At 37.1% G+C, this 72089-nt stretch overlaps 3 protein-coding genes across 3 annotated transcripts; all 3 read right to left on the bottom strand.

Annotated features, from left to right (window-relative positions):
* Positions 1-17088: 17088 nt before the first annotated feature.
* On the bottom strand, positions 17089-20013 carry LOC139126298 (uncharacterized). The gene is made up of 5 exons (XM_070692342.1): positions 19493-20013; positions 18572-18631; positions 18247-18318; positions 17895-17948; positions 17089-17277 (listed from the first exon to the last, which is right to left on the bottom strand). The coding sequence occupies exons 1-5, from the start codon at positions 19673-19675 to the stop codon at positions 17089-17091; spliced, it is 558 nt and encodes a 185-aa protein (XP_070548443.1). The 5' UTR covers positions 19676-20013.
* Positions 20014-24882: 4869 nt separating this feature from the next.
* On the bottom strand, positions 24883-34654 carry LOC139126340 (uncharacterized). Its single transcript, XM_070692409.1, has 2 exons — positions 34431-34654; positions 24883-32613 (listed from the first exon to the last, which is right to left on the bottom strand). The coding sequence occupies exons 1-2, from the start codon at positions 34473-34475 to the stop codon at positions 25003-25005; spliced, it is 7656 nt and encodes a 2551-aa protein (XP_070548510.1). The 5' UTR covers positions 34476-34654; the 3' UTR covers positions 24883-25002.
* Positions 34655-69881: 35227 nt separating this feature from the next.
* LOC139126208 (serine-rich adhesin for platelets-like) lies at positions 69882-70730 on the bottom strand. The gene has a single exon (XM_070692256.1). The coding sequence runs from the start codon at positions 70728-70730 to the stop codon at positions 69882-69884; it is 849 nt and encodes a 282-aa protein (XP_070548357.1).
* Positions 70731-72089: the final 1359 nt, after the last annotated feature.

Here is a 72089-nt window from a genome sequence, read left to right as displayed (position 1 = left end):
TTCAGACTTGGTAGATCCATCTTTTCTGTGCTTGTGATGACAACCATTGGCACATCATGCGCCTTTTGAATGCTCCAGAAACAAACAAAACAAATCTAGTGTTGATTGTACAATATTACCATGATAAAGAAGATAATTTCACAATATGACAAAAGATCTATTTCAGGAAAGATAACGAAACTCTATATTAATACCGGTATCAAGGTCAAGAGTTGTTTTCAGCTTCATCTACAAAAAAGACCTAAATGATTCTTTTAGAGAGAAGTGTAACTATCACCATATCAATTATAAAAGCAACATTGGCGACATTGAGTTTGAGGGCTTTGGCTTATCTGGTGTCTTATCATTCAATAATGTCATTAAATCTTTGCCAAATCAAATTACCTGCTCGAATTTCTCTTTCAACTTTGAAATATAGAAGATACATTCGACTACTTTTCTAGTATCTGTACTTCCATACAAAATTTGCCTCTTTTGGTAAAAACACAGTACATCAATGTCTCTTCCTATTTTCCCTGTGTTTTGTCAATGGTGGTATACAGTCATTACTTCAAAAACATTAAATTCTGGTTTAAGCACTTTAATTCTATATTTCTGTTACAATACATTTGTCAGGCATTAGTTTGAGGCAATCATGGTTTAACATTTCGACGAGATACGCAATGTATGTAGAGAGATTGTTTTTCTACAAACACAATAGAAATACTTGAATTACATCTAACAGTTGCCGGTAATGAAGCCTCGTTATTGTCAGATCTGGCTGTTACAATTTTCTGACAGAGATATGAGTCTATGGAGACATTTGCTTTTTGAATTGTGAGTTTAGGTAGATTTAGTAGATCATAACAAATGTATTTGCCAGGCCATAAGTCAATGCCGAATAATAATCTGAAATATTAATTGGGATATATGGTTCCATAGTTCTGTGACAGCCTTTGCCATATTTGCAGAATCGAACGGGTTATGCTGATATTTCACAGCGGATATAAAAGGTCTTTTAAAGTAATAACACGATTTTAAATAATTACTAAAGTTCTATCTATTATGAAGAATTTGCTTGCAGTGTCTACACTTTTCTAAAGTGTTTACGACTTTCCATGCGCTTTCTTAGTTGAAATTCAGTCACTCTTTAGGCGCCATACAGCTAAAAGTTGCAATATTAAAAATTACTCATAAAAACAAGTGTATAACTTAAGAAGAAAAGCAGATGAGTTTATATTGGCAGATGAAACAGACATTACTTCACCATCCAATTATCCCTAATGAGTTCCAATCGTATTAAGCCCAATTCTTTTCCAGTTGTCACACAGGAGCTTATCTCTCTGAATGTGACGGTGAAGAAAGCTGATATTCTGATATTCAACATCAACCTTATTCGTAAGTACGACCTTGCAAATTAGGTTATCCCGAAATTCAACCCCCGGGGTTGAATGTTGCTCCATTCGTCGACTCAGACTAGTGTCGGAAAAGTGCACGGTAAAGGATATTTGTAAGCACTGGGATCGTTGTAGACTAATGGCGGTAATCGTCTCACTCTCTTATGCCGTGTGCTTGACCTACAGTGACCCCAGTAAGGAGTTTCTAAACTAGTCTATAATTGATTCGCGGTAATATGGGAAAACATCCTTCTTCGACCTGTAATACATTGAAATGTCTTTATCTAACTGTTCCACAATTATTCCGATAAGATCTGTTGGTATACTGGATCAGAGGAATGCAAGATGCTTATTAAATCCTCGACTTTCGAAGTTTTTTTCTAAAGGGTCAGTGCTTGAATGAACGTTACACTTCGGTTAGACCTTACAGGGGAACAGTGGGTGTGGCCAAAGGAACGACCTAGTAGTACATAGAATGTAATCGGTTCATTCAAAATGCATGAGCAGACGATATCACTGACATCCATAGACCCTTCCACAGTGTTTCACTGGAAATAAAGAGAGCATATAACGTACATTTACAATTCTATACGTTTTCCTTTAATATAAATATTTATGGGTATCTTTTCCATTATTGTCTGTGAAGAATAAAGGGCGGACAGCTTCATACTTGTGAACCGAAAACTGGAGCCATATATTTCTTTACAGTCTTCTCTATTGAATTAACATGTTTTGTGCTTCATAGTAGAGATGACGGTTTACGTTAGGCCGGTCGGACTTTGACTGTGGTGGAGCATATATTATGACCTGATTTCCAAGTGACATTCCCAATATTTTAAAGAGAGAAAACTACGTAAAAATGACCCACGAGACAAAGAACCCTCGTCTTTCTGTAGCATGAGCAGCAATTTTCGCGCAAAGAGATGTTCACAAGCGATTCCTCGGTAGGCGCGTAACTTTTTTCTCGCACATAATTTAATGGGTTGACTTTGTCATTGTCAATTGCATATTTCGTTTTCGCCGGTGATTGCAAAAACATTCATAATTTATTTTTCCATAATTTTATGGGATGAAAGTAGAAGGGCGTGGACAGAAGAGAAAAGGAAGGAACTCGAATGATATTCTCCAGGATTTTTTAGTGTATTTACGCCTAAAATAGTTCCAGTGAATATTTTTCGAAATAGCTAACGCCCTCACCGCGGACATGTTACTTCTGGTATAGTATCGTTCATTTTAGTTGCGGTAGCATATTGATCGAGTCAGGTTTTAGCGACGCTGAACGCAACAACCATATGAATTAACTCGTTAGGTATTTTGTTCCAAAGTAGAGTGTCATATACTATGGTAGACTTATACTGCTGATTGTGTTCTACGTCTATGGTCACAAATATTTTTGGTTGTAGACACCGCACTATACCTTTCAGTTAATTGTAATGTTTCCAATGATTTTAAGTGAACAGAATTCTCGCTACCTTAAGTAAGTTTTCTCTTATGTTAAGGGGGCAAACTACATGATATTGAAATGTATTGTGGGTAAAAGTCGACTTCTCACAACAGCAAGAGATTGAGACAGTGATTTCATAAATACTTTATCGCTGTCACGGCAAAAAAGTCATGTTTGTTTGTGAAACTAGCTGAACTCATTCTTTTCATATTTATACATTTCCGCCATTCCATTCCCATAAAACCTAATATTTTTGCTTCTGTTATCTTATTCTTTTACCTGGGTACCGAAAATTATTATTGTCTGCTGCTGTAGCTGGAAATATCAAAGAGTTCTTTCGCACCATTAGGTTATTTTCCATTTTAATCGTTTCTTATTGTCAAAACATGTAAAATAAATAAATAAATGTAACTGAAAAATATAAATCCTCCGCGTTGAGAATTTAGCTAACAATTTCATAATGAAAAATCACAAAATGATTTGTGAACACGCAATATATCATGTCGGCGTGACTCGAGAGCTACAGTGCCCCCTCGTGATGGTCACTTAGAACGAATCGTTTGTAGTACACAGTGTTACCTCGTATGGTCTTGCATCACAAGGACATGGTCTAAGTATTACTTACCTGTTGGTAGATAGCTCAAAATTTTCGATGTCACCGCCACTCTTTGGATTGACATCACGGAAATGTAACAACATATTTAGAATCAGGTTTAGACTTTCACAGGGAAATGACCGAATTGTTTACTTCAACAAAAAGTACCTTGATTAAATATAGTGAAGCGTTAATCACTGATGTTATTTACGCGGATTTATATAAGTAGTGCCCTTGTATGGCCGCCACTGTGGTATTATAAAACTCGTTGTGATTCTTTGTATCATGGAAACAATATTGACATTCGGCACGAGTCCTTTTTTGGGAATATAATTGAATGAAGTGAAGCCAGGCTGGGTGATTTACTTTCCCACACTACTCAAGACTAATTGCCGTACCAAATCAGCAACAGCAAATTTCTCTGGTTATTTGAAAGACACCCCCCGGCGGAAATGATTTTGCATAACATTGATCTACGTGTATTCACGTTTGAAGTCGTTTCCACTTTCTTAGAGTATAATGCACAATTGTACTTTATCATACTATCATGCTACCTAATTGCAGAAGCGTTCATTCTATTAATGCTGAAATACTTTTCTGCAGTGCTAAAATAGGTCTCTAAAACAGCATATTCGAAACTGACCAGTCGATGCATATTATCTGTGCCTATGTAAAATTTACCCGAAATATTCCGGTTTGTGTCAAAGACCGAAGTCCGAATTACGATTCACACTGGCAGAATATTTTGTAACTCACCTCTTTGTAGAGATAAGTCGGGGTCGGTGATGAAAGAAATCTCCAAAGCATTAAATTTGTGTATGGTATACACAAATCATTGCATTAGAGCAACAGTGTGCATTCTGCTTGAATTTATTCAGCGGGACTCGCGACGCGACATATAATCTACATCACCATTCATAATCAAAGTGAGACTTGAGTGGACACCGTGGGTCACCAGTATGTATTAGGGAGATGGTGCAGTGGCAAAGAATGTGAAATTTTCAGAAGAGTTACTTTCAGAATGTGCTTAGGAATACAATTCAGAATAACATTCAGACACTCACTATGTGAGATAATATTCTGTATATTCCAGAAGAGTCCTTTCAGAATGTGCTTTGGAATACAATTCAGAATAACATTCAGACACTCACTATGTGAGATAATATTCTGTATAGAAGTAACAAGTCATTGACATTGACATAGTCCCCACTTGTAATAGGAGTATTAGTCTTGATGGGGCAGGGAAATGAGGTCATTAAGAAGTATCACTGGAGTGTATATGTTCAGATCTATGAAGTTATGCATATATATGCATATTCAAGGTCAAAGGTCATCAAGGTCACATGACATTTTGAAAAAAAAACCATTGTATTGCTAATTAATTATCCATATATGCCAAAATTCAGACCTCTAGCTCTATTGGCTTGCCCACAATTATATATGGGCATAATTAACGAGGTAAAGCATGTGTTGTCATAAGGTCTCCCATCCTACTAAATATAAAGGACATAGCACTTGTGGTTACTTATTTATTGACATAATCGTGTATTTTACGTAAAAGGTTATCGAGGTCACATGACATTTTGTCAAAAAATTTCTATCCTATAGTCTGTCCCTATATACTAAAAATCATACATTTACCTCTATTGGCTTGCTCAAAATTAGATATGCACATAATTAATGAGGTACAATATGTGGCGTCATAAGGTGTCCCATCATACCAAATATGAAGGGTGTAGCACTTGTGGTTCCTGAGTTATGGACAAATATGTATATTTGAGGTCAAAGGTCATTGAGGTCACGTGACATTTTGTCAAAAAATTTCTATCCTATAGTCTGTCCCTATATACTAAAAATCATACATTTACCTCTATTGGCTTGCTCAAAATTAGATATGCACATAATTAATGAGGTACAATATGTGGCGTCATAAGGTGTCCCATCATACCAATATGAAGGGTGTAGCACTTGTGGTTCCTGAGTTATGGACAAATTGTATATTTGAGGTCAAAGGTCATTGAGGTCACGTGACATTTTTTTCAAAAAATTGTATTGCTAAGTTATCCCTACTTACCAAAAATCAGACCTCTAGCTCTATTGGCTCGCTCAAAATTAGATATGTGCATAATTAATGAGGTACAATATGTGGCGTCATGGTGTCCCATCATATCAAATATGAAGGGTGTAGCACTTGTGGTTACTGAGTTTTGGACAAATATGTATATATTTAGGTCAAAGGTCACCGATGTCACGTGACATTTTGTCAAAATAATTGTATTGCTAAGTTATCCCTATAAACCAAAAACCAGACCTCTAGCTCTATTGGCTCGCTCAAAATTAGATATGTGCATAATTAATGAGGTACAATATGTGGCATCATAAGGTGTCCAATCATACCAAATATGAAGGGTGTAGCACTTGTGGTTACTGAGTTATGGACAAATATGTATATTTGAGGTCAAAGGTCACCGAGGTCACGTGACATTTTGTCAAAAAAATTGTATTGCTAAGTTATCCCTATATACCAAAAATCAGACCTCTAGCTCTATTGGCTCGCTCAAAATTAGATATGTGCATAATTAATGAGGTACAATATGTGGCGTCATAAGGTGTCCCATCATACCAAATATGAAGAGTGTAGCACTTGTGGTTACTGAGTTATGCACAAATATGTGTATTTGAGGTCAAAGGTCATCGAGGTCACGTGACATTTTGTCAAAAAAATAGCATTGCTAAGTTATCCGTACATACCAAAAATCAGACCTCTGGCTCTATTGGCTCGCTCAAAATTAGATATGCACATAATTAATGAGGAACAATATGTGGCGTCATAAGGTGTCCCATCATACCAAATATGAAGGGTGTAGCATTAGTGATTACTGAGTTATGGACAAATATGTATATTTGAGGTCAAAGGTCACCAAGGTCACATGACATTTGTCAAAAAAATTGTATTGCTAAGTTATCCATATATACCAAAAATCAGACCTCTAGCTCTATTGGCTTGCTCAAAATTAGATATGCACATAATTAATGAGGTACAATATGTGGCATCATAGGGTGTCCCATCATACCATATATGAAAGGTTTAGCACTTGTGGTTACCGAGTTATGGACAAATATGTATATTTGAGGTCAAAGGTCATGTGACATTTTGTCAAAGCGTCTGAGATATCTGCGTGAACGGATGGACTCACATGGATGGACTGACGGACTGACATGACCCAATCTATGAGCCCCCTGGACTTTATCTGTGGGGACTAAAAACTGTGTCACTGCATCCTTTTTGCAATATGAATACGATGAGAAACTAAATTTTTATTTTTCTTGGCCTTATACATGGGAGTCTATGGACTGTCTTATACATGGGAGTCTATGGACTGCCTTATACATGGGAGTCTATGGACTTCCTTATACATGGGAGTCTATGGACTGCCTTATACATGGGAGTCTATGGACTGCCTTAAACATGGGAGTCTATGGATTGCCTTATACATGGGAGTCTATGGATTGCCTTATACATGGGAGTCTATGGACTGCCTTATACATGGGAGTCTATGGACTGCCTTATACATGGGAGTCTATGGACGGCCTTAAACATGGGAGTCTATGGATTGCCTTATACATGGGAGTCTATGGATTGCCTTATACAGGGGAGTCTATGGAGGCGAAAACTAAAAAGTCCTCTAACACGGCCAAATTTGATCGCATTGTGAAACAAATCAACGTGCATCTGTATGAGGTAGAGTACTATTCTTTACTAAGTTTGCACGAAATCGCTCCAGGCGTCTCTGAGATATCTGCGTGAACAAAAAAAGTCATAAAATATGCAAATGAGCAATTAATTAATAAGCCACACCCACCAAATCTAATCAGATCTAAGTCTCATCATGATAATACCAAATACCAAATTGCATGACATTGGACCTAAGGGTTCTTAAGTTATGAGTGGAACAAAATCTGTCTACGGACGGACGGACAGACGGACAGACGGACGGACGGACGGACGGACACACACACAGACATTGTGGCGACATAGGACACCTTTGGTGCTTCGCACCACGGTGTCCAAAAATGAAGTTAGTATTTGGTCATGCACAAATAAGTTGACACTTCCTTAGCGTAAAAGTATGTCGGATATTCTTTATCAGTATGTGCTCTAACAGACCTAGGTGCTCCAACTATGTAGACCAAGAAGTACAAAATGACAATGCAATGACTCCCGCGACTGCGACGAAAGTTGACACAAGATGCACGAGCAAGGTCAGCCTCCTTAGGGACTACTCCTATAGAAAGTTTTATAACACGCCACATGCTCATTCCGTGTCGCGATTCGCCAGAATACGTCACGTGACGAGAAAATAGTTACGACTAGTCCCCAACGGATTGACAAAGTGACGTCAGAGGGTATTTTTTGAAAAGCTATTTCCCTAGGGAAATAGTTCTGACCAAATTTTGAAAAGTGTCCGGTCACGTGACTGCAGTGTCGTCTGCAGCTTTGCAACAATGGCGGGTGACTAGAACATGATGTGCGTCCGGGATAGGTAACGACACATTCTCTGAAACAGATTTTCCAACATTTTCCAACATTCCAACAGCGTAGGAACTTGAACAGCTCATCGACGGAAAAGATTAAAATGCAACTAAGGATATCGCTGGGTATGCTTAGAATATTTTTTGAAAGATAGTGGTACCACGTACAACTAAAATCGCCTAGGAAGCATCGCCCAGTAAGCTTAAACTTGTCACAATGGATTGTTGCGTTGCAAAATATCAAAACATTAAAAACTATATAACAATACAACATGAGCATGTGGTGTGTTATAAAACACCTATAGCCTGGTCTTTATTCGGGCTATAGCGCTTGTCTATTACCCCTCGTGGCCGTGTGTTACCAGAAACGCATCGCTATACCCCTCGGTCTACTGCCTTTGGGAATAGCGATGTGTTTCTGGTAACACACGGCCCCTTGGGGTAATAGACTGGTGCTATAGCCCTCATGACCAGGTAATAGGTGTTTAGTATGGGTATGTGGCGCCCGAAGGGTAACTTTTGCACAAAAAAATCCCTTAACAAGGGTCGACTCTTCAGCCGAAAATAAAAATAAAAGCATTGGTCGATACAAAGCAAACACTGCATGAAAACCCAATAATTCAGGTAAATTCACATTAATGAGTCACCTGTATTATAGTATAATACACGTGAATTCACATGAATCCACATGACTACAGGCTTGCTGAATACAAAAATGGATTCTTGACTGTATTCATCTGTATATGCACTCTTCAGCTAAAATACAGGCAATAATCCATGTTAATACAGTAAGTATTAAAGGGTTTTTATGCAGTGAAATACTTTAGGAAATCATCACATGCAACAGAATAAAGTTGAAAAATTCCACAAATTTCTCAAGCAAATGCCTAACAATGGTCATATCTTTGGAATGTACATGGGTAGATATTTTTGACTAGCGTGGTACACCCCCGTAAGAAAATATCAGAAGTACCCCTTCCAGGTCAGCGTTGAATTGAACATCACACACTGGAGAGCTGTTCACCACAGTTGCTGTTATGCCAGTGCTGGATTATTTCAAAACTTTACTTTTTCCGGTACAGTTAAAATCGAAATTTGAATAAAATTTGCATAATTTGAATAAAATGCAATGTTAATAATGAATTTGTAATTTGAATAAAATGCAATGTTAATAATGAACGTAATGCGCATGCTGTCGACGTAATCCCATTTTATAAAAATGCTCGGTGTCGGCGCTGAATTTGTGACATTTGATATCTCAGACGTAGTTTTTTGCATTTGGGACTGGAAGTGACGAGATACCTCAATAAGACAACAGATAACCTCGCCGCAATCGGGTATACGCATGATTTTGTCGTAGAATTCGGTCCATATAGCACTCACTTATCGGCTCGTAATAAATGTCGCGAATTGTACCAAAATCTTGCGTAAGCCTATATACCCGCCTGTGAATGGGGCTATTGCTTAGTTTTGTCGAGTCAACTCAGTTCTCCTGTTTGATACATCACTTCATACATCGTTTTCCTTAGTTTTCCTTGTCATATATTTATGACAACATTTCTTGGAAACAACTTTTTGCTTGTAATTCAAACTAGCCCATAACATTTTTACATTTTTCTATCAAATCGCCATACACTTACTCGAACCGGATCGTCTTGGACGATGCAGAGGGCAGTTAATCAATTGTAAAAGGCTATCTCAACATGATCATAACACTATTACGAAATATTCCACAATTTTGTTGACCACTTATGTTTGAGCTCAGTAATGATAAAACTACCAGACTGGGTATTTTGAAAACTGCCCTTGCTGGAATATATCTAATATCGGAGTGCAGCTTTGAAAGTAAATGTGCTGAGACGTGCCATTATGATTTAATTATGATCAAAATAGGATCAGAGTCATTTATGCATTTTAATCAACATACCAAAGCAAAATTTTCATCTTGACAATTCCCTCCTTATCGAGACAATCACACATGCAAACAGAATGAATGCACGTGCCAATCGATTTTATTAGGATTAATTGACCACATATTATGAAAAGTAATATATCATTTATGGTTTTTTTCTAACGTAAGCTCCAAAATTCTCAATAACAACGGATACAGTCATTTACTGTTAAACTTTTAATACATTGAGTCCATCGAATAGCCTTTTCAGATAAAAAGCTTTAAAGAGGCACTCCCACTTGGTAACATTTTTAAAACAAATTTTTTGAATGCCAACGGTCAATATTTGACATGGCGAGTGCGCGCGGATCGCGAGATATCGATAAAAACATGTCCTCAAAAAAGTTAAAGTTTGAATTCCGGTGGCCCACCTGAATTCAGCTTCCGAACATAGAACGTTCGGCACTAGGGCCATTGTCAACTAAGCTATGGAGTACGAGTCTAAGTAGTACCACAGCAGTACCACTCGCGTCGGTGAGCGGTCATGTCCCATGGAGAAAGCCGAGTCCTACTGACTCGGCAAAAAACGAAAAACAAAGTTTGCTGATTCCACCAGAATTCGCATAGGTGGGACTAGCACAGATAGGTGCGGTTGATACATAGTAGGCCGGTATGCACAGTCCGATCGATCAACCATATTAGGAGTTGTTCATTTGCATAAAAATTTACATACATTAGTATTCAGAACGTACTCCAGCCAATCACGCAACGGAATTTACGCGTCAATCGAGCGATTTCCCGCCCTTTGTTATGAAAATCACGACCTTTTCCTTTCAAATGTAGATTAAGAGGTCAAAATCTCTGCTCGGGGATACCCTACAACATAAAAACATGAGATCACAATCCAAACTTACTTCCTGGTTGAGAAAAAAAATTTCACCGGTGCTTTTTTGAAATATTAAATTTTGATTTTGGCGCCTTCACGGTATTTCGACGACAGACGGACGACAAGGCGCGAATGATACATGCATATACACAGACGACAAGACGACGTTTTGTTGAGGGATCGTGTGTATAGACGTACTGACAATAGGCTAGTGTCCGGTTCTTCTCTTCATCGATCCTGTGATCGCAGAAAAATGCCAGGAATAATTATTCACGGAGTTTTAGCAGTTGGGATGAGCCATTACAAGGGTTCCCTAACTGTTGGGTCGGCGTATCGCCTCCTGAGAGAGAAATCCAACTCTCACGACTCGAATGCAGTCGCGATCGTTGAGAATGGGAGGGACGCCCATCGAATATATGGACACCTGAAGAGAGATGCTGCGCGAGTACTCGCCAGAGCAATCGACGCAAATCTCTCTTCAAATGGTGTCTACTATTTGAAAATCAAGGGCGCCCCGTATTTCCATTCAAGACGATACGGCTGTGTTCAGTCGTGTAATGTTGGGTTTCTCTTGAAGGAAGCCGACGTCGACCGAGCCCGTGACATTTGCCATCAAGGATTCAGCGTGACATCCGTACCTTGAACATGCGTCTGTGTACCAAACGGCCCTTTTCAGGGCCACACATCCTCCAAAAAGAGATATGCCGTTAATGACGTTCACAATCACATACCAACAATATGAATGTGTCTTTTTAAAAGTTTTAATATTTTACATAATAGTGTTATCGCAACTCATCATTGACGTGTTTGGGAACCCTCAAACTTCATACCGAACAAATTAACAACGTTCGCAAAACTAAACCCTCTTGTGTGAAGTCAATCGTATGACTTGAACCTTGAACTTTGCACCTTAAACTATTTGTAGGGTTTTTGTTGATATTTTGTTTCAACGCAATATGTCATCAAGTTGAGTATTGGCAGTAGTTACTGGATGGATATTGGGTGAACGGTACGTGTGAAACTTCTGACCAGAGGTTTGCAAAATATAAGTTGATATGACCTTTCAACTTTGTACGCTGCTAATCCACAACGGTTATGTTCTCAGGACAACAACATATTCAGGGTTTATATAAGTCGGTTTCGTGGATTATAAGGTAAGGTATATCTGTATGTATATGAAGGTGGGGCACTGTGAGTAGGGATTATAAGAGGAAGGGATTGTGAACAGATAGTGCAGCAATGTGCCTTCTGAAAAAATTGTGATCTGAAAATTTGTGACAATGAGCAATAGCAGCGTTCTCAAAACAGAGGGACTGTGTTGAAACACAAACTTTCTATAGCTTTTTTTCATTTAGTAGAACATCAAGACAGCCGTTTAACATACATTTTTCACTTTTCTCAATTCATGAATATTCACCTCCTTAGAGCAGGCATTATACTGTAATACAGGACTCAACACACCCAGACATATTACATTCATTCAAGATATAACCACCATAGTTTAGAAGAAATGCTTTTTCAGCTTTTATTTCTATTATTAAATGATGGGAAAAAATATAATGAACACATACAAATTTACACAGTAAGTTTGTTTAAAATGATTTTGCTTGTAATACTTTTCATTGGGCATTATTTTTTGTAAAGAAACTGTAATATCAAAATATTCATGTGAATGGAACTGGGTAGATATCCTCTAATTGTTTCAAGCATAACACAAATGGTCAAATATTGGTTAAAAATAAGTAAGAAAGCAGATACAACACTGACTCGTGAGGCATATGATCTGGGTTGTCAACTGGACAATGCACATACAGATAATTGGGTGTCAGGAATTAAACAATCGTTGCTGCTCATAAATATTGGAGATGCCATGAATGTAAAGATAGAAAATGACAAACAGTTTAAAACTAATTTCAATGTAAAAGTTAAACAGCTATTTGAAAAATGTGCATTTGAATTGATTCATGATGATACCAGACAAGGGCACCATAAAAATAAACTTCGCACATACAGAGAGTTGAAAAAAGATTTCTCTCTCGAAAGCTACCTTCATGTAATAAAAAACCCAGATCACAGATCAGCCTTGTGCAAGTTACGCATTAATGCACACATACTACACATAGAAACAGGTAGATATAGACACCTTGATGTCATAGACAGAGCACAAACAAGTAGAAGATGAGATACATTTTCTTTTTCATTGCAAAGGATACACAGACATTAGACATGATTTTTTCAGTAAACTAAACATTTGTAAAAACGCATTCAGAGGCACACAAGACCTTGTAAGCATCTTTTCAAGGACAGATAAAGCATCACTATGTGAATTGGGAAAATATATACATACATGTTTGAAACTCAGACAAGACAAAATGAAAAAGACAAAGTAAACTATTAATGAACCTTTAATATGTTGACCTCATGTATAGATATTTATATTTATGTATATTTTATATATACTCTTTCATTGTTGTTTTTGCAAAACCTTTATTGTACTTTATGATCAAGATCCCAACTGGGATACGATTTCAATAAAGGCTTACTTTACTTTACTTTACTTAAACTTTACAAAACACAATTGAAATATGAAATATAGGGTATCAATAATCACTGTCATATGAGAGAATCAAGGCTGCAAAATAAACACATTCACACAAAGTTACTGTCATTTTCATACACACACACGCACACACACACAAACATTCAAAAATAAAAGCAGGATTTTTAAATACTGGAATCCATTATGCATTTTAGAATATTGTTATTAATAGTGTATCATTTAATTAAAAATGTCACATGATTCATTCAAAAAATTGATTTAAAATTGTTAATAGGTGTGATAGCAACACTCTGTATCTTGCACAATGTTAAAAAATATATATAAATATAATCTGTCATGATAAAGTCTCTGAAATATAATATAATATAATATAATATAATATAATATAATATAATATAATATAATATAATATAATATATCAGGAAAATATAAATAATTGCATCAGAAGTGTTAGTTGACCAGGCTTCCAATAATACACTGTCTTGTCAGTCATGGACATCATTATTATTTGTTAATTTAATTCGGTTTTTAATGTTTTGTGTTAAGAAAATGTTTTTCATGATTAGTTTTATAACATAAAGAAAACAGCTGGTTGATAAGTGATTTTGGTGTTTATTTGGAAACCTGCAGAAGATGGCAACAAGTAATAAACATTAAATGAATACAGAAGCAAAGCAAAGTTTTTGATCACATACTGCCAAATTAACCCTTTTACATCATTCCACAAGAAGTTATTTTGTGAACAGACAATACATTCAATTTTCTGTGATCAACAGAAAAGTCATACACACACACACAAAAACTTTGGAGACTTTTGGTAAGTGTAAAAGGGTTAATTAGTATTTCAAGATGATGAGGTCAAATTGAAAGTTTTATATGGTTTTCTGAATAAGATGATAGTAATTAGAGTAAATTAAAAAACAATAATGCTATGGAATTTATATTTGAATCACATTATGAAAAGACCTTTCTCAAAATCAGCTATAGTCATAAATTTAAATTTAAATTTCATATAATATTGAATCAACATGTATGTCTTTCAATTTGACCTCATCAATCTTGGACTTCTCAGCTGGGAACCAAGCACAAGTTTTTGAAAAAATATCAGATGTACTTTTCACCTCAAGAGGACTGAAAATAATATTGAAAATATGATAAATGAATAGATCAATAAATAAATGCAAAAAATATATACATATGGATAAAATCTTCCAAATTAATAAAACTAAAACAAAAAATAGACAATAAAGAAAAGATAATATAAAGCAACAACTAACGCAATTGAGCAAAATGAAGGAAAGTAAAATTGTATATGTATCTGTGCAGTAATATGAAGACTTAAATATTATTAGTGTCATGCCAGTAGTGACAAAAATTCTGATTATTACACAGTTTGCCACATTAGCAAGGGATATAGGTGTTTGAAAATGAAATGCATCATTGTTGCATTTCAAATTCAAACACCTCAGTAATTGTCCCTTGCAAATCACGCAAACTGTGTAATAAATCAAGAAGTTTTGCTTTTGTTGTAGCTTGTTTGAGTTGTGTGTGCAATGTAGTTCTGTTGGTCATTGGTAAGTGCTGTATGATAGTCAAGCATTCGTGTCGAAGTGTGGCATTTGTTTTTTTTTCATCTTTTTCACTTTAGTGTCTTTCGGCAAGGGTAACGAACAGATGTGATTTTTTTCCGGTGCCTGGATAGGCACCGGTACAGACAATACTTACCATGGCCTGTCGGATTCTTTCGGCATTGATGTTAAAATTGCCGAAGTCGGTGTCTACAGCATCTCCTGTGATGGTAATAGGAGTGCGGCCAGACTGATACTTGACATAACAAGTCTGTCTCAGTTTTCCCCTGAAACCCGTCAAGTCATTGGTGTAGTCAGGACGACTACGTTCCAATGACTCAGGGTTTGCAAGGGAAAGGACTGAGAAGACTGTCTTTCTCAGACTGGCCAGATGGTCGTACCTGCTGCAGATCACCAACCACTTACCTGAGTCTGGTACTGGAGGAGCCCAGGCCTTGATGTTTTTGTTATACTCCTCCAGCACAGCATCCGCACCTTGATGGGCATCAGGCCTGCCAGATCGTGAAATGGCCTCATACTTCTCCAGTGTATGGAGAAGCATTGGTGGATACCTGGCACGGTCAATCTCATCGTATACATCAACAAGTTGATAATACGGATGATTTCGACCGTGCCACAAGGTGCGGATAAGGCGTCTCCCAGCTCTCAGGATGACTGTATTATTGTGTCTGGTACCCTGCCGAAAGAGAAATATTCCCTGTAAATGACGTAGTAATATACTGTACAGGAAATTCAAGTGAGGATCACTCACTGCTGCTGCACTTAACCAGCCCAAAAATGAACTGGCAGATACATCAGCAGTGGGATTACTCACATGAAATTCATGTAACAGTTCACTCCAAAGACAATCCCTGAATTTGTGAAGAAGGTCAAAGGAAACATGATGATCTGAACACTTCTTCACAAATTCAAGTGATCTGTCTGAGGAGTATCCCTGAGTGAAAGCAAAGTCCCTGTAAATTACTTCCCAATATGCCTTAACAAATGATTTAACTGAATTAATTTCTTCATGTAAAATTCCCGTCCTTAAACAACCCATGAAAATATTCCCTCATGATCTGACGATAAAATTTTCCTGATAATTACATATGGCAAGCCATCACACCTGATTATAACCCATTCCCTGAATTTACAAGTCCCATTCCCTTTCCCTTCATTGACATACTGTTTAATATTAGCTAATTCCCAATATAATGGAGGACTTCTTTAACTGATTCAGGGCAATTTGGATTAACAAAAATAGGGGACATTACAAAAATATTAACTTTATTTATATCTTTTTGTGATTGTTTATCGAGCTGAATAATTTGGGTAGTTTGTTTACCTTCATGATCGATCTTCACTTCTCCAGTGCATTCATGAATTGATAATTTCCTCTTCTTTCTCATTTCTCTCTGCTTAGGTTTGATGAATGTTGTTCTTTTTTTCTCTCTTTCCATTTCTCTTCTGTACTTACCTATCCAAATGCCACAGTTTCGACACTTTGCAATTCGAGATTCACCCTTTGTGTGGATGAATCCACACTTAGGGCAAATCTCGGTACTGTCATTGTTATGTTGTCGTTGTAAATATGTGTCAATATTGTCAGTCTGTGATGTGTGTTCAGAATTCACAACTACTGCAGCAGATGAAATTAAATTATTAACATATGAGGCTATTGATTCTTCAATAACTGAATTAAACTTATCATACTCACTGTCCTCTCTATTGGTTACATCAGTCTCTGATATCTCCGGCCACTCGCTCGGTTTCAACCCAGACTCATATTGAAGAGATGAGTCTGGATCCAGCTGAGAAGCAATTATGTTTGTAAATATATCTAAAGTACCTTGTTGCCATCTCTGTTGATGTAATTCTTTGTTGTTCTTTGTTCATTATCAAAAGAAAATTCAACCAACCCTTCTGGTGCCTGTGGAAAATCAAAAGTACCTTTGAAAAGAATATTGTTGATAACGTCATAGCAAGGGCCAGCCGTCACATGACCCATTAGGTCAACAGCCAGGCGGCTTCTAGTTAGACTAAATAAAACCACCTGGACTGCTGACATGAAAGGACTAATGAATCTGTGATGTCTGGCCCCATAAATAAGTTCTACAGCATGTGCAAGATACTGAGTGTTACTTTGGATTCCAGTATTTGGCATACAAATCTCCTCCAGAAAAGAAACCAAAACAGGATTCCGCTCTGACAAGAGGCCAGCCAGGTCAATGTCAGCTAAATTTGAACGGAATACCTATCTTGGTTTCTACAGAGGAGATTTGCATGCTGATAAATTTCAGAATTTTCTAATTTAGCAATTTCTCTAGCAGCCTTGATTCTCTTCTCTCTTGTGGAATACATCTCCGCCATCTCCGTCTTCAACCTTTCCACTTCATTTTGTAGTTTCTGTATTTTTTCTTTATCCTATAGCGGAGAAAAAGACAGAGATATGTCAGAACACAAGAGAATTAAATATTATTCTTATCTGCCTGTCCTGCTAATTCAATTATTGTGTACTTGACATAGCTTACTTGAATTCTACATACTTTATTTTCACAGCTTTCTTTATGACATCAATGGTCACCTTCATCATGTTTATCTTGTTTGCAAATATTCTGTATGTATGAGAGAAGCAATGTTCAAATAAAACTTTCTCAATCAAAGCCTTTCAAAGCCAGATGTTTACAGTTATGTTCAAACAGCCAAAATAAAATAACAGAGGGCCAAGCCACTGCAACACAATTTACTGGGGCATTAGAGGAAACTTTCTTCTTGATTTCTGATGGAAAAAGAAAGTGAAGCTGGCACCGTCCATCTGCTTTGTACGGTATCACAAATGTTGATTTAAGTAGTTTGAATATAACCCAGCATTAATAACAATTCATTGATTTAGTGTGACAGTGGATATGTCAGTAAAAAGACTGTACCTAATTTCCCTTACCTTCAAACCACAACTATAATTGCTATGAACATAATATGCCTATTAGAGGTAAATACATGAATATTAATATGTAATTCATACTTTTTAAGGAGTTAGTTACCTTGTTATCATTATAAGTTGTGCTGGTTTTCTCATCTTCTTCTCTAGTCTCCTCCTGAAATAGGCATTGTACAGTACCTAATTATAAGCCATGTTAAATATATCAAAATAAAGTTTTATAAAATCAAATTCAAAATCAAAATCAATGAGCAATCTTGCACAAAACCACTTAGTTTAATTTTTCTCATAAGTAAATATCAATGTAGGATGCTTGTTTCAATGATTCTTTCTTTTCCATGCCTAGTCTCAGTGATGTAATACATATGGAAATTAATCCAATGATAATGTCAATAACCTTGCCTTTGATCTATCGTACATATCAAAACCCACTCTAAAATGGAGAAGAAACTTACACCACAAAACTGTTGTGTTGATTGTGGCAGGTTTGCTTGTGTCGACCAGTCGCAATCGGTTGCAACATATGACTGAAAAAAAAAATTGTATAATTGATACCACAAGCTCCATTCAGATCTGAACAATTTTTAACAATGCCTACACACATGTATAGTCTTGTTCATGACTATAAAGGGCACCGTGATGAGCCTTCTACAGCCTTCGTTACTGTCATTTTTATGAGTATGATTCTAAAGTTTTTCATAATATTAAGAATTCCATGCAGGCAACAATACTTAGGCAGAAAATATCATATTTATTTCAATTACAAGTTATTGAATTTACCTCTGGTTCTGCTGGACAACCTGCCGGTGTCCTATCAGATTGATGAAGCTTGCAAGATGACTGAAAAGTTAAAGGAGACATACAGTTCGTTCATTGATGCACAGCCACTCTGTGATAGACTGCATGGTCTTTGTCATGGTCAATCCAATAGTTTTATGGTAGCATAAAACATAGTGGACCAGTGTTGTTTATATTTAACTTATTGTGCTTTAATTTTCATTATATAAGCAAGTAATTTAATTAAGTAATTTAATTTTCTGTCAATCTTTATTTCATCACACTACGAAAACTATCATTTTGGTAACTCTGATTACTTTCCAATTTTCATTACACAGAGATGTTTTCATTTTCATACTAAAGCTTTAGGCTTCAACTAAACACAAAACATGAGTCTTTCATTGTCTTTCCTATTGCCACCTCCGTCGCAAAAGGTCAAAGATCACGAGTCCTTACTATCACAGACTGTCAGATACCTAAATTTGTAGTTGTGAAATTTGAAGCCATAAAGTATACTCTACGACGTTTGTTGAAAGCTTTATCCATACGCGATTCTTTTTAAAATGTGAGACTATGGCAAAATTAAGAAAACACACTTGCCACCTCCGTGGCAATAGATGAAAAATCACAAGGCACTCGTTGACTATGCACTTGTAAAATTGGAAGCAGTGCAATCGTGGATGTACAAAAATAGATCCATGGTAAAATATAATACACGACGTCAGAAAGCTTTATCCATGTAGCTTTATCCATCCGCGATTCTCTATTTCTCATAAAAAGTTGAGATCACGGCAAAATGAAGAAAACACTTGTAGGCCTACATGGCAAATGACGAACTATAAGGACCAGACATAGCTATACTGGCGAAAATAATCGATTACCAAGGTGTTACGTATAGATAGCAATCACAAATGAGTGACTTACCATTTGCTTGAGACAGTTTTCACAGACGGATCCCCGCGTTCCGAAGCCGGCCAGGAAATTTTTCGCATAGGCCGGCAGTCTCGTATATTGGATTAACGGGGCCGTCAAACTGTCCCATTCATCGTGATAAGGACACCGGCATTGAAGAAGAAAGCGCCCGTCTTTACCCCTAATCGACGACATTTCGCTTTTAAGGTTGCCTGGTGTTGCCTTAGTACTGGCGACAGTCTACTCGTGCAGTCGACTCGACAACCCCAGTCGTAACAGAAATTGTCGTCTGTGTATATGCATGTATCATTCGCGCCTTGTCGTCCGTCTGTCGTCGAAATACCGTGAAGGCGCCAAAATCAAAATTTAATATTTCAAAAAAGCACCGGTGAAATTTTTTCTTCTCAACCAGGAAGTAAGTTTGGCTTGTGATCTCATGTTTTTATGTTGTAGGGTATCCCCGAGCAGAGATTTTGACCTCTTAATCTACATTTGAAAGGAAAAGGTCGTGATTTTCATAACAAAGGGCGGGAAATCGCTCGTTGACGCGTAAATTCCGTGGCGTGATTGGCTGGAGTACGTTCTGAATACTAATGTATGTAAATTTTTTATGCAAATGAACAACTCCTAATATGGTTGATCGATCGGACTAATGTAGTCGACAAAGGAAGGTAGGAATAGTCGAGTATCATGATTGTGTGTTCTGCGCACGCATGTATATTCGTTAATGATTGATGAATTACGTCACGTCACCATGTGATAATTTGAAAGCATCAAAACAAGTCGTATGCAATGTGACCAGGGGTATATTGGAAATTTCAATCGTGTGTCAGTGAGGTGGAAGGAGAAGGGGTAATAAATTCTTTATTGTTACGGACAAGTTTGTATAAGGTTATATGGCGACGTGATTCTGTAGACATTTTAGTTAGTAATTTACTGAATTTTATGGTAAACGTCGAAATGAGAAAACGTTTGAACCCCTCCTCCCCACATTGTAATGGTACGACTGTTTCTGGAACACATAGAAAGACGGACAAAGGACAGAACGTTGTGTTGACGTAATGTTGAAACTTTTAATATTGTTGAGAAATCCACTGAAAATTTTGTTTTCACGTTAGCGTGACCATGGAAGTATTAAACTCTGCAAATTCAATAGCGTGACGCAAAATATTGACGTAAAAAACCGCTAGTTCCCGGATGTTCGTAGTCAACAATAAACTGTAGATATTTAGTAATTTTATGCTACGGAGTGCTGTATGAGACGGAAGTGGGCCGTTGAACGAAAATGCTGCGTTGATAAATGCATGGTACATTTCGCTGTTGACCTCACTGCTTTGCGCAAAGGGCATAATGGTAGCATAGAGCTTTATAATACCGGTACCGGTGGAACCCTGGAAGTGTGGTGATTTATATCGCGCAGACGTTGTCTTCGACACACACATCATTGGTACCTGACAACGTTTTACCATGGATGTCTATTTTTTAGATCCATGGTTTTACTGAGTGCATTATGCAACTTTCCCTGTGTTTGTGAGAAAAACTGCTGGTTTCGCTACAACAATTCACGGGACTGTGAACAATCTGATACTTGTGGGAGGCATCGGCCCCATTGTCATTTAGGGACTGGACATAAATTACAGGGGGGGGGGTGGGCCGGTGTTTTTCGAAAAACTGCTGCTTAAAAATAGTGACCCTTCAAAAGTTCATGCACAAAAATTAGTGACCCTCCCCCTTATCCGTGCATGAAAATAAGTGACCCTCCCCTGTTACTCAATACCCCCCCAAAAAACCCACAATGTGTTAAAGACCCCCTTCTGACTTGCTATACTTAAGTCGCCCTCCCGAAAGGAAGGCAAAATGTGGCCGATATAACGCGTTGTCCAAAAATATCAAATCATATGTGTGTTATTCATGTAAATGTACTTTGCTTGAAGTGGCAGGTAAAAAGTGCATGCCTGTACAAAAAATGTAATTTTTAGATTTTATCGATAATGTTGATTCACTATACATGTAGTCGACTATAAGAAAACTACGAACGTGTATTTTCGAATATAAAACTAGCTATATCTGTTCATATACAGATGTTTAATAACTGATATATATACACTTGATTAGCATGGGTTGTTTACAAGTGCACATGTGAACAAGATATTTGATTTTGGAATTTCTGTCAAAATGTTGATCCACTATACATGGGAGTCTATGACAAAACTATGCATGGGAGTCTATGACAAAACTGTAAAAAAAAATTTTCAGAATTAAAAATTTGCACTATTTGTGCATATATGGACCCTGAATAATTGACATAATTGTGCTTGATTAGAAGAGGGTGGTAAAATGTGCATCTGTGTACAATAACTTTGTTTTTGGAATTTTGCATAAAATGTTGATCCACTATACATGGGAGTCTATGACAAAACTGTAAAAAAAAATTTTCAGAATTAAAAATATGCACTATTTGTTGATATATGACCCTGAATAATTGACATAATTGTGCTTGATTAGAAGAGGGTGGTAACACGTGCATCTGTGTACAATAACTTTGTTTTTGGAATTTCACATGAAATGTGGATCCATTATACATTGTAGTCTATGAAGAAACTATGAATAATTTTTTTTAAATACAAAACTTGGCAAATCTGTGTATTTATGTATGCTTGATTATTGATATTTATGTTCTTGATTAGACTAGAGTGGTTACAAGTCCATGTGTGTGCAAGAAATTTGATTTTGGAATTTCACCGAAATGTTGATTCACTATACATGGCAGTCTATGGTGAAACCCTATGAATAATTTTTTTCCAATACAAAAATAGGTAAATCTGTGCATTTATGTACTCTCAATTATTGGTACTAATGTTCATGATTAGACTAGAGTGGTTTCAAGTCAATGGTTGTGCAAGAAATTTGATTTGGCATATCACTTAAATGTCGATTTACTATACATGGCAGTCTATGATGAAACTATGAATAATTTTTTTCCAATACAAAAATAGGTAAATCTGTGCATTTATGTACACTCAATTATTGGTACTAATGTTCATGATTAGACTAGAGTGGTTTCAAGTCAATTGTTGTGCAAGAAATTTGATTTTGGCATATCACTTAAATGTCGATTTACTATACATGGCAGTCTATGATGAAACTATGAATAATTTTTTTCCAATACAAAAATAGGAAAATCTGTGCATTTATGTACACTTGATTATTGGTATTAATGTTCATGATTAGACTAGAGTAGTTTCAAGTCAATGGGTGTGCAAGAAATTTGATTTTGGAATTTCACTGAAATGTCCATTCACTATACATGGCAGTCTATGATGAAACTATGAATAATTTTTTTCTGATACAAAACTTGGTAAACCTGTGCATTTATGTACACCTAATTATTAGTATTAATTTTCATGATTAGACTAGAGTGGTTTCAAGTCCATGGTTGTGCAGGAAATTTGATTTTGGAATTTCACCAAAATGTTGATTCACTATACATTGTAGGCTATGAGGAAACTACAAATAACTCATAGGTTATTTGATCCTAAATTATTATTCAAAGTTATTCGACCTGAAGCTTCCAGTTGTTATTGATGACTCTATGCACTATTCTGAACAGTTTGTATTCTGTCAATGTCCTCAAAAATTAAAAAATGTACATACAGCGACATGAACGTTTGACACCGACCTATACCCAATGTATTGTAAATGGGAGAATGATGTCAAATAAGTAATCTCCCAAATTGTTATTGAAAGAGTCATTATAGGGGACAGTTATGCACAATAGTGTTAAATAAGTAGAAATCATGACACTTAAATCAATGTGGCTGCTTGGATCATCAATACATTGTTTATTATACCTGAAATTTGCGCCTGAAGGGTGCGCTGAAAATGGTAACGGCAGAAAATGAAAGTGCCAGGAGGTATTTTTTTCTTTTTCAGTATTCCATAACGTGCACATGCAATTTCAGCTTTGATGCATGAAAAAGGTGACCCTCCCCCATAGGCTTGCACAAAATTTTATGACCCTTCAAAAATGCTTGCGCGAAAAATGGCGACCCACCCCCAAAAAACACCGGCCCACCCCCCCTGTAATTTGTGTCCAGTCCTTACTGACAAGGGAATGTGTCTCTCTGAAGTGGGGATGGATAAAGCATGTCATGTACTGATTTTTAGAAATTGGTCATTATGGCAAACCCGGAATTCGAATCGACCACGGTACAAACAAAACAAAGCCATGTGCGCAAACGCGCATAGATGTATGTGTATTTCCATACGCGTTGGTACACATGTGGGTTTGTTTGTACCGGCATCATGTGATTATTTGGGCGTACTGAGTATGTAGAACGCATCGCGTCCTTTTTATTCCGGAGAAGAACCATTGCTTGCCATATGCAACAAGATTGGATGAGCGAAGCCGATCTGCTCGCCTTGGCGTCTTGACACCAAATGAGCCTATTTCCGGTTTTGGTGTTGGCCTCACAGCAATGCATTATCAGTGATTATAGGATATCTTCGAGGGCGGCGTGCGACTGCCCCTCCCGTGTCTCTCGGACGAGTTATGCAACAATGATTGGAATGAGTATATGCGTAGTCGTACGGTTTGAGCACCGTGGTTTGAGGACGCGTAGTGATTTGAAACATTTTGTACACATTTGTAACAAGTTAGCTGAAATATGTATAGGATTGTGAAAATCAGGACAATTGTTTATTTAGAAAGTTTGTAAAGTAAACATGAAAGTAGAATAAGTTTGCCGTAATGGAAAAGACGGGTCACCGTTGGTGGCAGTATGGTCGTCACGTTATCTACAGTAATGAATGGAACATACATAATTAGTGCAGATGAATTAGATTAGGGGTGGAATGCCAATGAACATAAAATAATAACTGGTGCAAATAGGAAACGTTATATGAATATAGAATGTGAGAGAGAATGGAAATTAATAAGTGTATAACTCATAAAGTCTAAGAAATGCTTACCTGACAATTTGTGTTCCAATGTTTGGTTTTCATTTCTCTTCTAATATGTAGTAGGAGCAGTGTGAATAATCAGCGCACTATCACAGTCCCTCTATGGATAGAGGGACTGTGGCACTATCAACAATATCAAGGTCATGAGGTTTGTGCTTTTGTTAACTGCACAGTGAACTTCCTATGTAATTGCAACAGCTTTCTTAATATCCCTTGTTACAAAGTAGTGGCTAAACTTAACCATGGAGTGCCACTCACATAAAATGAAGGCTGCTTTGTAATATGCAGGGCAGCCATGTGAAGGGTAAATGAATGAATGTATGAGGTTGTAGGTTTACAGAGAAATGTACAGCTAGCAGCCAATAATACATATGCAGCATATCGTCTTACTGTGTCTTAAAAGTACTGGGTGTTTAAATGATGAAGATGCAATTGTCAGTAGTTGTGATATGTTCTGTTGTGATTCTATTGGTGGTTTTTCTGTACATATTGTAAGAAGCTATAATATTTATATTGTAAATGATAATTTTGAAAACAAGAGCTGTTCAGATATGATGGGTCTATATAACAATATATATGGCTTTGTGATCTGACCATGATATTTCTAAAGTGCCAGATGAAATGATTGGCCTGTTAATAAATATGAGATCTAAAGCTGTATGGTTATCAGTGGTCTCTTCAGTAATTAATTGATGGCATGAGCATGTGTTTATAACAAAATTCAGGAGAGCAATATTACCAGAAAGTATGTCTAAGTTGAAGTCACCCATTATAATTAGTGGCATTGACAAATTGAGGTTTGGTAAAAGATATTGTGTCAATTGCTCTTGAAATGTTTGTAGGCTACACCTAGGGGATTTGTAGAGTATAACAAGTTGTATTTGTTGACGTAATGATGTTAATAAATCAGCATATATAAATTCAACAGCTGTAGTTGTATGATATTTAATATTTAACAGTTCATATGTTTGCCTTAAGTACAGCACAAGTCCATGATAGGGTCTGATTACATGTGTTGCATTCTGATCAGTGATTTGGTCATTTCTATATATATTATAATTAGGAAGAGAGTAAGTTTCATTTGTGTCACAGGTTGTTAATCGTGATTCAGCTATACCAATAATATCAGCAGCAAGGAGATTTTGTTCACTTTGTAGATCAGCAAAATGTTTATGTAATGATCTGGCATTTAGAAATACAATTTTGCAGTGGTCATTGGGTAATTCATACAACGGTGTGAAACAAAGATGGAGTTTAATATGTTGTCGCAGTCTGAACATTTCATTCCTGACAGCTTCAGATATTGATATTTTAGATTTATTGAGATCCACAATGTGAAGGCCATTCAATGTTGTTACTCTACTAATTGCAACATAATGTATGTGGTCTGTTTTGTTCCCAGCCATATTAATTACAACTTCATCCATAGTGGAACCTTGAGATTTGTGAATGGTTTTTGCTGCTGATGGTGTGAGTGGAAATTGAATTCTCATGACTGACACATGTTTGTTATATCTACTTTGAGGAAACTGACGTTTTATGTCAAATATTGGGGTCCATTGTTTGTTTATGGTGGTGTGATACAGATGTCTATATTTGTGCCTTCTGAAATGTCCAATATTTTCATCATCAAATTTAACCCATATTATACTTGGTCTGTTGCTTGATGTATTTGTCATTCTGAAGTCTATCTGTTGTACAATACAACCAGCACCATTGGTCATGCCATCCTCAACATCAATATTGGCAGTGATATCATATCGTAGTCCTATAGCTATACAGGCCTCTGACAATAAACCACATGTTTTAGATGAATCTGTTGGAATTGTTTTCAGAATATTGTCCTTAATCTTTTGGGATACATCACCAATAATAGTATCCATTGCAGGGATCTTAACTTTACATGTACTCGTATTTCTGAATACTTCATTGTTATGTTCTATTACTTTATGATTGGTCATGTATAAATAGGGAGTACATTTATTGTTTGGTTGGTTAGTTTGATGAATAACATGTTGTTCAAGTTCAGTTATATCTTGTTCAGTATGGTTTCCTTCTCTGAGTCGATTGAGTAGCTGTGCGAAGTGTAAGTCATCTTTTTGTCTCATTATTTCAGTCAGTTCGTGCATAGTAAAGTACTCTTTCCATAAGTTTGTTGCTAAAGGACCATAGTTTGTTGTTAAGTCTTTGAATATCCAGCCATCCATGACAGGTTTTAATTGAAACAGGTCACCAACTGTTATCATTGAAACACCACCAAATGGTTGATTGTTACCTTTGATTTGTTGGAGGCGTAAATTAATGAAATTGAAGAGTTGATTTCCGACCATGCTAATTTCATCTATGATAACAACTGACAAGTTTTGATATTTAGCCTGTAGAGTGTTCAATTTATCACTGTCTAGTGGTTTGTATTTGTAACCTTGACTTGCAGGGACTTTAAATGCTGAATGTATTGTACTGCCATTGATATTATAGGCTGCTTTACCAGTAGGAGCACATAGTAATAATCTACAGTCACTTGGATCTTCTCCAGCAGTTGAACAAAGAAAACGATGTAAAGCTTGATAAATTGCCTTTATTACGACAGATTTCCCTGAACCAGCACCTCCTGTGATGAATATTCTTAATGGATCTTTATTTGTTTTGATTGACTTTAAAACGTGATGAAATATCTCTTTCTGTTTTAAGTTCAATGATCTCACAAGTGCATGATATTGGTCATCAGGAACGCGTCCGGGTAGAGTATTGTTGTCATTATTGGTTGTATCAGTAGTTCTAAGACCTACATCAAAACCTATATCGTATGTGGCATGCTCAGGTTTGTCAGGATCGAAGTAAGCATAGTGATCACTTGGTGTAGGACCTGTCTCTAAATCATCTCTTTCAGTTTGCTGAGTGTTTGGTGCAAGGTGGTCAAATGCATCAGTATCATTGATATCACATTGTTCTGCAGCTGCTTTTGCATGTTCTAACTCCTCTGTATAGTGTTCATAATTTGCTGCATGTTTTGCAATAATCTGTTTGTTAAGTTCATAGGATTGTTGAAATGTATCACAGCCATTTAATAAATCTGTAATTTCATTTCTCCATGGCATGTATAATAAGAGTTTTTCACGACAGAAATTTTCATGGTCTACTTTTTTATTGTAATGAACATAACGTATTATACATGGATTATGTCGCTCTTGTATTTTAGTTCCATTTCTCAGAGTAATATTTATCTTGGAGTCATCTGGTGTGATATTTGTCAACACAGTGTCAGAGTCTGAATCATTGGAAAAATCAGGATTGTTGCCATTAACATCAGATGATTGAAATTTATCATCTTTTGGATATGTCATTTTTACTTTTGATGCATAATCTGCAAGACACCAGTTTTCTAATACTTTTGGTCGTCTTGCATAACGTTTGATTAAACTATCACTTTCTATGTTTGTAGAATCAGCTGGCATGTTTTCAAGGGTGGTTTTACTTTTGAGCAGAAATGTTCTTTCATCAGGAGGTGATGTATTAATGAAGACAACTTGTCTAGTGGCTTTTGTCAGTGGCATTTGAAGGATAATGTAAGCAGCTTCTTGTGCACTGATTTCTACGTTATTGAGAAATTTATTGCCAATGTGTCTGACTTGTGCTTTTAGCTCCATATTACCACGTCTAGCTTCTTTACAAGCTTGATCAAGTAATGCACTCATACCTCTTTGAGATTTGCTAATGTATGATACAATGTACATAGCACATGCATATGGATCAAGTACAAACTGGAGATCATGATTGGCACCCCATGCTGGTAATAAAGATTTCATGTAGGCATTGACACGTAAATCACAAGGTTCTCGTTTCAGGAATATTGTTGTTGCCTTTAATGAACTTCGAATAGCCATTATATAATCTTCATGATTAATATGCAATTCAGTAGCCAGAAAGACAGCGAATGATACAGACTTCCCTTCTTTCATATCATCTAGTCTTTTCTTGATGTCTTCATATAATTCCTTGTATTTTGATATATCCACAGTATTATCATCATCCAATGGTGTGAGAATCATTGTTTCTGACATTGGAGGCATTGGATAACCAAATCGACATATGGGTTTACCTTTTTCTCTGCATGTCTTAGAGTGTTTGTGAGTCTGTAGATTGACAAGATCACTTATTTCAGGGGGTACATCAGAGGAACATGATATATATTTATCGATAAAAGTAGTGACTTCTTCAGGTGTGTTTTGCTGATAGTTTGGTGCATTCTCAATCCACATTAACATGTGAATGTGTGGAGAACCTCTTTGTTGGAATTCAACTCTGTAGAAGTAATCAGTGAGCTTTCCTATTGGTTCATGTGGACTTTTTAATACAGTGTTTATGAATTCATTTATTCTGTGGTCAAAGAATCGAGCACAAGTGACAGGGTCAGACTGCAGTAACCTTGTCTTTGTAGCCCAATCCATTGCTTTCAGATCATCATCAGTATAGTGTTTACCATCAACAAGTACACCAAGTATGCGGTGTAAGTCAATCCATTTAGTATCTGCACTTGATAGAGAGGTGAACCACGTGGGCAAGCCAAGCTGTCTTATCATAGCAAATACATCTTTTTTTCTTTTTTCTAAGTAGGGTGGTGAATTACGTAAATCTCTGAATATGTAAAAACCATCATCAAGTCTGAGTAATTCTGTCACTTTCTCGGGATTCAGTAAATCAGCAACTTTGTAACATTTCCCTTCAGTTTTACAACGTCTCAATGCAAGATGCACTTTATCACTGATTTGTTTAAGCTGTAATTTCTTCAGTTTAAAGAACAAATTTGGTACAGAATTAGCAACACGTCTATCAACATTGCGTACTTCCCATTTACATATGTCACTGTAATATACATTAGAGTACTCTGTATCAATAGTACGACGTTGTCCACAAAATAGGGTGGGGAATGCCAAGTATTCAGCATCTTTGTCGGCAAACAAACTGAGTGGTTTTTGATTTTCACCAGGTGCAATTGTGAATACTTGATTAGAGTTTGTTTCATCGAGTAATGTATCCATGTTAGCCACAGCACCCTCAGTAGTATCAACCTCACTGAATGTATCAGCATCAGATTCAGACTCAGATTCACATGTTACCGGTGATTGGGATGCACTATCAGTATTCTCAATTAATGCTGTCATTTCAGGATCTGGATTGTTATCAATTTTCTGGAACCATGAATCATCAATGTGGATGCCTGAATTTTGGTACAAAACACTGTGTTGCATAAGCCACTTTAATGCATTCATTACTTTATTAGGTCTGATGTTTTCAGTGAATTCTGATCGTGTATATGACAATTTTCGTTTCAGTTTGACTGGTATAGTAGCAGAATCACTAAGCATTCTGGGTAGCATATTGACTGTTGGAGTTATATCTGTAGGGATATTTACAACTGGACCAGATAATGATCTCTGGCCTCCACGTGGCAAGTTGTACAAACGCATGAAAGGAATCCTTAGAGCAATAAGACGTTCCTCTAATTGATGTAAATGTAATTGTGGTGGTATGTCAGGGAAATTCATGTTGTTTGCTTTTGAAAGTTTTGGGATTTTACCCACAGATATGGAACTGTAGCATGTATTACATACCCATTCGATATTGTTGACAGATATATATCCAGTCAAGCATTTTGATGCAGTGGTAGAATATTTTGTTAGCCTTTCAGCTTGTGTGACAGATTTTCTGAACCATGTTTGATGACAAGATGAACACACATAAATTGGACCTTTGGATGTAGTTTTCTGAAAAGAATCTATGCAATCTTGCAATGATTGCTCATGATTATATTGGTATTCTGTCTGATGTGCTTGTAATTGATTTAAAATCTGAGTATTTGTAGTAAGTTGCCTCTGGTTATTTGCAAGCATTTGTGTATTATTACATGTAGAGGTATCTGTCAGTCTGACATTTTGTCTTTGTGATTTCCTATAAGCTTGTTGCTGCCGTTTCTCAGCGTTTCTGAAGTTTGGATCTTTACGAAGAGATTTAATGTGCATTTGCATTTTCATTTTCTCTCTTAATCTAAATTGCGATTGTGTTCGCAAATTTCGAATGTGTACTTTCAACCTTTCCTTTTCTGTCTGTTTAAAATCTGGAATCTGTCGTAGTTCTCTTAAATGCAATTTTACCTTGTGTAATTCAGTCTTTCTGAATTTAGGATTTTGCCGCAGTATTTTCTTTTGCATCTGTTGTTTGCACTTTTCTTTCTGTTTGAACTCTGGAATCTGTCGTAGTTCTCTTAAATGCAATTTCACCTTTTGTTTTTCAGTCTCTCTGAATTTGGGATTTTGCCGCAGTATTTTCTTTTGCATCTGTTGTTTGCACTTTTCTTTCTGTTTGAACTCTGGAATCTGTCGTAGTTCTCTTAAATGCAATTTCACCTTTTGTTTTTCAGTCTCTCTGAATTTGGGATTTTGCCGCAGTATTTTCTTTTGCATCTGTTGTTTGCACTTTTCTTTCTGTTTGAACTCTGGAATCTGTCGTAGTTCTCTTAAATGCAATTTCACCTTTTGTTTTTCAGTCTCTCTGAATTTGGGATTTTGCCGCATTATTTTCTTTTGCATCTGTTGTTTGCACTTTTCTTTCTGTTTGAAATCTGGATTCTGTCGAAGTTCTCTTAAATGCAATTTTACCTTTTGTTTTTCAATCTCTCTGAATTTGGGATTTTGCCGTAGTACTGTTTTTTGTATCTGTTGTTTGCACTTTTCATTCTTTTTGTAATCTGGATTTTGCCGTAGTTCTTTTATATGTGATTGTAGTTTTACTTTTTCAAGCTCTCTATATGCCCGAATTTGTCGTCGTTCTTTCTTATACGATTGTTGCTTCACTTTTTCTTTCGCTCTGAATTCTGCATTTTGCCTCTTGAAAGCTTTCCTACTTTTGTCCATTTCTCTTTCATGAATCAAGAATGCATGATGTTCCCTTTGCTTTTGTTTATATTCTCTTGCATATACTTTACGTGTCACCTTTTTGGGTGCAGTAGGTATCGAGGTACTTCTCACATTATGATCACAATTGACTGTTTTCTGCACTTTCTGTATAGAGGCTTGTTGTTGTGACTGAAAGTTGAAGTAATTAACCAGAAGTTCATCATCTCTATTATGCTGCTGTTGTGTCTGATATGATGGATGTTTGACATATTGAATGACAACCTCTTGAATTTCATATTGTGTCATTTTATTCAAATTCAAGTTATTGAATAATGAAAATAAATAATTGATCAGCGCATGTTGTGTATTAAAGAATAATAAAATACTTGAACCATTAATGTGTTGAAATCCATTTTGATCCCGACTATGTGAATCAAAAACACAATATTTGCCAGAGTGATGCTTGGAAAGCGCCATAGAATAGCCACCTGTCATCAATAACAAAGTGTTGCTAGATTTGAAAGCTTCTGTTACAGCATCCTTAAATTGTAAACAACCTGTTACATCAAAATCTGTAATGTGATCTAACAACCCAAAATACTGTTTGCGTTTTTCTATATTGTAATGTAATGACTTCATGTCTACAACATTGGGTAATTCATCAAACATTAATATTTCTGAATATAACTTATTGTTTGCCTGAAGGTAATTGACTGTTTGTCTGTACAAATTATCTCCCTCATGTAAAATATTATCCAAGTCCTCAGATGTCAATGAATGTCTTTCATGAGAAACACATAGATATACTAGTGCATTACAAGTACATTGGTTACCTCTTGAAGGTTCATGAAAAACAGAACTTCCTTGATGAATACTTGCTTGAACAACATGACTTATAGTGTAACTTTTCCACTGAAGATTTTCACAATCACTTGACAAATTCACATTTCCGTTACTTTGCAGTAAATGATATTCTATAGATTTGCTAATGCTTGCTTGGTCAGAAAAAATGTGTGATTGTTGTGGAACATTGTTGTGATAGCATTGATTGTCACAAATGTTGCATATGTTACTGTGTGAATCATTATTGTCATATGGATTGTTACTGTATGGGTTGGTATTATGTGGTTGAATATTCTTGCTGTTATTATTCAATTGAACGCTGTCAAATTGAACATTGCTGCTGCTTGGTATATTACAGTGTGATGGGTGTTTTGCCTTACTGGAGCCATCCAAACCAGTATTGTCATCAGTCATTGCCAGTCGCCTACCACTAGACTGCAAGAAGAGAGACAGAGAGAATATTTAGTCGTGTGTTTTAAATGATATTGCAAATAATACATACTACAATGTACTTCAGCAACAAATCCCTAATGAAATATTTAGAATGTGTTTTACCTGACATTGCAAATCATAAATACTACATCGTACAAAACCGACACATCCCTGAATGAGATTAAAAATATTGAAATGATTCAAAGGATTAACATTTAAATAAAAACTCTACCTATAAAGTGTTTATGTAAATAGTACAAAATAAGAACAATGGGTGTACCATATCAAGAAATATCATAGGTAATGTGTCAATCCCATAATACCGGTAGTACAGATGATGTCTGTTGCTATTCCACCATTATACAACAATAAAATATCTTTAAAAACATCTCACCCAAGTCCCATGATAAATTTACATGTAAAATTTTTTAGTCGCCACGGACACCGTCCGGGGGGACTTATAGGTTTGGTCATGTCCGTGCGTGCGTGTGTCCGTGCGTGCGTGCGTGCGTGCGTGCGTCCGTCCGTTCACGCAGATATCTCAGAGACGCCTGGAGCGATTTCATTCAAACTTAGTAAATGGATTACTTCATATGTCATACAGATGCACGTCGATTTGTTTTGTGATACGATCCAATATGGCTGCCAGGCGGCCATTTTATTATGATTTTTTCATGTACAGAGCCATTACTCTAGCATGTTTCAACCTATTTTATTCAAAGTTGGTACAAGGACATTGACCTATGTCATACATATGCACCTCAATTTGTTTTGTGATACGATCAAATATGGCTGTCATGCGGCCATTTTGTTACGATTTTTTCATATACAGAGCCATAACTCAGGCATATCTGAACCGATTTTATTCAACTTGATACAAGGACATTGACCTTTGTCATACATATGCATGTTAATTTTTTTGTGATACAATCCAATATGGCCACCAGGCGGCCATTTTATTACAATTTTTTCATGTACAGAGCCATAACTCAGGCATGTTTCAACCGATTTTATACAAAGTTGGTACAAGGATATTGACCAATGTTATAGCTATGCACATCAATTTGTTTTGTGATATGATCCAATATGGCCTCCATGCAGCCATTTTGTTACGATTTTTTCATGTACAGAGCCATAACTCAGGCATATCTCAACCGATTTTATTCAAAGTTGGTACAAGGACTTTGACCTATGTCACACACATGCGCATTGAATTGTTTTGTGATAAGATCCAATATGGCCGCCGTGTGGCCATTTTATTACGATTTTTTCATGTCCTGAACCACAACTCAGACATGTATCAAGCGAATTTATTAAAAAGTATTTTGATCACAGACCTAATGAAGAGGACTCTATCCTCTCTGAGGACCTGTAATCAAAGTACCCATTAACAAGTGGGGACTGTGTCATCAACGATGTAAAACTTTTTCTGTATGATTCCTCTCACAATTCATGGAAATAGGCTAAGAAAAGCGCCGTTGTTGATGTAAAAGATGAAAGTGGACAAATTATCACATAAAGCTACCAACAGTGTACTCAAATAAGCCTGACAAAAAAGTTTACAAATTGCATCATTCATTAACTCAAACATTATTGTATTCTCCACATGAGCATTTACAGAACCAAGCCATTCCTGTAATCTTAATAGCAACAGATCACAACACACAAATATGTCAATAAAATATTGTTATGTACATTGTCAACTCCAAATGTTTTTCAAGCTATGGAGAATACTGCAATAGCATGAATTTTAACAGAAGTCTATGAGTGGATGAGTTCACTGAATTTGATTAATAATTTCATGTACGTTTGATACTTACTTGTTGTTTTGCGACTGATTTTCGCCAATACTTCTTCTTTGGCATAATTACACACCTGTGTGATGAATAATTTATGATAGTTACATTACATTTAATGCATATGGATAATATTTGTCATATTGATATAACTGCACATATCCAAATCAACACACAAAAATAAACACCTATTACATGTATGACAACAAAAAAATTTTTTGTAATTCAAAGAATTGGGGATAACTTGCTTAATTGCACTAGCCCTTACAACTTTTTTCCAACATATATACAACAGGTTTTTGCTGATCAACTTAGTTAATTTTCAGAGACATGTCATAATTTCTCATAATTTCTGAAGGTGCCCAAGTTACAGTCCATTCATTCATAGACACGTTCAACAACAACTTGGTTCGATATCATCCTTCCTCATTCGTTTTTGGTTGTTTTACTTGTACTTGGACTTCACGTTACATAAATAGTCTCCTTTCTCTTTGGGTTTACGAGATGTACCACATAATACACGTCTCGGAAAGAATTGCATTCCTATATTCGCGACAGATTGATCACTGCAATCTGAAGTTCCATAAACCACACAGTAGGTCAACGAGAGGTCATATTCACAAAATACAGAAAACTCACGCGAAACTGGATGTCAGGAAGTACTACTTCTCATGCAGGATAGTAAACGAATGGAACAGTCTGCCAGATGAAGTTGTTACAGCGCCAACAGTAAATGCTTTCAAAAACGTCATTGACTTGTACTATGAAACCAGAGAAGTCTAGAGGGATGACCAGAATCCTGAAAGGATTACTAATCCCGTCAACCGAACTGAACTGAACTGAACTGAACTGAGAACAGCGCCCTCTCAATTGTACCCTTCACGGCTAGCGCAGCAATACAGCCGCCATCTTGAGAAAATTTCCCAGTACGTTTCCACATGGAGGTAGCAGAATAGGAGTCACAACTGAGATAATTACGTTTATTACTATTGTGCACCATTGGTTTAATCCCTTTATGTCCATTGTTTAACACCCCTTTCCCGCCATCTGCGTTGCCGACGGTACCTTCGCAACCGAACCGAGTGAAATTAACCTGGGTTTGCTAATGCGACTCAGTTTCTCCACAGTGTCATAACGCCTGCGCAAAGACTGTGAAGTTACAAGGAATTTAAGTTTTTCATTCTCAAAATCTTGGTAATTTTAATCGTCGTTTTTTATATACTTTACATTCGATCGCAGGAACCTTTCCTTATTAGAATGGAAGTTCTGATCACGAACTTTTCAATCATGTACTGAGTATGGTGCAGCGGACTGCAGCACTGCCGTGAGCGTGGGTTAAACTTGTAGCGTTTCCCGGGTGTTTATGACGCGACGCCAGCGACGCCATAGGCGACGCTTTGTTTCAATGCATCGTACGTGTTGTTTTTATATCGCGACCATTCATTAAAGTCATGGACGTAGCAGTTAAAAGCTATGCTTTCTTATTTAACCTTATCATTAATGCCAGTACAACATGATAAAACACGGCAAGAACCAAGAACTGGATTTGGAAAAAAGTTGGCGTGTTAACAATGCTGCTTATGGAAGACCGGTCACGACATGCGACATGCGACCTGCGACTTCAAAACTGCGACCTGCGTCCTGCGAGTTTGAAACATGCGACCTGCGACTTCGGCATTTACAAGGTGTAGGCCTAACCTGCGACTTCACAACAGCGACCTGCGTCCTGCGTGTTTGTCAAACTGCGATATCAGTCTTGATTTGTTCGCACCATTGCTCTGAACACGAGCCTGAAAAACACGAGGGACACCATTGCACTATATTAAAACAGCCGGTTTACCGCATTCTCGCGACCAGAGCATTATTTTCGCACCGCTGGCCTACGCAAAAATCGGCCAGCGAAAGAATTCAACCAGCGATAGAAGTGCATGAAGCTGTGACGGTAGAGAATTCCACAAACGAAGAGCACAAATTTATTTTCCTTCTTACGAAAGGCAAACCGATCTGAAATAATGCAATAGCAATAGGGTTTTAAACGTCTACATCAGTGTTTAATAGTTTCTGGAACTTTTCTGCCTACATGATCTAAAATATTATATACACACAAAAAATAATATGTACATATTATAGTATGTACATATTAGGCTTAAAGACTGAAAATAGGATTGTAGGAGGGTTTAATTATGTCCTGTTTTACAGTTTTAACTCGCGTTATCTATAAAGAACTTGAGTCGGTCTCTGGCTATTCATGGTTAGCAATATGTTTGCACTTCTGTCAATATCAGTATTATTTTAACTGCTTTACTTTGCATATGTTATTTGTGTAGACAAATGTAGTCCGAAGTTAACCATAAGAATATTTTTATTTTTCCAACTGAACAAAAGTTGGATCAATTCGATTTTTTGACGAAAAGTAAAAATGAAATTAGACGAAAAGATGGCAACATCCGATGATCAATCACTGGAGAATTGGAACAAACTGGAAATGTTAGAAAATGAACGACAATAACTGAAAATTCTAATGTTTGCAATGACACTGACGCAGTTATGATACAGGGGGACAACTGATGAATTAAACAGACAGCTAGATGGTTATACCACAGTGAAATGAGGATAAATACAAGAGATTTCTAAAATCAAAAGTTTGTTGATAACATAAGGAAAGAAGCGAGGTAAGGCAGACGAAGAATATCTAAAATAATTTGAAATTATAATATATGCCTATCACGTAGCATATTATTTTCCATGCATTAACACGTACTGTCAACATTTCCGTCATAAAATTATCTCTCCAGATGAAAATGAGTGAACTGGTGTGTACATGAATTGAGTTTTGCCAGACTTTGTGAACGATTTACCAAAGCGAAAGCAATGGCTTATTAATTGATCGATGTTGAACGTTAAATCTCCTTTCCACGTTTTACCCTTTGAGCGCTGTAATTTTCTCCCACCAAACTTTTAGTGCAAAATTTTACCAATTGTATGAATTTTCTGTAATTTTTTGATAATTTGGACCAAATCGACCTCACATTTCATTGGCTACAGGTTTTTCCCAATTTTTTTTGCAAAAATTGGAGAAAAATTGACAGGGGTTTATTATATAAAGGGGACAAAAATAGACTTTGGCGCTCAAAGGATTAAAGTTCACGCAAGACGCCTCCAATCTAATACTGAGGAAAACACCATGAAACGTTACGTGTTGTTGTCGCATGTCGCAGTTGTGAAGTCGCAGGTCGCAGTTTGACAAACACGCAGGTCGCTGTTGTGAAGTCGCAGGTTATACACCTAGGTCTAAATGCCGAAGTCGCAGGTCGCATGTTTCAAACTCGCGGGACGCAGGTCGCAGTTTTGAAGTCGCAGGTCGCATGTCGCATGTCGTGACCGGTCTTCCATAGCTGCTCTACGAAGTATGGCATTTTTTTTTGTAATCGCAAGCTATCATCAACTCAGTCTCCGCGCCTTTGCAGATACAAAGCTCCCTTCCTCAATTATCTGTTCCTCGACCTCTTTAACATCGTGTACATCAAAATCAGTGGAACGACTCGAACTTCCCGACGCGACGCTTGGACACGTGACGCCATGTTTGAAGATCTGTCAACCGCCGAGGGACGGCGAAACACCCGAACGACCCCGAACGAACTTAATCTTGTTTCCTAAATCCGAGAAAACGCGTTCGCAAGTCCCGTTGGTGCTAATGGAGTAGTTAGTAAGGCAAACAGCGGCAAAACACATGGTCCCTTTGATCTCCGCCTAGCTGTGACTCCTTCTCTACTACCTCCATGGTTTCCACAACAAATAAGGCTCGCAAATCACGAGACGGGGTTGTTGAAACAGTTACAACTCCGTGATTATTCTCCTCTGTATCTGTCGGGATAAATTTACGTTTTCGTTCTGAAATTAATGCCAAATTACATTAAAACGAAACGTTTCATTTTTCCAGTACACGGACCACGCGTAGACTATTAAACAACGAGCGTTCATCAAGGTTACCGGCTGGACACGTAAATCTCCCGTCTTGTTTTAAAAACATTTTGTCAATTGACAGATGTGAAATTTAATCAGAGAGTGTACACACATATTTCCGGAGATAGATATGTTTCTAGTGTTCCTTTTCCCGCTTTACACGCCATTTTTACCGAGGCCTCCGTGTACATGTACTGGCGGGATGTACGATGACATGCTCGGTATAATAATGTACCATACATGACACCGTTTCGGCAATTACTACATTTTAACCGTACTAAATCATACTGTTGTGCCAAATTTCCGATCTTCATATTTCATTCTAAGTACTCAGTGTCATTTCGAAGTCCTTGGCACAGTGGACTAGGCCAAGACGTCACTCAGTGTCATTTCGAAGTCCTTGGCACAGTGGACTAGGCCAAGACGTCAATACCATATAACATTCACTTTGACATTGCAACTCGCCGTCATTTTTACTGCCTTTCGTACAACACAAACACTGACGACACTGATGTTCTCATAATTCCATAGTTACAAATATAACATTCAACAAATACATATGTACTCACAACACAAACTATCGGCAATGCTGCTGGCGAAGGCAGCACGGCACAACCTAGCCCTGCGTACGATGCTGTGTGTTCCGCTACAGCTAATGTCCCCGCTCACAACAGCCCTGCAAAACCCGTACGTAGGGTCGGTGACTTCAAATCCATTTTGGGACTTGACGTAAAAAGCCAAATTACTGTCGAAATTCAGCGTTCTTGGGCCCAAGTCGTATCCTTGCCTACCTCAGGTTATGTTATACACAGTCCCTTGCCTACATACGTACAGACAGTTTCCCAGCCTATAAGAATAGCTTCCATTGCCATATATACATATGGCTATGGGAGCTAAAAACATTGTGAACATTACCCCCATCATTAAAGTCAAACACACGGTGGACCCCTAATGACTCCACAACCCCCCTCCCCCAGCTGCAGACACTGACCAGTCACTTAATAACAAAAAATAACCAAACGTTATATATACAGTCCTAGAAATGATATAATGTCCATAGTGTTATGAATATTCTAAAACTTTCATGATAGTTTTAAGAAATTTGAACATGTCTGTCCCTGAAAACCTCTTACTGTACATTGCAATATGGTAAACAGCCACGCACTCTGCTTTAGGGGTGCATTAAACAGTAATTTACTTGTAGAAGTAGGCCTCTCTTATGACATTCTTGAGATACAGGTTCTAGGCCACGAAGGCGACCCATTTCGGTAGTGCAACCAGCTCTTGCTCTGTGAGCATCCGCGTGTCTTTCTATCGAAAGGCCATCGCCCTGGCACATTATAACATGGTATTTGTCATCCGTGTTGTCTTCAGGGGTATTCACTCTGGGAACGTACTGGTGAAGCCAGTCAATAATGCCGATTACACCTTGCAGTGATGACGGGTTTTCTTCAACAACTTCAAGATTGACCTTGAACAAAAGGGAATAGAGAAATCTCAGTGTCATCCACATGCTTTTGTTGCAGTTGTTGTTGCTACTACTGTTGTTAGTATTGTTATTGAACAAAAGGGGATAGAGAAATCTCAGTGTCATTGACTAATAAAGTTGATATGAACACACCATTCCTTGCTGTTGTTTCAATCACAATGTTGAGTTATCAATAACTAAAAGACCATAAATACTGGGCTACCATAGCTATGGAATTAAAACAAGATACGGTGATGTCACAGTGATCATTTAGCTCCGTTTTCTACCTTTGTTTCATTTCACAGCTATGGTAGTCCAGTATTTATGTTTTTTTACAGTTATTTACACAATATCAATATCGTGATTGAAACAACAATAGTTAGTTGCGTTTTTAAATTTTATTTAATCAACAAAAAAACCAAAACAAATAACAGCAAAGACCAAAAGTTCACCAAGATTTCTCTATTCTCTGTGAATATTCATGTGATGGAAATGGTCATGCAGCCATGCCGTAGAAACCATATTGTCAAAAGGTCACGTTGAGGGTGTATCCTATGATAACTCCATGCTGTATACAAAATCACGATCCACTTTATTGACTCATAGAATGTTGTTAAAAGTAAGAACAAATATTTCCCTGACTTACAAGGTCACTCCTCTGGGCCAATTCTCTTGAATAGTTTTGCGGCTGGTGTGCCTCCACACAGTCTGTATAGTACTTGTAAAACTGATCAAAATGTTCGCAAATCATTCTCGAAACAAGTGTTCCAGACGACTTCTAAGGTTATGCAAATATTCTAGAAAAGGTAGATATGTGCTCAGCGGAATTTCTGCTGCCTTGACTGTGTGGGGATCATCCAGGTGCCTGAAGGAAATTCTATTCTTCGCCGCGTAAGCCATGGCCCACATCAGCATTTTGTTCCTCGTTGTTGTCGATTGGTGCCGTGCAGTTGTTTGTATCTGGACATTGTCCCATGCTAATGAGAATCCAGGATCCAACAACAACAACAACAACAACAACATGGTGGTTATTGGCACAGTGGTTCACAATGGCAGAAAATATATTTGTTTCATTCATCCTGCATTCATCCATGGATGTAAATCTAATGGTATGCATGATTGCCATAAGGCACTCTGAACGGAAATTTGTAGTCCTGTGTGACCTAAAATTCCCAGCTTCTGTTTAATTCGAACAGTCTTTAATGAGTGCAGTCACAAGGTGTCGATCTCTGCAGAAGTTGAATGATGTTAATCTAAGCTTATAGCGTTTCTCACTGCCATCAAGGAGATACATTTAAACCTGCTATTATGTACATCCCTCAATCATGACACTTTTTCAAGACAAAAAGTAACAATTTCAATGGAATTGTACCTCATTAAGCAAAGCGAAGTTTGTCTGTTCCCAAGGGTGTTTAATAAACAGGTTTCACTGTTGTATGACACGATGAATAGTTCTACACTGAAGAGAATGGAAGGAATCTTAAGCAATACTGTTGTTCAGATTCTTTCAAACTTACTTACTTAATGTTTTATCTTGACTTTCGTCGGTACCTTGACTTTCTTCTGCTTCTTCATCGATAGCGAAGAGACATCTGCCTACCCTGGTATGACTTGCCTCTTGCTCACGGGTACATGGAGCCTACAGAATGCAATATTTCTGACTTCATAATTACACAAAAAGTTCATCAACGTTGTATTTGATGCACAAACTTTGTTTTGAAAGTCTGAGAAGTAATAAGCCAGTTTCTCAATTAATATTTTTTTAAATCTTATTTTTTGCTTTTCTCAGGCCAATGCAAATTGAAGAGGTATTAAAGTTTTAAATCATATATACTTACGGTCCCCTCTGATTCGATGTCATGAATCTATTGTTTTATTTTGTTGTCATGTGAACTCTTCAGGCGATCAACAACTTTCTGTGCCCCTGATTTGGGTAGGCAAAGGCCTAACTTGTTGAAACACTGGAAAAGCTGTGTCACAGAACATATACAATTATAAATTGACAGTGATTTTATTGCCCATTTACTTACAAAAATGTATAGATACATGCTGTATATGTGTACATTTTGTCTTGTTCACAGAACAAAACATTTATTTATGTGTTGATAGTAATTAAGAAATAAACAACCCTAGCAACAGGTATACCATGATAATTTGATCACTTTATCACATTATATACACGAGTGATAGCGAGTGTAAAGATAGAGTGAACTGGTCAAAATTAAGTGATATACCTTTTGCTATGGTGGTTTATTGGTATTGTATCACAACAGTATATTGAAATTTTGGCGTGGAACGCCAAAACGGAGTTTTGCTCAAGCTGAGAGCTCGCGCGTATGCCAGCCATGGTATATCGCTAATATACCATGGTTGTGTTCGCGTGTCGACCATCAATATATTGGTATGATATAATTTTGCATAACCCTCTGTAACCATGGTGGTCTAAATCTGATTTCACTGCCATGGGTTTGTAGTGGTCCAACTTTACTGTAGGTTGCTACATATATATCTTGGCGGTAAAACGCATTTCATGTTGTTCAGAAATCTGGACATATAACAAATTAAATGAACTTTTATACTCTTTTACTTAGCAAGGGGAGAATGAAAAGATATGAATCACTTACTCTTTCACTACAACCATTTTTCCACATTACTCCAGCCAAAAAGGTAAACTTTGCAGGATTCCTGATATGCAACAGATTCATGAGGAGGCTACCAATTTGGCCTATTGTTCGATGCTGTTTGCCCGCAGAGATTCTGTAAATAAGAATTACACAATCATGGCTAATTGACTGATATCAAGTTGTGTATCAATAGTTGTAATTTTAGGTAAAAAGTATAATCCAAGGGTCACCACATGACATCAGGTATACACATGGGTTGCAAGAGCATTGTTAAAAATTGCAGTTGTCGGGGACCAAGCTGAAGTGGATAAATTTTTTAGCTTGTAAAATGGAAATAATTTACATAGACACATGGGGCATAAAACTTCAGACACAATACTTAATACTTACTCTTTCATGCATCTCTTCATTGCCATTGATGTTATACAGGTATAGGTAATAGGTAGTTCTTGCTTTACTTCATTCATGATCTCTTCCCAAGTGAATGATTTTAGATTCTCCATCGTCACTCTCTTTGATGTTAGAGGCTGGCATTGACAGTATCTCCTCATCTCTGCCTTAAGCATACTTGATATTACTTTAATTAATGCACATCTTGCAGAACGGCTACTTTTGATGAAAGCCCTAAAAACCCGTGTATAGTCACATTGTTTTATGGCTTTCACTGCTGTTTGTCTGGCATAAGTAACCGAAAAGCATGTTGATAGACAAATTTGTAACTTAGACAACATTGGCTTCTATAAATTCTATCTTAACTAGTCACAGTCACCTGCAATGTTTCTCTCGTTTTTGGCAAACTTAAACATCAATATCAGTCTGTCAAAATACAACAACTGCTGTATTTGTTTTGTTGATCACAATAATTCAAAAAGGTGTGTCTACCTTGGCTTTTGAATTGATGTTTATATTCACAATAACAACAATGTCAAATAACACAAGATGAAATCCAGATTTATGCGCAGCTTAAAGGTGACATAAAGTTGCATAAAGTTGATCTTTAACCATCTTTATGCAGCATAAAGCTAGAACTTTACCCACCTTATGCTGGTGCATAAAAGAGTTTAATGGCCGACTGAATTTAGTCACCTTTATGCAGGATATTACAGATGCATAAAGATTCACATTATGCATTTGAGGAAAACATCTGATGCTCTATTTATGATCTTTATGCACTGCATAAGTATCACCTTTACTTCTTTTGGGTCCAGATATCAGGCTGCTTGTTTTCAAATTCATCAGCTTTCCGTGGTTCGTACTTTCTTATCAACATATTTTGTTTTCTTTGTTTACTGTCAGTATTACTTTAATATCCAGCATTCTGGTCTTAAGCATAGCCAATGTATATGTGGAAAACATTGTTAATTTTGAAAAATGAATCTAAATCATGATTAAAATTCAATTTTCAACTGTAGCAATGTTATAAAGTCAGTGATGATCAGATGCATTATTTGTTGTACTTGAGGATTCACTTATTTACCAACACAATTAACATCAATGCCGTACTAACTGCTTTGAATCCATAACCAATCTAACACACACAAAATATCTAATAAAGCAAGATCTGAGAATAGGTATCTTGTTTAATTATGTTTATTTGAAAGACTTAAATTGCAGACTTCATCCAAGTTCAATGTATCACATTGATTTCATCTGTAGAAACCTGTTACCAAATATCAAACTATGAGAAAAGCACTCTTTGAGAAACACTTTTTTGACCAAAATTTGCAAAAATTGGCCCAAAAATTACAAACTTGAAGATTTTATAATAACTTGGAATATCTCACAGTTTGCTCATCCCTATAAATATGTGAACCAAATATCAAAACTGTAATTGCTGGTGGTGAAATAAATTTTTCGATCAAAAATTGACAAAATTTTCTTAAAAATACAAATTTGCATATTTCTGCACATTTTAGATTGAAATGTCATCCCTAGAGACTTATATACCAACTATCATAGCTATCTGACCTGTAGTTTTGACGAAGATTTTTTAAGATTTTTACAACAAATTACAAAAATGGAACAATGCTAACTATAAAGTCACTTTGAGTGAACTGCATATCACATTTCAAAGCAATCGCAAATGCAGTTTCAGAAAAGAATTCTTTATCAAAAAAAGCAAAAAATACAAATTTCCCAGCGATTTCAACAAAGTGTAGTCAGACTTGTAGTTTCAGACACAGGCTCTCCTTAGCCGGATAGTCAGCTAAATAGATCGGTTTTCAGCTCAATCTATCGATCCTGTAGTCAATATGCCTGCCACTGCAACCTAAATACTCACAAGGTGTGCAACAGAATCACTCAAAAAATACACCACCCGATTTGCCAACTGGCCGTGGGCTCAAACAAAACGTTCAGAACTACACTCCCATATACCTAAACATGGCCTGCAGAACGATTTTACCATGTGACGTCATATCTTCTACCGCTGATTGGTTCAACAATACATCACCAGTGACGTCTTGCTGTGACCTTTGTTTTGGTCGTTGATTAGCCAATCATTGGTAGAATAAATGACGTCATATGGTAGAATCGTTCTGCAGGCCGTGTTTAGCTGAGCTTGGCCTCAAAACACTGTCTATTTCTTCAAGATGATGAAAGTAACACGTTCATCAGCATGATTTTTTAGGAGATGGTTAACTTTGTGATCCAACTAGGTATTAGTCTGGTTCCCTGACCCATTTCCCCGGTAGAGGGCGTGGGGAAATATAGGGTCAGGTACCGGCTAATGTAAACATGGACGCTATTGGGTTAAAATAAAACAAGCTGTGATTGGATGAAAGTAACACTTGTAACTTTTTCTCATCTTTCTTGGGTTTCGCACTTTCAGGCTCACTTGACACCAACTTCTTGTTTGTACCACAAAGCCGTGGAGGTAGAAAGAAAGACTTTCTACCTCCATGATTTAGCCACTGTGATTTAGCACACCTCTTAATACTTTTAGAACGTCGACATGATGCCAGGTTGGCATTTTTCACGAAATTCGGACACCATTCTATCCATCAAATCAGTCGTCGTTCACAGTTCCAACAAAGTTTGCTTTCAATTAGCTGTGATATCGCAGCAGTACTTGTGGCGTGTATCGAGCGTGCTAGGGTCATTGGGGTCACGCCACAGTCGGCGATGACCTCAATGACCCTAGCGCGTTCGATACACGCCACAAGTACTGCTGCGATATCACAGCCAGCCTTCAATCACCTCTATTTCCCCGTACTTCTTGATTAATCCTTTCAGTTTATGTTTCCCGTCTCGTGTGCCAATGTTTTTGGTTCGGATACCAGTGTTCGAACATAATTCTGATCCAGTCGAATTTTGACCGGCGTTTTCATGGTAGCAGCCATATTTGTTGTAGCATGTTCTGTCAGGTGACTAACCTCCGCCATCTTGAACAAAATTCTGTTCAAGATGGCTACCCGGTACCTGACCCCATATTTCCCCACGCCCTCTACCGGGGAAATGGGTCAGGGAACCAGACTAACTAGGTATACGGGAGTGTAGTTCTGAATGTTTTGTGTGTGCGCACGGCCAGTTGGCAAATCGGGTGGTGCATTTTTTGAGTGATTCTGTTGCACACCTTGTGAGTAGTTAGGTTGCAGTGGCAGGCATATCGAGATAGATCGAGCCGAAAATTGATCTATTTAGCAGATTTCCCAGCTAAAGAGTGCCTTTGGTTTCAGATAAGAAGTAATTGTTGGTAAATGACAGAGGGAAGACAGAAAATCGGCCTATTTGTTAAGCCTAGCATTATTGACAGTAGATTATTTGCTGCCCCTCCACATTGAATTAAATTCTGTCCGGTGTGGAGCTGTCAGTGGTGTTTACATTGTCCTGTGCAATTCTAACGGCCATTCTGTCCGGTGTGGAGCTGTCAGTGGTGTTTACATTGTCCTGTGCAATTCTAACGGCCCATGGCGCGGCATCCTCGGGCTCCGGCCTGATGGAAGCTGGCCCCTCAATGCGAGGTAGCCTCATTCCTCTCTGCCTCAGCGTAAGTGTTTTTTCATACGCAGTATGAAGCTGCCTCTTCATCTTTTTAGTTTTTTTCTTTCCCAGGTCAACGTTCTGTGAACATAAGCCGTGGTATTTCCACTTTCGTCTTTCTCACTATCTTCAGAGGATATATATTCCAGTGAGAGTATGTCCTCGGCCTTTTCCTTTGCCTCTTCCGGCCAGTCCACTAGGGAAAGTCCCAATTGTAGATGCTTTAGTTTCTGTAAATAATGATAAACAGAATAAATCAACTGAGCTGTGACATTATTTATATTGCTTCCATATTTTTCACGACTTTATAAATTATCACTCGGTAAGATTAAGGGAAACTATCTTTACCTTAAAGATTCCTTAGCTATAACTTTGGTCATTTTTTTTTTGTTTGTTCCGTGTATCATCTGCAGTTTCTGGTTTGAGTCCCTCAACCATGGAAAATTCCCAATGTTTAGCTCATAAATATACCCTATATGAGTATAATCTGCATTGTTATTGTTTAAATTTTGTATTCAGGTACGGACTAGAATACATTTATCAACAATAACAATGGCCGTTTTACATACACTGGTTGTGTTGGCAAGCAGGACACCGGGCATTGGTCATGATGATCAGATTATAGTAAAATTCTGTAGTTGATACATTGAAACTGAGTGGTGAAAAATTAGTAAAAAGTTACAGCTAATGACCCTTTAAGTTTTTTTTGTTAAAGGCCTGTGTTGGCATCAGAGTGTCTTGCAAGGAAATTTACTTATTAGATTACAATTTCAATAGGAAACAAAATGCTATGTCATTCCACAATCCTCTTACAGATAAAACAAATTTGACCCTGTGAATCACGTCCCTGGCCTTTAAGAACTCTGTCTCTTCTAGTCAACCACAATTATGTGGTCTTATCCCAAGAAATCCTGAAATGCCAAGTACATTTCATAAACAAGCAACAACCATGATTGTTACTGGTATATCTTTATTTAGGTATGGGTTTGAATGCAATTTAGGATAACAGCAATGGTAATTGACTGCGCTGAGAAGGTGAGACTCTGGGTGTTCATATTTTTGTTGGGAACTTAACAAGAAAAGGAAGTTGCTACATGGAACAAAGATACTGAAAAACCAAGTTAGTAAGTAAGTTGGTGGAGTTAAAAAAAATCCCTGCTTTTCTATTTCTAAGCAAGTATTTGGTTTACTTTTTAAATAAGAGTAAATATATTTTGCACTGGCAGCTGTTTATATTGCATAGGCATTGTCCTATACTATTAACCAAGTACAGTAGTCATTTCGCTGTCGGAATCCGTTTGAGATATGCAAGCATTTATGTTGTTCGGTCAGATTAGACGGGTAAGCTTACATTTCCTGGTATACATTCCGCACCTGAAGTCAGACACCACGGAGACATCTGTACTGCATTGGGTATGTGGCGCGATGACAGTTGAGATGAAAAATTTCCAGAGTTTTTCTTTACTTCAAATGTTCGAAATTAATTCACTGCCATTTTGTATCAACCTTGAAAAAGGGAGGGAAGCCAGTTAAAGTATAGACACACGTTAGAGGATACTTATTTTAAACTCACTTTTTCTCAATAAATTTCACTTTTGGACCCCACACATTATATCTTTCTGTTAGCCCTATATCTCAACATTATGAAAGATATGTTTATTTTCCAAAATCACTGTGTCTGTGTCCATTTCTCTCAAAAGTATGCGTTTTTTGAGTTTTTTACCTAAAAACATTTTTCTATTCCCTTTAGTTTCAGCACAATAAGGTGTGAGAGTAACAACTCTGGGTTTTTGAATAAATTACCGGGTTTCGTTCACTTTAGCAAGAATTTCTATTGTTCATTAAATTTTACCGAAAATCTTAGACACTGTTTTACAGATATGTTTGGCTTCTGTGACCTGGTCACAATCAGTCCGATCTGTGCACCCTACTCCAACCTAATTTCCTTTCAAATTAAGCTTGTCAGGCCAAAATCGGAAGAGAGATAATCAAAGAATTGTGTAAACACCCCCTATACGTACAAACATCGCTCGTTGATATGACTTTCGGGGCGATTTATTCATGTTCATGAACTTGCAACAAGCAGGAGACTAGATGTTTTGCATTTTACATCAGATACCCTTCCAAAGATCATAATGTCGAGAAAATCGGGAGAAACACACACAAACTGTTGAGATATACGAGTAATGAAGATGGTTTATTTACGTAGCAAGACTGCCACGGCTAATCTGTTATTTTCTCAAATTAGAGTCTAAGCTTGTTGCCGTAACTGTAAACGGTTGTCAAGCTCTATCAATCCGTTTCTCTTTAGTTAAGAAGTATCTTTTGCGCCCGTCGGAGGCGAATTGCGTTATTTTACGTTTGCGAGAGTCTCAGTCACGGAAGCCATGGCGGTGACTATTCAAGTTTGTCATTCGGCCCGTGCGCCTGTTGAACTTCCCCTGGAAGATGATAATTTATGCAAATTTATGCTTGACACGTCCACCAGTTTCATTCACAAATTTGTTCACTTATCGCCGAGTTTATACGTCTCACCATGGAGGTACTACCTACATGGTCTCACTCACAGGTTTTATGAGGACCGGGTAGTTTCCAAAGTGCTGTTTATGCTATGAGTTTATGCTACGCTCTGACGTTCTGCTATGTAAGCCTATAACAGAACGTCGCAGCGTAGCATAAACTCGTAGCATAAACTACACTTTGAAAACTACCCGGTCCACATAACGCACGTGGTCTTCCTCGAGTGAAGTTCGAATGCACTTTAGAAAATACCATTCACCTGGAATACGTGATGGAATTTTCATTAAGTCAAAATTTGAAAAAAAACAAAACCTGTAAGCTTATCAGTCAATGCAGCGAAAATGGTATGGTAGAAATATTTGCTTGGTAGAAAAAGTCCGCCACGGTTCTCCGGCGTGTCGGCTTGTCAACATATTATAAACCATGTCAGACTCGTTCTTATCGATTGACTGAGGTATGTTGGCGGCCTTATTTAACTACAGGAGGCTATATCATATCTAGAGTTGCGACAGGCCTGTGATCTAGGCTTTATCCGATCAGCTGATCTTGGCGTTTCACTTTTGATCAAAACCCTATAGGCTATACCTTCAAAATGACAGCGAAAAATACTGCTTTTGTCACTTCATTGATGATGTGTTCTTTGATACGTAGTAATCCCCTACCACAGCGAGTTGAATGAATATGTTACTGTTCTTGCAATAATTAATCATTTTACCATCAAGGAAGTTATAATTTCAAAACGAATCACAATGATTGCTATCATGCCAAAGGAAATAAAGCTGCGATGAAAAAAAATAATTGGTAAGTGGTCGTTTTGTCACCAAGTCGTTTCACCCCTCAATTTTCGGAACGAGGTTTTCTTTCCTTCAATGACTTTTTTCTCGTCATCGAAAGTCACTCTGGCTTTGACGTCATCGGATATTTATGTCCGAGCCGGGTTCGAAGAGTTAAGAGCAGGTCGTGTTCTGTTGTTGGTGTGCAGTGCTAGCGATGAGATTTGAGTTACTGAAGAGAATGACTGTAATTTTTCATGGAACTAAACATGGTTTATTCATGGATGTAAAAAAAAATTACATCCATGGTTTATTAGAGGACGTAACATAACAAAGCATTGTTTGCCGAAAGAATTTCTCTAGCCTTAACTATCAGATCAGTCAACAAATCATCATGTAAATTGGCCTTTGTTGTCTCTCTGTTAGTCACGAATAATTATGCAAATAGTCATGTCAATGTGTCCGGTGTTTATTTCCTTGCAAGACTGCAGTGTGCTCGCCATGTCCATTAATTGTTTGGATTCAGTAAAGTACACTTTACGATAAAAATCTGCTAGGGCCATGCCATTCCTGACTAGGTACATAGATTTAGCACTATTTAATGAGGCCTCTCAGGGATTTGTGAAAAATAGACCTAAATTTGCCATAAACTTTTCCAATACCCATTAGCTCCATGCAATGCCTTAAACGATTAGTGGCTATTCACACCTTGCAACAGTGGAGCTGTGGACGAAAACTATGCATAAAGTGACATTGCCAACGTGTTACTATTTCCTTCAGGACAGCGACAACAGATAGAGTGGTATACAAAAGACAAGCTTTATCTCAGTTGAACTTGGCACTAACAATTGAGAACTGTAAAAATTATGAGAACTAAAGGTGTGAGACCGTCTTCGCCAGTATTCAGGGAATGCATGTGGTAAACTCATGGTCTTTCCTGATTGGTTTGATCATAGATGTCCATTGTTTGATTTAACCAAAGAATTGATCATAGCATTAACAGACCGGATATTTCTCACCATGCTTCAAAAACACTCCATTCCTAATGCGAGGGTGAAGGCCCGGGTGTCATCGCAAATGCTTTCCAGTGTTGTAAAATATTCCTGAACATTATGCAACTTTATTTGATTGCATAAAGGTGCATAATTTTAGTGAGCCATTAAACCTTTTATACAAGTACATACAGATGCATATAGGCACCACCACTGACACCATGTTTACACTCCTTTATGCACTGCATAAAGGTGCGTAAAGGAGCTGACCAACTTTATGCAAATTTATGCAATTGCATAAAGAATGTTAAATTTGGCTTTTCATCCTGTGTAAACATTGGATTCCACCAGAAATATTCCACTACTAATGACATTCCATGCTAATGGAATTGTTCTGAATTACCTTCGCTCTATGTGGCAAAGCCTTTGAACTATTGACTGGTGTTCCACCAATTCTTCTTCACTTTGAAGTCTGTATGGGTGATTGCGCTGGTGATCTTATGGGTGAGATCTTTTTCGCTATGTAGCTTTACTTGGCCTTGTTCTCAAGAAAATATTTTGAGAAATTCTCATACTTTTTCATAGAGTTTTGCACTTTAGACAAAGAACTTGCACAACTTATACATAAATACTGTGTCTTGCCTGGTGATGCTTTTAAATCATATACACATTCTAAAACCTCTTCAGCAGTGAAACTTGAACGAGGTAGCTTAGAATCTAGTCGCTGTCTCAGAAAACCTCTCTTTTTTTAGGGCAAAATGCCCACAACAATTGATGCACACATGCTCCATTGCAGAGGAAGTGTAAGTATCAAAAGAATGAAGCATTGTCAGATTTCTTTCATTACTCAAAATAATTCAATCACGTTGGCAATTAGTAGAATGACTATCAGTAACATCTGTTTCCAATTAATTAATTGAGTAAGAAAGACTATGTATTTATTTGTTCGTTGAATAAGATATATTGCTTCACAAAAAATATGAGAATCAAACACATATCATTTTATCAAATGAATGGTAAAATTCTAGAAATTTTACATATTTGTTAATTTACTCCTTTTGCGCGCCTCTATTAGTGTTGTTAGTCCCCACGGACACCGTCCAGGGTGACTTATAGGTTTGGTCATGTCCGTGCGTCCGTCCGTCCGTTCACGCAGATATCTCAGACATGCCCTGGTCAATTTATTTCAAACTTTGCACAAGGATAGCACCCTACCCCATACAGATGCACGTCGATTTGTTTCACAATGCGATCACATTTGGCTGTGTTAGAGGACTTTTTTAGTTTACACGTCCATAGACTCCCATGTATAAGTCACTTCTCCATAAACTCCCATGTATAAGGCCAAGAAAAATAAAAATTTAGTTTCTCATCGTATTCATATTGCAAAAAGGATGCAGTGACAGTTTTTAGTCCCCACAGATGAAGTCCAGGGGGCTTATAGATTGGGTCATTTCCGTCTGTGAGTCCATCCGTGAGTGCATCCGTTCACGCAGATATCTCAGATATTTTGATAAAATGTCACGTGACCTCGGTGACCTTTGACCTCAAATTTACATATTTGTCCATAACTCAGAAACCATAAGTGCTACAACCTTCATATATGGTATGATGGGACACCTTATGACGCCACATACTGTACCTCATTAATTATGCGCATATCTAATTTTGAGCGAGCCAATAGCGCTAGAGGTCTGATTTTGGTATATAGGGATAACTTAGCAATACAAATTTTTGACAAAATGTCATGTGACGTCGGTGACCTTTGACCTCAAATATATATATTTGTCCATAACTCAGTAATCACAGGTGCTACACCCTTCATATATGGTATGATGGGACACCTTATGACGCAACATACTGTACCTCATTAATTATGCGCATATCTAATTTTGAGCGAGCCAATAGAGCTAGAAGTCTGATTTTTGGTATATAGGGATAACTTAGCAATACAATTTTTTTTTGAGAAAGTCACGTGACCTCGGTGACCTTTGACCTAAAATATACATATTTGTCCATAACTCAGTAACCACAAGTGCTACACCCTTCATGTATGGTATGATTGGACACCTTCTGACGCTACATATTGTACCTCGTTAATTATGCGCATATCTAATTTTGAGCGAGCCAATAGAGCTAGAAGTCTGATTTTTGGTACATAGGGATAACTTAGCAATACAATTTGTTTGACAAAATGCCACGTGACCTCGGTGACCTTTGACCTAAAGTATACATATTTGTCAATAACTCAATAACCACAAGTGGTACACCCTTCATATATGGTATGATGGGAGACCTTATGATGCTACATACTGTACCTCATTAATTATGTGCATATCTTATTCTTAGCAAGCCAATAATGTCTGATTTTTGGTATATAGTAATAACTATAGGATAGAAATTTGTGCAGTAGTGTTATGTTATTAAGGGTTCATTTTCATATTTAATGATTTTGTAATTAGTGATATAACTCCGAAATTACTGCATTAATTGTGGTGAAACCTGCTTCAGAGTATCGATCTGATAAATATTTAATTATCGCATGGAGCACTAAGCAGTGTCAAGTTAATTAATGGGTCATTTGCATATTTCATGAACTTTGTAAGTAGTGATATTACTCCGAAATTACAGCACTAAATTTGATCAAACGAGCTACAGATGTTGATCTGATAGATATCCAATTGTCCTATGAAGTATTGAGCAGTGTCAAGTAAATAAATAGCTCATTTGCATATTAAATGACGTTTTGTAATCAATGATATAACTCCGAGAGTACTGTGCTAAATTTGATGAAACCTGCTACATATAATCTGATATCTGATAGTTATGTGAAGCGTACTACTACGTAATGAACCTGTTGTAAACCCCGTGTTCACATTCAGTTCCCATCTGGTTGTTGTGATTGAGATCATGGTCGCTATCTCGAAGTTACTAAATGTATGCATGTACATGTTGTATGGATGCTACAGAACTTTGCCTTCCAGCTGTTGGTCTACTAGCGCCATAGCATATAGTGCACCTTGGTCGGTCTTACAAAGTAAGACAAGGCAACACTGAAGACTAATGAAAGGGAACAACGCCCTTTACTTAACACAGTGTCGGTAGCATAAAATTGGAAATGTAATTACAACTGAAAACGATAGTTCAGTGTTCATCATAGATGGCCTTTTTTTGTAAAAAAGGTTTAAAGATTCTCTTCTTCGTCAGACTTTAGATAGCTCGCTGAAACCGGTTACTCAGCGTACTTTGCACAAGGACAACACCCTACACACACGACTTGACAACCGGCTGCTGTTGAACGATGTTATTCATTTCAGCCCTAACGAAAATATGTTAACTTCTTTAGTTTGTTTTTAGAGTTTAATAACAATAAACATAATCATACTCTTGATTTCTTAAATAGCGCATTACATATTTAAATTTCTAAATGTGCTTTCAATTAAAAAGTGAAAAATAACAGCAATAAATGTTCAATAAAAGTAACAACTTATAATAATCATAGAATGGTTAAATTCGATTAAAAAAATAAAACTCACATGTAAAATAACTGGAAAATGTAAGTTTTAAGCCTGCTTTAAAATTATCAAATGGCTGAAGTGCACTAAGGTGTGACGGTAAAGAATTATGCAAATGAGGCGCAGAAATTGCAAAAGCTCTATCTCCATAGTAAGCTGTGCGACCAATTGCAATGGGTTGATGTAACTTAATTTCACCATTAGAATGTGAACGCAAGGTATGACTGGTATAACGCCTTGTCAAGAATTCACCAAGATAAAACGGATCACAACCACTGAGAACTTTGAAAGTAATACTAAAAATTAAATTTGATTCGCTATTGAACAGTCAGCAATGAAGGTCACAAAGAATGGGAATGGAGTGATCACTTTTTGTCTTCCTGTAACAAGTCGAGCTGATGAATTTTGAATTGTTTTCAGTTTGCGTTTGTTTGCGTAATTCAAATGAAGGGAGACTGGAAAGTAAACTGTTGCAATAATTCAAGAGATATGTAGTAAATGCAAGTGTGAGTTTCTCAGTTGAGGGCTGATCTAATACATTACAGAAATAACGGACGACGCGCTGACCATTAACGTTTTTTATGGGCAAGGGCGAGAGGAAAGCCAAAAATTAACGCCCGTTAATTTGGCTTTCCTCTCGCCCACGCCCATAAATAAACGTTAATGGTCTGCGCAGAGTCTGTTATTTCAATTATATTATCAACGAACCCCGAAAAACCGTCAAAATTTACGAAAATTTCCCGTGCGAACGACAACGGGGCCCCAGAGCCTGTCAGTGAGTAGTGCGCGCTCCAATTTTTTGCAATTAGGAGATTTGTTGAAAAAAGCGTCTAAACTTGGCCAACAAATGCTCCATTTTATTTTGTGGTTGATTATGATCTTTGTACAAATCACAATTTTGGTTTTAGCCGTAAAAGTTACTATGTTTACGATGATATGCTATGTCCCACTTGCTTCCTGGCTACCGCTGAAGTAATACGTTATTCATGTTCACGGATCGGCCGAAAGTTACAACGAAAAATGCCCGACAAACCTCCATGCGTTAAATTTCCGTGTTTTTACTTATACCTGTCCCTTTATGCATTACAGTCATGTTGGCTCGTTGCTTTCCCCAATTGTTGGTTATGTACAAAGTTTACGCTTTTCATTTTCATTTTGATTTGACGGGGGCATTGGCCGCATCGACAACAGTGAGGCCTCTAAATGACAAGAGGAAACAATGGAGCTTCAAGGGAAACACATGGGGTTCATTATATAATTCAGTAAGCCGTTTACCATGTTCCAAAAATCGAAGATTGTGACCGTGCGAGAACATTTGTTCGCAGTCAACTGACTGCAGCTGGTGCCAGCCGTCATAGATTCTTGTGGGTCAGTCGTACCGGTCGTAACCTACATATGCCGATCTTTGGACAGACATGTATAAATATCTTTCTCGCAAACTCTTGGAGAAATGCAAAATTGACTTGATCAAGAAATTTATCAGAGCCATTCAGCTAACCTGCAAGAATTCACAAACACTCTCTCAGATTATTCAACCTGGTACACGATTATGTCCGTTTATTCTGTAGTGTATTAACTTATTTGAATGGTCAAAAAATTAGTAATTTTTAAGACCTGAGTGCCGATGCCATATATATATATATATATATATATATATATATATATATATATATATAATATATATATAATATATATATATAATATAAAATATATATATATATATGTATGTATCTTTTAAATTTATACCTCGTTTAGAGCTATACATCAAATTTCGTGGTTGGAAACAATTTGCATCAAAGAATGATTTTAGTATGTTAAGTTATAAAGGATAAAACGTGGAAATGTACTATACTGAAAAATTATTGATTATTGAAATAAAACACTGACATATGCAATTAAAGAGAACACAAAGCTGCAGAGGGCATTTGATCCATTAAATCATTGCAAATGATATTGGACTATTTTGTTGGGCAGAATGTACAACTCGGAACATAGAACAACATAGAACCAGATATGAACTGAATATGCTCACGTGTTTTACAACAGGTTCATTAATAGTAGTATGCTTCACAGAACAATGAGATATCTCTTATATCACTATATGTAACAGGTATTATCTACTTGCACAGTACTCAAAGAGTTTAATAACTAATTACAAAACTTTATTTAATTTGCAAATGATATGTTAATTAACTTGACACTGCTCAATGCTTCATGAGACAGTTGGATATCCATCAGATCAATATTTGTTGCACGTTTCATTTACTTTCATGCTGTAATTTTAAAGTAATGTCCCTAATTACAAAGTTCATTAAATATGCAAATGAGCCCTAAATTAAATTTACACTGCCTTATGCTTCTAAGTATAATTAGATGTACATCTGATCAATATCTTTTTCAAGTATCATCAAGTTTTGTGCAGGAATTTTAGAGTTATCTCACTAATAACAAAAGTTTATTAAATATGCAAATGAGAAGGTAATTGACATGACACTCACAGTATCATGATAATGTTCTGTGATTGTCATCTGTGAAAAGTTTCGTGAAATTTTGTGCAGTATTTCTTGATATATGTCTACACTGTCATTACCGTCTCCATAGGGAAACCATTGTACGGAAAAAAAACAATATTGCATAACGTCATTAATATGCAAGTCACATTAACCAAAATCTAATCAGTTCTTGCAAGTAGCATATGGTACCTGTCTACCAAATCTGATTTGAATCCGTTCAGGCGTTTTTGAGTTACCGTGCAAACTAACAGACAGACAGACACACACACACACTCACACACACATACACACTGACAGACAGACAGACGTCGCTATGACATTAGCCCACGTGTTTACACACGTGAGCAAAAATCGTGGGAATTTGGCTTATTCATTCACTTGAAAAAGTATTTAATGTTGTTATTTTAAAGAAATCTGCAGCCATTTCCCGGGCCAATTGAACTCACACCGAGTAAAATTTATCATAACTTTGGAATACTTTGCAGTACATTTTTACTGCACTGTACTTAATTTGTGGCATGGAAGTAGCCATACTTAACATTTTCAAATTGCAGATACCGTGTCATTGACGGTATTCTTTATCTTTTATGTTGTCAGTGTCTTTCCAAGATCTCAAATTAATGCACTGGCATAACCTTCGCGGGACGTTTATGCTAAAATTTTGCAGTTCTATCAGATGTTCTTTTACCGTTGTTTGGCCATTGCATTTGTATCTTTTTAAGTTAATATAAATACATTAAAGCAGAAAGAGAAAAGTATGATACTACAAAGTATGAGTTCATGATGTTTATTTATTTTCATATACTCCTTCAGCTAACAGATTATGAAGAAAAGCAGTGCAAATCTTACATCCCGGCATTTTCATGTGTATAAATCAGCAACTTGGCCAAATATGCATATGCCAAGCTGGCACAGAACGCTGTACCTACTAGCCTACGTCATGTTCTATGGACTGGACATGGAACAAAAGGTCGCGTTATATAGTAGTGCCTAAAGCCTGTTCGACTCATGCCGACACAGAAGTACACGCGTTGCTATCAGTGTTTGTCAATACATATATCTCGTGTTTTGGAGTTTCAGATTGCCTTATTATTTTGCTCTTTTAGTCCGTTATTTTCTCAACAAATTTTAAAGTCAAGACAACACATCAACGTAGCTCATTTCAACCAATTACCGCAGGAAAAAGGACAAAATTTCTCCTGGCAATATTTAATTAATGTATAATTCACAGTATCACATAAAATGCCATGAATAGTGAAGGAACTCTCGAACAAGCTCAAATCTAACTAGATATTTTGACAAATACTCGGCATGAGTACCTTTCTTCATATACTGGGATCTAGCTGCGACCAAGTTATCATCCAAAAGTACACGGGACATTGCATAATGAGGCAGTGAACACTGGAGGACTGGACCTACACATTAACCAATCACGAGCCTTTAAATTGAATAATACATAATAATGAGACCTAACATGAGGTCCCTCCAACGACTGCTCCGAACGTGGACCTTAGAGAGGCGGATTAACCAATCAGACCATGCAGTACATGTGTGTAGGACGTGTAGGCTAATGTAGGTCATTTTGAAACAGGACTGTTGGAACCATAGAAGTTGCAGACATGTCCGTCACCAGCGGTAGGGGCGTCATGGTCTCAGTACTGGTTTCTTCTTGCTATGGTTTATTCTATTTTAATACGTTTGACTATGATATGAACTGCTAATAAACATTTATACCACCGGCCTTTGGTGTCAAAACATTGTCTGTTGATAACATTAACACTGCTTCAGACTTAACTGTCCTGAAGAATAATATTGCACACTTTTAAGGAAAATAACGGCGGTGACACACCATTAGCATTTTCTGTTCTGAACGAAGGGCATATTTTCACATTCACGTAATCCACACAATGACCATTGAATGATTGATTTACCTTAAGCCTAGTTCAAAAACGATAACTATTGAAAACAAAAGGTATTTTAGCTGTATCTCTGAGACGGAGATTACCTCATTATCAAAGTATATTTATGACTGCAAAATTTGCTAACAATCATTAAAGGGAGCTATTTTCAATTTACACACCTTGCACCGTCTGTTATAGAAGGCTCTTGCCTCCCTGAGAACAAACTTTAAACACGTGGAAAATCCAAGCCATGGAGTCGCAAGCTTCTAATTCGGATCGTCAACGTAATGTAACAGCATGTAAATACACATAAATTTTTTAGTGATGCATTGTTTAGGAGAATAACGGATATTTAATTCGCACATTGGTATAGTTCATAGGTGTGATGTCTACGACTGATAAACGATTTTAATCGAACTCAAACCCAAACCATTGACTAGCAGTTCTGCCATTTTATGTGCAGCTAATGCAATCATGTCCTCCTGAACTTGAAATGTCGCCATGACTGCGAAGTATCGAGAAAGGAAGAGATATGTAGAATGATCAAAATAGTCGTTGTCATGGCCAGTGACTGACTACACTTACCGTTGAGACATTCACAAAATCAAAAACAAACAGTTAAGTAATTGATGAGGTACATTACCGTTCATGAGTGTTTTTTTGTAATCATGATGACGGCAAAATACTGCATATAGGAACAGAAACGAAGTTGACTCCAAACGTACATCTTGCAATTCCAATAAGACTGCAGATACGAGTTTTATTTCATGCCATATAGACACACTTGCCATAAACTTGATGGGAAGAGTTGATCCGGGGCCACTCGCCTCCATAAAAATAAGTATATTTGGCACCAGAAGCACCTTTTCCGAATCATTAGAAGGAAAAATGTTCACATTACAGATGTGAATGATGTTAGAGAGAAACAGGTAATTTAACATTCTCTACGATGGCTTTAAGTCGTAATGTATTAAAGTGTACAAAGCAATGCATTTCTGTGGCCTCCTGCAAATCAATTATTCTATGTATAATATGTATTAATTCGATGTGAATAGTGAAAATTGTATTCAATCACTATTGTACATACTCAAACTATTGCAACACATTGTAAGGTTTTAATTAAGACGTCAATTTCACTGAATATTATATCGACTTTACTTCATAAACTTTACGTGCGTGTACTCATCAAGATTACTTGAACCGTGCACTGGTTATTTACCTCTCATCTAATCATGTACACCATGGTTCGCATGCCATACAAACGTTAATCTTCAAACATCGTAAAATTCGGTAATATAAGGGCTTCAACGTATTTCTGCCTACTGCTGATATTCAAACACACTCTCAAAGGTAGATTAATTCACTGGTGAAGAAGTGAGTGACAAATTTCCCGAATAAATAGCGTATTCTTCCTTGCGGCCGAGGCCATTCGCCAATAGATGCACCCTAAGGTTAACAGATGTTCATCTGCCTCTCTCACACAGCAACGCAAACACATACAGTTCTAAGTCTAATTGGGAATCCACCTTGACTTCAGCTTCACAGTTTTTAGAATCTTTGCAAAGCGAATATTGGCCATAATTATGGGATTGAATTACGACGTGCAATTTATCGATAGCATAGGCTAGATAATATAGTTTGTAAGAAATACTATATTATAAATGTACATATCTGTCAGAAATAACAGTGCATTGGTTAATATTGATCAGTAAATGACACTTTCCAGTCTGCGATAAGAACGTGCCATAGGGGACCAAATATTAGTCCAAATGCGGTCTTATATAAAACCTACATTCAATTGTTAAACAAACTGCATTGTACTTTACAACAAAAGATTCTGTGCAATGTTCTATTGGCATATCGCAGTTTATTTCAAATGGTACGTGGAAAGATAGTTAGTTGGTACATGACAGATGTGTTTTTATCAGGTAAAGGTGGCCGTCGGACGTACATCGTGCAGGCATACGGGTCGCATTGGTTGGTTCCAACTTGTCGCTGATGTAAACTGAAGTGGCGTCACAACCGGCGGACCAACTCACACAACAGAAACAATTACTACTCGCAGATTTCTGTGTTTTTTATGTTGAAGAATCAGAATGATGCAAATGTTTTGATAAACTCTCGGTTATAAAATAGCAGTCACGATGTTGATTCTCGTTGCTCGATTGGCTTTCATTTAACATGAAATTTAGAAAGGAAGTCTCAAGTATGTAGCCTAAAATGCGCAGAAAGAAAAGAACGCATACACAAAATGCAAAGTATACTAAGTCGTCAATAACTCAATTGCGCATATTTGGAGACGAACAAACCCAACTTACAAAACAGACAAACATGGCTTAAAACATACATGTTACCTTAAATGGATTTTGTTACAACAACAAAAATTGCAACAATTTGTGAACAGATGGCAGTGCAAGCGTGGTTGACTCCAGTTTTTCTTCATTTTTTGTTGTGATTTAGATTATGGTTGCTATGCGGAAGTTACTAAATATACGCATGTACATTGTGTATCGATGCTACCGAACCTTGAACTTGCGCCATCGCAAATGATGCACCTTGATCGGTCTTACAAAGTAAGACAAGGTAACACTGTAAATTAATGAAAAGAGACAACGCCCTTTACTGAACACAATGTCGGTAGAGTTAGATGGGAAATTAGTCCAGTCAATCTACAATATTTTGGCACCCAACCCACCACAAATTGCAACAGAATTTTTTTCTTCAGAATGCATTTTGAAGAGGTACCCAGAACAACATATCAAAAGTTTACTCGAATCTACTTTGGGGAAATATGTCTAATTTGCATAAATCAAATATGGCTGCCAGCCGCCCTCCAAAATAACACAATTGCCCATATATCACATGTTGAACAAGCTATTTCAGTGATTTCAAAGTCTGGCACCACTTATTTGGCACGGGGATCGCTTTGGAGATACAATTTTGTATATAGGTAGTTCGTTAATTTGCATAATTTTGCGATGGAGCCAGTTCAAGGTACGGTAGTATGGATACATAATATACATGCGTATATTTAATAACTTCCGGATCGCAACCATAATCTAAATCACAACAAAATATGAAGAAAAACTGGAGTCAACCACGCTTGGACTGCCATCTGTTCACAAATTGTTGCAATTTTTGTTGTTGTAACAAAATCCATTTAGGTAACATGTGTGTTTTAAGCCATGTTTGTCTGTTTCTAGCTATGTTTGTCTGTTTTTGTAAGTTGGGTTTGTTCGTCTCCAATATGCGCGATTGAGTAATTGACGACTTAGCATACTTTGCATTTTGTGCATGCGTTCTTTTCTTTCTGCGCATTTTAGGCTACATACTTGAGACTTCCTGCTCCAAGTTTTCTAAATTTCATGTTAAATGAAAGCCAATCGAGCAACCAGAATCAACATCGTGACTGCTATTTTATAACCGAGAGTTTATCAAAACATTTGCATCATTCTGATTCTTCAAAATAAAAAACACAGAAATCTGCGAGTAGTAATTGTTTCTGACATATGTTGTGACGGTTGTGACGCCACTTCAATTTACATCTGCGACAAGTTGGAACCAAGCAATGCGACCCGTATGGCTGCGCGATGTACGTCCGACGGCCACCTTTACCTGATAAAAACACATCTGTCATGTACCAGCTCACTATCTTTCCACGTACCATTTGAAATAAACTGCGATATGCCAATAGAACATTGCACAGAATCTTTTGTTGTGAAGTACAATGCAGTTTGTTTAACAGTTGAATGTAGGTTTGATATAAGACCGCATTTGGACTAATATTTGATCCCCTATGACACTTTCTTATCGCAGACTGGAAAGTGTCGTTTACTGATCAATATTAACCAATGCACTGTTATTTCTGACAGATATGTATATTTATGACATACTATTTCTTACAAACTATATTATCTAGCCTATGCTATCGATAAATTGCACGTCGTAATTCAATCCCATAATTATGGCCAATATTCGCTTTGCAAAGATTCTAAAAACTGTGAAGCTGAAGTCAAGGTGGATTCCCAATTAGACTTAGAACTGTATGTGTTTGCGTTGCTGTGTGAGAGAGGCAGATGAACATCTGTTAACCTTAGGGTGCATCTATTGGCGAATGGCCTCGGCCGCAAGGAAGAATACGCTATTTATTCGGGAAATTTGTCACTCACTTCTTCACCAGTGAATTAATCTACCTTTGAGAGTGTGTTTGAATATCAGCAGTAGGCAGAAATACGTTGAAGCCCTTATATTGCCGAATTTTACGATGTTTGAAGATTAATGTTTGTATGGCATGCGAACCATGGTGTACATGATTAGATGAGAGGTAAATAACCAGTGCACGGTTCAAGTAATCTTGATGTGTACACGCACGTAAAGTTTATGAAGTAAAGTCGATATAATATTCAGTGAAATTGACGTCTTAATTAAAACCTTACAATGTGTTGCAATAGTTTGAGTATGTACAAAAGTGATTGAATATAATTTTCACTATTCACATCGAATTAATACATATTATACATAGAATAATTAATTTGCAGGAGGCCACAGAAATGCATTGCTTTGTACACTTTAATACATTACGACTTAAAGCCATCGTAGAGAATGTTAATCCTAGTTCCTTATTCGCGTTCGATCGAAAAAGAACTGGCAACTAGGAACAGGTAACTAACATCACACATCTGCCAAAGGATGCTTTGTTTGCACATATCGACACAATGACAACTGCCTTGAACCGAAAAGCGCCACCTTCGTTGAATCTGTGCAATCAATCTGTAGTAAATGCTCTGTAAGTAAGCATTGGTTATGGATGGATGGATGGATGGATGGATGGACGGATGGATGGTCGGGTGTATGGAGGTAGGGAGAGAGTGAGGGTATGTATGTATGTATGTATGTATGTATGTATGTATGTATGTATGTATGTATGTATGTATGTATGTATGTATGTATGTACGTATGTATGTATGTATGTATGTATGTATGTATGTATGTATGTATGTATGTATGTATGTATGTATGTATACATTTATCTATGCATTTATTCATAGCGTACGACTTCTATTGATTTTTTTATCTACAGAAAAACTTAAATAGTGGGTGAGGAGAAAACAACGCTATTTTCTATACCCGTATTCAAAGCTGAGTTATATGGATAACCAGGTCACTGAGGTCATCAGGGAATGTAATCTGTATGTACAGCGAATGATGACACGTAAGTCTATTTTTATTTGTCAAATCTATAGGCGTATAATACCTGACAGACAATGAAATCTATGCTGGGTAAACTATAGATTTACATGTGTTTATATATGGTCTTCATCGTCGCATTGCAAGTCTCCATTACAGACTTGAACTCCTTCAAGATCATTGTTCGGATTTGAGGGAAGGACACCAAGTCGTTAGACAAGCACATATAGAATTCTTGTGACAGTCATGGTTTGCCATAAATGTACCAACGTCAAGAGTACTAACTTTAAAAGTAGTAACTATAGGGTACCAGTAGAATTCATCGCCTTCTCCTTTGATGGCAAAGATATTTCTACACGTTAAGTAATGTGGTCACTATGTTAGAAAGCCATTTCCCTACTAAAAGGCTAAGATTTCGCAAGACATAAAATCTCTCTCTCTCTCTCTCTCTCTCTCTCTCTCTCTCTCTCTCTCTCTCCTTAATCGCAGGCCGATGATTACGAAGGTGATGCCGATCATGTGATCGCTTCTGTCATTGTCATGGCAACCTCTATTGTACCCTCCGTCCTGTGTCCTGTTTTCGAATCCATAAACGTGTCTGCAATACATATACAATGCTATATTGTTGTCGACGTCTTGCCAAGCGCTATTGAGACAAACTGACATGAGAATTTCTGCAATGTTAGACTTTGCTTTTTTTCATAATGATAGGTATTTTGTCACGAACTGTCAGTTAGAATATAACAATTCTAAATGATTTACAAAGCGAAAATTGGTGTGCGCTGTGTGAGTCTTCCAAAGTTTTTGTTCGAAGGGAAGCCAATATCAAGTTTGAGTTATTAACGATAACATGGGGTGTTTTTGGACCGCCCGTTAGTTCTATCAAGACACTGTAGAATTCCTCTGACACGGTTTGTGTGCCCGCAATCAAGTAATGTGTACACAACGTGGTCAATATAGCCTATAGACCACATCATAGCACAGAAACGGCCCTCCTTAGAATTGTTAACGATCTCCTCACTGCACTAGACAGGGGTGAAATTAGCATTTTGACTTTGTTAGACCTCTCTGCTGCGTTCGACACTTTAGATCACGAAATTCTCCTTCATCGACTTGAACACTCTTTGGAATCACTGATTGTGCGCTCTCCTGGTTCAAATCCTATCTGTCCCATAGATCACAGTTTGTTTCAATTGATGGCCGTAAGTCACATGTGTCACCTCTTCGCTTTGGTGTCCCACAGGCTCTGTTTTAGGACCCATTTTGTTTGTATTGTACACAGAACCCCTCTTTAATATCGTTAAGTCACATTCTGTGAGTCATCATGCATTTGCAGTAACAATCAACTCTACAAAGCAACCAAAATTGATGAGATCCACTCCGCCATAGATTCCATACGAGATTGCATTAATGATGTCAAAACATGGATGAGGTACAACAAACTCCAGTTAAACGAGAGTAAAACTGAAGCCATGCTTGTCATATCACCCAGACTGCAAGGCAGACTGTCCCTTCCCGACTCGATGTTTGTTGGTGATGCAGTTATTAAGTTTTCCTCCTCTGTGAAAAATCTTGGTGTCACTTTAGATAGCTATTTAACCATGTAAGAGCATAATGTATGCAGAGCTGCCTATGTTCAGCTGAGGCAGATCAGTTCTATTCGTCATCTGCTCACTGTTCAAGCCACTCAGACTCTTGTTATTGCTTTTGTCCTATCTCGTTTAGACTACTGCAACAGCCTTCTTTCTGGCTGCCCAAAACACCTCATTGACAAATTGCAACGTGTTCAAAATGCATCTGCTAGACTTGTCTATAAAGCCAAAAAATCACACAACATACAACCACTTTTGAAATCACTGCACTGGATGCCAATAGCTAGTCGTACACAGTACAAACTTCCTACAGTTTTTTTTCGACTTGGTTTCAGGGACTGGACCGCAATATCTCTCTGACCTTTTGCAAATGTATACTCCCTCAAGACACATACGTTCTTCATCTGACATACGTCTTTTAGAATGCCGCGCGTGGCCACAAAATCCTTTGGTGAAAGGTCATTTGTTAGTTCTTGCATAGAGTAATAATTCTCCTCATTCTTGAATAGTTCCATTCATATTGCCTTGATGTTGAGAAAAGTTTAAGTTGCCAAGCTTCGAGATGCGCAATACCTGAATCGAAGAAAACGGTAAATCCGTTACGCAGATATCGATTTTCTGCGGCTACATGTATGTCTAATTATCGGAGATGCCCGTTCACTTGTTTTATTTCTTCAGCCTTATTCAGTTTTACGAGAATGGAGTGAAGTTCGGATATTTATTATGATCTCTTTGTAGAATGCATGAAAGGGACAATAGCTGTAACATTTCACAATTTTTCACAGAGCATGTACATGTCTTTATTGTTCTCAATAATTTATGTTAAAGTAACATTTACTAACGCAACGATAACAAGATACGTGTTATTGCTAATAAATGAATTTTATTTCCGATTGAATTTAATTTGTCAACAATAAAAATGGATATACATGATGTGTTGGCAAGTTGAATGCTAGGCATTTCGACGAGATATGGGATGTGTATCACATTATTGCATTTTTCAAACAGAATAAAAATACTTGAATTTCATCAACGGTCACCGGTAATGGAACCTCGTTATCATCAGACCAGGCAATTGACCAGGCTATTGAATATTGCTGACAGGGACATGAGTCTGGGGGGACCTTTGAATCAGAACTCCGGTAGATTTACTAGCTAAGATCAAATCCATTTACAAGAGAATAAGTCAACGGTTAATAATCTAGAGCACGTATGTTTTCCTAATCTGTGACAGCCTTTTTCCAACTTTTACCGAAACATACTTGTAATACAAATATTTCAATTTTCAATCATCCATGAATTTACAGTTCACTGTTCATATTAGATGCCAGGCTTATTGCTTTTTGTGACACCTCTCAGTCAAAGGTGTCGGTAGCTTCACTGTCTAGGCGTTCGGTAGCTCGCTGCAGCGTACTTTTATCCAGGGTGTTGGCCTCGATAGTCATGACGCATGCCAGCCCTATCGGACAGTGTATTATGTTTTATCCCGAATGGAAATATATTGATGCGTTTGAATGTCAAATTCAACACTTTTCTTTGTTCTACATTATCAATGACATGAAGTAAATAGATGCTGCTTTGGGAACTTAAGTCAACAGACACACTACCACAGATTAAGAACGTATTATGAATGGTGCGTTTCTTTGGTTGGCTAACAAAACAACGTGTGTAGACTAAGCAAGCATAAGACAGGTCTATCAGCAGCATTTAGAATAATAATTGATCACGTGTGTATCAAAGTCAATATTTATTGTAAGTATATATTTCGGAATAAAATGATGACAATAGGTATGTGCTAGCGGAAATAGTACCATCGATATTTTAACAATATTCGACTAAAATTACAGAACATTTGCACAAATATTGCTCTTCATTGGATGATTCATTCTCTCAGTCTTTGTTTTTTGTCACTACAGAACTGATTTCCATTCTAGTGATCAAGGATTCCGCCCCCAAATTCCAACGCCCGTTGAGAAACTAATCAGTTCTTGTTGTGCCTCAAAGACGATCCCACTCCACGTATTCTCGACCAACTGCTGCCGATACGGGTTTAAGAATAAGACTACTATTGAAACCAAAGAAAAAATTACAATTCAACTTTTCTCACATCGTAGTTCTTTTGCAAATTGATGTAATGCCATACGCTTTTGAGCGAGCGACGCGCCATTAACAATGCGCAAACAGAACAAAATAGAAGAAATAGTTGTATTGTACTCATGACGTTTATCAATGCACTATTCTCACAGTTAATCATATAAGTCGATACTAGAAGAGCTTTACAGGTGAATCACATACTTTCAAGCATTTCTTATATACATTTGTTCTAATTGTTACCAGTATGCATTAAGAAACCTGAATTTTGCTTTCTCTCCGGCTGTCGACATTGTGGGTCATCTTTTTACACCGGAAACTTATGATACGCGAACTCAGCTTCTATTTCATTTTCATAAATGCCCCTAATGAACCTTCCGAAACTTAACTTTACTCAATTTCTTCTCAAGGTTAAATCAACATAACTTGTCTCAGAGTCCTATTCCTCTCCATTGCCTCTGTGAAAACCACTGCTTAGGTGGAAAAACATGTTTGTCTTTTCGACTTATTGCTTTCTAACAAGAACTGTAAACACCAAATGGTGGCTAATCCAGGTCGCAGTGAATTTAAGCCGAGCAGCATTTTTCTTCTCCTTTGGCCAAAACACTGAGGAAGCCGTCATTATTTACGGCCTAATGGTCGAAGGAATCTGAGGTGCTCAGTCAAAAAAAACAATACAAAGATACAAGGGGATTCGTCAAAATGTGGATAGAAAGAAGGGTTACTCTATTTTGATGCACAAAAATACCTCTCAGATTGTATAATTGCACACATCAATTTCTCAGAATTCGCGATGCAAGAGGGGGAACATCCTCCTTTTACTGTCTACCCCTTGGGGCGTTCTAACAGTTTTACTTATTTAAAAAGCAATAGAAAACACCAATCAGATGCACCAGCCTGCACCATTGCACTCATCAATTTCTTAAAATTTTCCATGCAAGACAGGGGACCCCAATTTTCACATTGTGCGTCAACCTCTCGACCTTGTACTTTCAAATTTTGCCCGGTCAAATATCCCAGTGAAAACCCTGTCATGATACCCATCCAAATGAAACAATACTATATGGTTGGATACTGGGTATAGCATGAGATTTTATATCTATATTCTGTCGTGACTTTGAATATGATAGAATTGAAAGGTCTGTATTTTTTGTAAATCTTACAAATACATGTATTATATTTAACTTTTCTAAGTGTTGGGGTTCAGTCAAAATTTCTCTGTTTGAGTGGTGAGGACTTACTCAAATTCACCATGGTTTGCAGCAGGGTTACTGGAAATTTCAGAGTTTCCGATGGAGTCCTTCGATCCCCCAGTCCGTAAATAGTGACGGATCCCTTACAGTCTGTGAAAGGACAGCAAGTTGCTTGTCGTATCCCGATATTTATTTCATTTACTTCGAAATTTGCTTGGAACATACAGCACTAGGTTCATATTAATTTAACGATTGCTGCAAATTTCCAAGTACGAATAGAAATGTGTACAGAAGTTCTTATAACTTAATCCATTTACGTGCCTAGTAGAACTTAGAATTTCCAAATAAGACTGCCATGGTATCATAACAGTACTTATATAGCAACATTTTTGTAAAATATACAACTCTGTACACACTGACAAAGGTAACCTTGATTTTTGAAATTGTCTTCATTTCTTTGGTTTGCCACAACCATTAGTACGATTTACAAGATATACAATTGTAATTGTCAAGGGTCCAACCAAAATTGCAAGGACAATGGCAATAGACAGATAAAGAATGACACTGTCTCCATTACCTGTCAAGAAATAAACAAAATAGTGATTAGACCAAGAAGAATAAGGCCTGCTGACAATACAGAAGTGGATACCTTCCCTCTAGCAAGACACAATAAACTTGAAACGCAAGGGTTTAACCGACCAGGAACAATATTTTTATAATAATTACAACTAGTTTGCTGTCTGAGAGATGCGGATATCGACTAATATTAATTGTAGACTCTACCACTGTGCAACCTCACAAACCAAAGTCTGAATGTAACTTTAAGATTTAATTTCAAGAATACTTCTTTCTTGGTCAGGTGTTTGCAATCGTACAAAGCAATAAAATAGTAAATTGACCATGCTGTTTTCGCTAATGGCGCTTTCAAAAGATAGCAAAGGCAGAGACATTTTTCATACTTATGGAATGGCATCAAATCTTTGCATCATAAGCAGTAATGCTAAGGCACTGGAATAATTCGTGTGCGGTATTTTTGTACATACATAATTTCCTTGAATCAAGAGAGATCTCATTCTACAGTACGGCAATATTCTTGGCGAGTGTTTTAATGGGGATACTCATCTTTATTTTAATTTAAATGTTGATAATTTTGTTAATGTAATTATGAATCATACTTACAAGATTTGTATCTGCTAACCACACGCTGCAAGTATAACATCTTTACATCGACCTTGCTTACGTAAGCTTGAGTTCTGTATTTGGTGCTGGCTTCTTTCATTGTTACATTGTTATAAATTGTGTTTTCCATTCTCCTACTTCCTTCTTGATCCATCGTATACCACATTCTTGTCGATGTGTAAGGCTGGTTGGTAACGGTATCATTAGAATCATTGTATATGCCTACCGCTGAAAATGATGTCTTCTGTCTAGCTTTCGAAGAAATAGGCTGGCTTGTCATATTTTCATCAGGCAAACCGTGGGTTACATCATTCACAGTGTTAGTAGCATCTTCCTGAAATACTGTCTGCTGTCTACTGTCTGTTGAATACTGCTGTCTACTGTCTGTTGAATACTGCTGTCTACTGTCTGTTGAATACTGCTGTCTACTGTCTGTTGAATACTGCTGTCTGCTGTCTGTTGAATTCACGGTGTTAGTAGCATCTTCCTGAAATACTGTCTGCTGTCTACTCTCTGTTGAATACTGCTGTCTGCTGTCTGTTGAATTCACGGTGTTAGTAGCATCTTCCTGAAATACTGTCTGCTGCCTACTCTTTGTTGAATACTGCTGTCTGCTGTCTGTTGAATTCACGGTGTTAGTAGCATCTTCCTGAAATACTGTCTGCTGTCTACTGTCTGTTGAATAATTTCTAGATTTGACAGCATCAGTCGGTCTTAATATAGTAGTCATCCCTCGCAGAATTGCTGGGGACTGTGTTTGGTCAGCGTCCTTACATGTCGGAGTATCAGAATAGTACACGGAATCATGCCAAAGTGACGTATTTTGAGGCATTTTCGGCTGATAGGACACATCTAATATACACAATAGAGCACATGGTAATTTCACATGGACGTTAAATGTATGCACCTCAATATTTACGGAAGAGTATGGTAAAGTAACCCTTTGAAAGACATACGGAGAACGTTAACATGAATTGTTATTTTTCTATCATATGAATAAACTTTTCCTGAAACTTACACATTTCAGAGTCGATATTTAAATAGACTATTGTATACAGGGAGGCACTTTTAGTCAACATTTATCGAACAATTGACTGCTGAATGAAAGGGGCTTCTGCTAAAGTTCCATCTTAAGAGTGTTTAAAACATGGCAGCTTTTCTTGTGTAATTGAATAGATTCTGGAAGAGGGTTGCGCAGTTTGCTTGAAAAACGAGACAATTATCAACTTTTTCAGGTTAAATAATGAAACTCCACGACAGTTGTAGTCAATGTGAATATTTAAAAAAAATCAAGGTGTTACTGATATTTTACATTACTGACTTGAACCAAAATTAAATAGGCGTTATAAAATGAAACACAACTTGTTCAATAGGAGTGGAGACGTTACTTTCCTATTATTCTTCAATATAATTTCAGTTGATGAGCAAAGGAAAAACTTTAGTATGTTTTATTAGGTAAGAGTCAAAAATAGTGTACTGGCCTAAGGGATCTATGTCGATAGAAAATGCTTCATCCGCCGCACCATGTAAAGCCTATTTAGATAAATGTGATGTCAATGACATTATTACTTAACGGTGATTCATCCTTGAAAAATAAACTGTGGCAGCTCACATGATAACAGAATATTGTATATGTTTGGTTCATTTTTCTGCCCAGGTAACGGAAACGAATGATACTTACTGTACTGACACACGAACCTTGACAAGTATCCACAATAGACATCAAAGAACACATGTGGAGCGTATCTGCAAGATACAAACGATAGCTATAGTATATACAACAATGATGAATTCCTTCACGACCAATAGTGGACGAAACGAACTAGGCAAAACATAACGTACGAGGCAAAGCCTAGTGCATAATGAGTGCAAAGTGCCTGTGAATGCCAGGGAATCTATAGATGTAGAAAATTCCTAAATCTGTGCTACAATATTTGATAATCGGGTACATCGTCAGTAATTATCTGGAGGATGCTGCAATATAATTTGAGGTACAATATTTGATATACAGAGGTATTTCTTCGACTGAACAGCTATTTAATAATATATTTATGTATTTTACTTAAAATGACATTGCCCATTGCCATTGCAAAATTTCCTGAAAATGTCATTGACTTTCACACATATTATTTCTATATCCAAGATCAACATTTGCGTTGTTATTGCAAGATATTTATCAAAACATCGATTA

Source organism: Ptychodera flava (genome assembly GCF_041260155.1).
Source record: "Ptychodera flava strain L36383 chromosome 3 unlocalized genomic scaffold, AS_Pfla_20210202 Scaffold_27__1_contigs__length_13241970_pilon, whole genome shotgun sequence".
Lineage (NCBI taxonomy): Eukaryota > Metazoa > Hemichordata > Enteropneusta > Ptychoderidae > Ptychodera > Ptychodera flava.
Note: the sequence above shows the minus strand (reverse complement) of the source record. Positions and strands in the feature narration are given on the sequence as shown.

What these genes read in the sequence shown, in the direction of transcription:
- LOC139126298 (XM_070692342.1), bottom strand. Translation starts at nt 19,675, where the DNA reads ATGTCGTCGATTAGGGGTAAAGACGGGCGCTTTCTTCTTCAATGCCGG. An exon ending in CAACACAACAGTTTTGTGGT is followed by an intron (nt 17,949 to 18,246) that starts GTAAGTTTCTTC and finishes TGCCTATTTCAG; the next exon opens with GAGGAGACTAGAGAAGAAGA. An exon ending in CAACTTATAATGATAACAAG is followed by an intron (nt 17,278 to 17,894) that starts GTAACTAACTCC and finishes TCTCCGCTATAG; the next exon opens with GATAAAGAAAAAATACAGAA.
- LOC139126340 (XM_070692409.1), bottom strand. Translation starts at nt 34,475, where the DNA reads ATGCCAAAGAAGAAGTATTGGCGAAAATCAGTCGCAAAACAACAA. An exon ending in AATCAGTCGCAAAACAACAA is followed by an intron (nt 32,614 to 34,430) that starts GTAAGTATCAAA and finishes CTCTTCTTGCAG; the next exon opens with TCTAGTGGTAGGCGACTGGC.
- LOC139126208 (XM_070692256.1), bottom strand. Translation starts at nt 70,730, where the DNA reads ATGCCTCAAAATACGTCACTTTGGCATGATTCCGTGTACTATTCTGAT.